Genomic DNA, 72,089 nt, shown 5'->3' with positions numbered 1-72,089 from the left:
CTTAAATGGAGCACGTAAACCACCACTGATCTTTCAAATACTCTCAGTGTCACAGTACAAGACTCAAATCATGTTTATAAGGCCACAACTAAAACCAAACGCATCTACATACCAGTGTTCAACTCTGTCAAAAGCCTTTATTTGATCTAATGAAATCAGATAATTTTCACAGCCCGAAGAAATGGAGAGGTCCAAAATTTCACAAATTAAAATAATGTCAGATATCAACCATTGGGTATACAATAAGGGTGGTCAACATGAATGCTATTCTCCATAACCTTTCTCAGCCTCATGGCCAACACTTTTGACAGAAGTTTGTAGTCAGTGCAGAGCAGAGCATAGTTCTTAATCTCCTGTAAATCTCCATTTTTGGGGAGAAGGATTGCTCTCCTGCAGCTGAATGGTAGGAGTCCTTTACTGAAACGGTCTCTCTGACAACAAACATCAAATCTTTTCCGATCTTAGGAGAGAAAACTTCATAAAAGTCCACAGGAAGACCATCAATGCTTGGAGCCTTGCTGATTTCTAGGCTCTGCAAGGCAGAATGTAATTAGTTAATCTTCTGTACTTCTTTCGCTACCAAAGGTACTTTTCCAGCCACACCAACACCTCCCTGACCCATCTTTTTTCTCTTGTCAGACTATGCTGCCAGTGTCATAAGGCAGCCTGGTCTTTGTAGTCCTTAGCGGGTGGCCAGCTTGCCCCCCAGCTTCCACGCATGGTGACCTGGGATTGGTAGTTCTTGACAGGACGTTATCTTATGATGCCACAACAGGCCATGCTAAATGTCCACATCATGATGAAGCCCCGAACAGCCCTCAAACACAGACTGCATCTAACCGAGGATCCTGACATTATCAAGGCCTTCCTTTGAGCTATCAAAGACTGCAACAATTTGACTTTTTCCTTTAAAGATAGCCTTTTGCCATTTGTATCTGAAGAAGACCTGCACAGTCGCTGTCAATAAAAAATGCTATCATATGATCCCAAACTAGAAGAGTGTGCAATTAAACCCAATTCATCATTGTCCTAACAATATTTCTTATTTTCCCAACAAAACCTTGTTTTACACTTTACAAGTGCTAAATCCTGCCTCACACAAATAAGCAAAAAAAAAGCACTTAATGTCCCTGAACAGTTAAAAAAAAAATTAAACCACAATGTTTAAAATGCATTTAAATGACAAGATCATGACGCGTGCAAAACGATTGACATATTTTATAGCATATTATTTCTCAACCCAAAAGCGAATATACTTGGCCTATAGAGTTTGTTTAAACACAACAAGCAAAATACATCCATCAAGGCAATAATCAAACTAACCTAAAATCTGTGGTGGCGATGACGATGGCTGTTTTTATCTGCTCCATGTGTCGCGGTCTACTTGCTGTTCCACAACTTCCACTCCATCATTAGCTTTAGTAAAATAACCTGATAGCTGGGGATTTTACTGACTATCTCGTGTTTTTCCCTCTTTATGTAATATAAATTCAAACGAGACGTTTCAATCTCTAATGGGAGGCTACTGCATGGAATTTATGTAAAAGCTCCACTAAATAATAACGCTAATAATGGGGGGCGTGGTGGGGCTTTGGCGATCGGCGCTACCAATGACCAGTCAATCTACTACACAGCCAATCACGGGCCCCCTCTTTGCTCAGACCCCGGTGCTTCAGCCCCGCCTAGCCCAATGGTTAATGCGGCCCTGCTCCCATCATGTCTCTGTTTTCATCAGATCCCGGGACTCATGTCTTGTTCAAGCTCAGTTTTGGCTCTGTGTTGGGGTTCGTACACTCATGCTCCATGTTCTGTCTAGTTGTGTGAGCGTGAGGTCTCCAGTTCACTCCGGCCGTGCGCTTCTCTGTCCACGTTAGTTGTGTTGTGTAGCACGCGGTTCATGTTCGGCCACGTGCTTTTCTAATTTTCTTGTGTTGTTGCATGCAGTTTGTGTTTTTATCGGCTGTGTGTTTTCATGTTATGTTTTGTCTTGTGCTGTGTAGCACGCAGCTTGTGTTCTTCATTGGCTGCATGCTTTCATGTTGTCATGTCTTGTGTGAATGCGGCTTATGAGTATTGGATGGTGAATGTGGTATTCGGATTCGAGCACATCCCTGTGCCATACTGAATTGCATAGCATCATTTTTATTTTTTTTCATTGCATAATATCGCATTGTGTTGAATTGAATTGATTTCAGATCGTACTGCATCATAATAGGGGTGAATCGTATCTCATCGCATCTGTAGCTGCTTCATATGTATCTTGAACGTATCGTATCACTGGTTATGCATATATCGCATCGGGCTCAGCTTTGGAAATGCTATCGTCTTGTTTTGCACATGGCCTGTGATTTGTTATGCTGGCCATGTGCTTGTTTTTGTTTTGTGTGAGCACTTTTTTCTTGTTTCCATGTGCTCTCATGTCTATTGTCTTGACCCCACCCATCTTGTTACTCATTATTGGTTCAGTTGCCCCACCTGTTGTCCCTCATTACCCTCCTCATTTGCTCCCTATTTATTCTCCTTGTGTTTGTAGTCCTGTGCCAGTTCATCATCATATGTTTCTCTGGTTGTGTCCTGATCCTGTCCTGCCTTTTCCTGCCCAGCCTGTCAAATTGCCAGCTGAGTTTTTCCCCCACGGGGTAGTTTCCATTGTTTGTTTTGGTTTTGTTTTTATTAATAAAATGGGTAACACTTTAGAATACTGATCCTTTGCTAATGAATAACTACACAGGAACAAGACACTAATGTACTATTAACATTGTAGTAACTACTATCCACAGCCATATCACCCTGCAGCCCAAGACAGGTTGCCCACTGAAGCTAAGCAGGGTTGAGCCTGGTCAGTACCTGGATGGGAGACCTCTTGGGAAAACTAGGTTGCTGTTGGAAGAGGTGTTAGTGAGGCCAGCAGGGGGTGCTCACCCTGTGGTCTGTGTGGGTCCTAACACCCCAGTATAGTGACGGGGACACTATACTGTAAAAAGCACCGTCTTTCGGATGAGACGTTAAACCGAGGTCCTGACTCTCTGTGGTCACTAAAAATCCCATGGCACTTCTCGTAAAGAGTAGGGGTGTAACCCTGGTGTCCTGGCCAAATTCCCTCAACTGGCCCTTATCAATCATGGCCTCCTAGTAATCCCCATCCATTTGATTGGCTCTATCACACTCTCCTCTCCACCTGTAGCTGGTGTGTGGTGAGCGCACTGGCGCCGTTGTAATGTGGCTGCCGTCGCATCATCCAAGTGGATGCTGCACACTGGTGGTGGTTGAGGAGAGACCCCCACATGATTGTAAAGCGCTTTGGGTGTACGGCAATACACAATAAATGCGCTATATAAATGCATCATTCATTCATTCATTCATTCATTCATTCATACTACTACCTAACAAGAAACTATGATTATTGATTTAGTAAATAATAGCGCTCAGTTGAAACTGGTAGTTCACTATTAGCTAAATCAATAACTACTATTTTTTTTATATATGCTGGAGAACTACTAAGAACTACTGTATAGAGGTTCATAATTAATGTGAATTATGCATAATGTATAATTAATTCTAAGATGAAGATCATGGTAACCCACTAGTAATGACTCAAGAATTATCTAATTCTTCTAAAGGAACTACCAACTACTTGGATCAGTATTCTAAAGTGAAAAGCATCATAACTCCCTAATATTGACTGATGTCATTTTAAGCTTTTGAGATATATGTAAGGTTTTGGATAGTAATGACTCAAGTGTTACTACATCCTTCTGGAGAAACTGTTAATTATTTGGATCAGTATTCTAAAGTGAAGATCGCGGTAACCCACTAGTAATGATTTAAGTGTTACCAAATATAGTAAAATGAATTACTTAACAGAATCTTACAAAAATCTTAAAAAGTTTACAATGACTTCAGTAATTAGTAGGGAGTTATCACGAACTTCACATTAGAATACAGATCCAAAAAATTAGTAATTCCTTTAGAAGGATGTAGTAACACCTGAATAATTAATATGCAATGCTTTACAACACTCTCAAAAGCTTACAATGATTTCAGTCGTTACTAGGGAGTTATCATGATCTTCACTTTAAAATACTGATTAGTAATTCCTTCTGAAGAATTTGGTAATAATTGAGTCATTACTAGTGGGTTACCATGACCTTTACTTAGAATTAATTATGCATTATGTATAATTCATATTAATTATGAACCTGTATACAGAATTTCTTAGTAGTTGTTAGGGAGGTATGAAAAAATAATAGTTACTGATTAGCTAATAGTGAACTACCACATTCGACTAAGCACTATTACTTACTAATTCATTAATCAGAGTTTCTTACTAGTAGTTACTAGAGTGCTAATATTGCCTTACTCATGTGTTCTTGTGTAGTTATTCATTAATGATGGAACAGTATTCTAAAGTGTTACCATAAAATACCATCTTCTGCACTACTGAGTCCTTGTCTCATCCCGCACTCCTGATAGTTATGAAAATGTTAGATTGGGATGTTCTTGTAGCATTAACATAACAGAGAAAAAATGTTCCTCAAACATTAAAAAACCTGGACGTTTCGAACGTTTACATAACATTAAAAATTCCGTTGTCATAAGAGGTATAAAAGATCAAAGGTAATGTTTGTCCTACGTTATGTATAACAGTAAAAAAAATTCTCATAACATAAAATATGGGTGTTTCAAACATAGAGAGAACATTTAAATATAAGGTTCTCATAATGTTATGACAATGGTAGATTAGAATGTTCCTCAAACATTAAAAAACTGGATGATTTGAACGTGTACAAACATTCCGTATTAACGTTTTCATAACATTTTCAAAATAGTAGGATGGAATGTTCCTGTAATGTTCGCAGAAACCTCACAAAAAAACTCTTAATGCATAAAAAAACTGGATGTTTTCAACGTGTACAAAACATTCCGAAATGCTTTTGTTCATTGTATAATAAATTTAAAAAGACAACAACAATAAATAGGTAAAGTACAATAAGATTAGAAAAGCTAGTGTTATTTATTTTTTTAAAGAATAGAATTACAAAAGAGAATGCTAGAGTTAGAGGGTCAAATAAAGATGGAAGAGATGTGTTTTTCGCCGATTCTTGAAGATGGCTAACACTTAGAGCACGTGGAAAAACAAAGTCTGGGTCCAAGTGCAGGTAAGACGGCTTTAATAAGAAACAAAAAGGCCAACAAGGCAAAACAAAACAGGTTCCAGAACGGGATACATTAAAAGCAACACAGTGCATGTATCAACCACCTCAAACACATACCATCAAATACAATTAATTGAATAGCGGGAGTGTGGTGCATAAATAGTCCATGCCAATGGGGAACAGCTGGGAGTGTAATATGTTACCAGGTGTGTGTAATGTGACAGGTGTGAGTTAGGGGAATGGAATCCGGGAGATGGTGACCTCTGGTGGAGAAAGGAAGAACTGCAGGGCCCGGACTCATGACATGACCCCTCCTCTAAGGAACGGCTTCCAGACGTTCCCAAGCGCCTATCCAGGGGGACGGCAGAGCGGGGGCGGAAACGGTGGGATGAGGGGGACCTGGGGCCTGAGGCAGCGTCAGTGGGAGGGGGACCTGGGGCCTGAGGCAGCGTCAGTGGGATGGAGACCCAGGGCGGAACCAGCGGCCACCACAGCAGAGTGTGTGGAGCTGCCACCTTGAAGGCCAATGGCAGGCTCCACCGCTTCGGGAGGCACATCAGCCGGACACCTCCGCCTCGAGGGAGCGGCCCAGCCCAGGACGCTCCTGGAACGGGCGCGAGGTACTGGGTGCGGCCGACGAGACTTCTGACGCCCCTTGGATCGCCGCATCGGGAAAACTGTGAACGGGCTCCGCAGCTAACTCCACCCTGAAGGCCGAGCCGCTCAAATGCAGAGCCAGGTTGACGTAGTCCTCCAGCGACTCCTCGGGGGTCCAGTATGGCAACAGGGATTTGAAGGGCTCGGCCAGGCCTCCGTAAAAAAAGACCATGAGGCAGGTCTTCTCAATAGCCGACCGACGAGCCACTCCAACGAAGTCCCTGGCATACTCCTCAATGCTTCGGTCTCCCTGGCAGATGTTGAGCAACCTCCCTGCTGGACCCATGTTTGCTGGTTCAATTCTGGAAGATGAGAGACAGCTGGAATGGGGAACAGCTGGGAGTGTAATATGTTACCAGGTGTGTGTAATGTGACAGGTGTGTGGAGTTAGGGGAATGGAGTCCGGGAGATGGTGACCTCTGGTGGAGAAAGGAAGAACTGCAGGGCCCGGACTCATGACAGCTAAGGACTCAGCTGCTGGGATTGAGTTGGGCAGGTCATTCCACCAGGAGGGAACATTTAATTTAGAAGTCCGTGAAAGTAATTTTGTGCCTCTTTGGGATGAACAATAAAGCAACATTCATTTGCAGAATGCAAACTTCTAGAGGGTACCATTAGACAAAAAAAGTGTAACGGCTAAAGCTAACGTTTCTGGTCTGGCAGGTGTGATGGAAATAAGTTATGTAATGGCCTCAGGAGGAGTCAAAAGGGTTTATTATTATTATTATTTAGTCATTTAGCAGACGCTTTTATCCAAAGTGACTTACAAATGAGGACAACAGAAGCAATCAATTGTAGAATTAAAACAACTAAAAACAGATCCAAAACTAAAAGCTAAAACGTTATAAATACTACCTATACACATTTTAAAAATAAAGAAATTAAAAATGACAAATGCATACAACAAAATTTCAAAACTTAACATTTAAATGAAAAAAAAAAATGAAGCTAAAAACAATTCAAAATATTAAAGAACAAAAGGTATAAGAGTATAATAATGATTCTAATACAACACTAAGCCAAACACACACAAAAAAATATATATTCATATATACAGGTACATCTCAAAAAATTAGAATATCATGAAAAAGGTCAATATTTTTTGTTACTCATTTCAGAAGGTGAAACCCATATATTATATAGATTCATTACACAGAGTGAAATATTTCAAGCTTTTATTTCTTGAAATTTTTATGATTATGGCCTACAGATAATGAAAACCCAAAATTCAGTGTCTCAGAAAATTTTAATATTACATAAGACCAATAAAAAAAGGATATTTTAAACAGAAATGTCAGACTTCTGAAAAGTATGTTCATTTCTATGCACTCAATACTTGGTTGGGCCATAGATTCTCTATGGGGTTCAGGTCAGGCGAGTTTGCTGGCCAATCAAGCACAGTAACACCATGGTCATTGAACCAGCTTTTGGTACCTTTGGCAGTGTTGGCAGGTGCCAAGTCCTGCTGGAAAATGAAATCAGCATCTCCATAAAGCTTGTCAGCAGAAGGAAGCATGAGGTGCTCTCAAATTTCCTGGTAGAGGCTGCGTTGACTGTGGACTTCAGAAAACACGGTGGACCAACACCAGCAGATGACATGGCAGCCCAAATCATCACTGACTGTGGAAACTTCACACTGGACTTCAAGCAACATGGATTCTGTGCCTCTCCACTCTTCCTCCAGACTCTGGGACCTTGATTTCCAAATGAAATGCAAAATTTACTTTCATCTGAAAAGAGGACTTTGGACCACTGAGCATCAGTCCAGTTCTTTCTCTCCACAGCCCAGGTAAGATGCTTCTGACGTTGTCTCTGGTTCAAAAGTGGCTTGGTAGCCCTTTTCCTGAAGACGTCTGAGCGTGGAGACTCTTGATGCACTGACTCCAGTTTCAGTCCACTCCTTGTGAAGCTCTCACAAGTGTTTGAATAAGCTTTGCTTGACAGTATTCTCAAGCTTGCAGTCATCCCTGTTGCTTGTGCACCTTTTCCTACCCAAATTCTTCCTTCCAGTCAACTTTGAATTTAATATGCTTTGATACAGCACTCTGTAAACAGCAGAGGTGGGAGACTCGAGTCAGACTCGGGTCGCAATTTTCTGGACTTGAGACTTACTTGACTAGATCTCTGAAAAGACTCGACTTGACTTTAGACTTGCTCCTTGTGACTTTAGACTTGACTCGGACTTGTGCCTATTTACTTGAAATGACTTGTGGAAAATATTTTTTTTTCAATTATTGTGATTTTTTCATATATTTAAGAATGAACTATATATTTTCTAATAAGTCGGCGAACCCAAGCTACTCTTCTTTATACGCATGCGTAAACCGCTAGACGCTATCCGGAAGCCGCTTGCCGCCTGCCAAAACAGCAGATCCCTCCACGGACAACATGGACACCGCAACAACAACACCAGCCCCAGCCCCGAGGATAATAAAGTTTGGGTTTAGAGATTACGCGTACACGGCCAAGAAAAGAACGGCTGTGTGTAATATCTGCAGTGCCAAGATAAGTGATTCATCGGCCACAACTTCAAATTTCATTCGTCACTTCAAGTTGCACAGCGAGAAGTAAGTGGTTGGTCACTGGGCCAACGCAAAGGTTTTGCTAGTTTTCAAGCACGAGGTTTTCTGTGGTATCGATCTACTTCCAACTTAAATCAGGGATGCAAACAGTGCAGCCTCCCGCTTTTTTCATGTCAATTTGGGTGACAAAGTCATCTGAAGTCATTCCATAGCTTAATGTGAGGGACAGAAGTCTATTTACATCATTAAAGTATACGGAAACTCGTTTTCCCTCCTCTGCGGCTGTCATTCTCCATTCAGTATTCAAACAGCACGCGCGCCTCTTCCGGTTGGATGCACGGTAAAACTCTCTCCAATATGATATATTCACATTATAATGCATGCTCTGTAGATAAAAGGCTGTGGATTTGCATAAAATGACTATTTTGCTGGAGTTTGTTGCTGTTGACTCACTACCGTGTGCTTGTTAGATCACACACATCACAAGGACTATGAATCGGCTTCAAACGCACAATAACTGGAATTTAAAACTGTGAAACAAATGATCAATAAACTGTTGGACATATATACACTAGAATTTGTGCGCTCGGCATTTCTTCGCTTTGTGCCGTGAACTTTTAAATGCGCACTTGTGCAGCGCAGCGCTGCACACTGTGACTCCATGTTGCTTTGAGCACATCATTCTGCACCCGCGATGCGCATACGCGCTTTGTGAGCTCTGTTTTGAAGCGTTTCATATTATTATGGTTTTGCGCACTGAAAGATTATTAAAAGCCTATATTTTTTATACCTAGCCTGCTCAATACATTTAAAATAAGCATAATTTAATTGTATATTATTTCTGTGTAGTGTAGGCTATATAAATATATACACTTCTGAATTCTTGACATTAACATATAAATATACAATTGTGAAATGTATGATTGCCTGATTGAATTTTATAAGAGTACTAATAGTAATTTGTTTTTATTAACATGTTTAGATTTTATAAAATTACTGTGCAGATTTTTTTCAAGAATTACTTTTTGCTGCTGATTTATACACTCATTAAGTTTAATAAAAATACATAATACATTTATGTAATATTTAAAAGGTGTTAACCGTAATCTTACACTGCAAAATAATAACTTAAAAAGGATTAAATTCATCACAATTATGTAAGTATCTGGAAATTTGCCGCGGGGCGAGGGCTTCAATAACCTCTCTCTTTTTTGACCATACATGTGTTTGCATCCCTGTTAAATCAAACAGCTAGCGATATAATGTAAACTTGAGGTCCACATTCACCACGGGTGTGTTTTCCCGTGCCTGTCAAAAACCTACTATGTAATGTCCAAATGTGCACCTCGGTCGATCTCAGCTAATGGCTGCTAAAACAGAGAGCTTTTAGGATGATAGTGGAGGGACAGGGACGTTTTTACTGCTTACCAGGTGAGACCATTTGGGACGGGCGTGTCGAAAATATCTGTACCGGTATTCCTGTTGCTCAAGAACATAAAAGCAAACGCAGTAAATAAATAATACAGCCAATTACCTGTGCTACTTGAAAGCTCAAATGCTGCATTTATGCCGCTAAACTATTGTTTTGTCACTGTAACTATGTATACTATTGTGGCTACAAGGCCAAATGCTTTTACATGTCAGAATCAGAGTTGAAACGAAAATTGCATTACACAAGTTATTTGACAGAAGTCAAAGTACAAAATTTGTTTACGTTTTGGGTCAATTGGTTAAAAAAAAATGAAAGGAAACACGTCGCCATTGCGGAGGGTGCCGATATTGGCATATTGACACACATGATTGATCACGTGTTGATAGGCTAATATCGGCACCCTTCACAATGATCGACTTTGCTTGATTAGATTTGTTTTCTTAAAATTTCCATATAATGTTTTGTGTTATGGGATCAAATCACCTGGATATTTAGAGTAAGAACATACAAACTTTGGCATACAGTACTAATTTAGAATGTTTATAATTACTCTAGCCTAATGTTTAAAATGTGTCTATTACATAAAGTAATAGGTGCTTTTCTTTTCTTTTAGATATGAAGAGTAGCCTACCTCAAGGCCAAAATTGAGATGGACTCAACGCAGCCTCAGATCTTGCAGTTCTTTGACCAGCGCACTGTTCCACTCTACAGCAGTAGTCATCCTCAGCAAAAAGCAAGAGGCTAACGCAGAATAAGACTGCACTGTGGTGTGGTTTGTGATTTCAAAGTTCTATCCATAATCTCTTGCTCCTCTACAGACATATCAGACTATCAAAATAATTGACAATAAAAACTTTCATCACTTTTTGTCGATTGTGGACAGTAAATACACTCCTGTTTGTAGACGCACAATGACCTCAAAACTTGAAGATCTGGTGAGCCAAAGGAAGCTTAAATTAAAAGCGGAACTTGCCAAAATAGACAATGTGTCAGTGACCGTTGACATTTGGTCAGACCGTAAAATGAGGGTCTTTTTAGGGGTCACAGCACACTGGGTCGACATTGAAAACGACAATCTGAAGCTACAGTCAAACTTGTTAGCATATGACCGGTTCAAAGGATCACACACTGGTGAAAACATATGTGAAAAATTTCAACAAATATGTGATGAGTATCACATCAAGAAGAAGATTTCACATGTGATTGGATTGGATTCAATTTATTGTCATTGCACATGTAGGTACAAGGCAACGAAATGCAATAAAGAAGAAGAAATACAGCATAACATGAGGAAAGAGAGGAGAAAAAAATTGTCCTCACACTACGTTCTTGGACGAGAGTGCAGTGTGAGAACAGACAAAAACCTCAGCATAAAGCACAGTCAACACAGGAACATAACTTGCATAGTAATCCTAGTTCAGACGAAACAGCCATCCGGCCAGCAGCCATTACAGCGCCAACACACGGACCCGTTATCACTGACAGGATGAAGCGACGAAGGCGTGGGATGGGGGTAGGGAGGTGTATGAGTGTGTGTATGTGTAAGTTCGTGTGAGTTCGTATGCCTTGAAATCCGTTTCGCCAGCACTCCAAACCAGTCGACTCAGTTCGCAGGTTGTGATGCGACATAGCAATTGCCATGGAAACGTCCTTGGACAGAGCACAAGCGCCCGACAATAACAAGGTGTTTGATGGGGGGAGGGAATGGAAGAAAGAGCGTCTCCCTGCAGTATTCACCGGAGAGTTGATACCAGAGCGGCCTTGCCAAGCCGTTCTGTTGTGGGAAGCCGGAAAGAGATAAGATTGTTTTGTCTTAGGGCGAACAGCTGTCTTCCAGTTTCACAGCTATTCTCATTGTCCATTCTGATCTGCTTGTCCATCAATTTTCCTTTCCAAAGCCGAGAGCTTAGCCGTGATCAAATCCATATTGCGGTTAATCGCCTCTGTCTCCGAGGCGACCGCTCTGCCTACAGCTTCCATCATGACGGGCAGCCGTGAGAGGTTTTGGATAGCCAGTCCCGTCTCCTTAATTTTCGGATAATTTAGGGCAACGCCTAATCCAAATAGCAGAAACCCAGTTATCATTGTTCCGAATAAGAAGATGTCTTCAATGTCCTCCACGGAGAGAACCGCCAGACACACGACCCGCCATCTCTCCCATGCGTCCATCGTGTAGCCAGCAGCAAACGTCCCAGCGGGACATTCCGGTTCTCCAGATCCCGCTTTCCTAGTCGAGAAGATGGTGTCAATTGCGTTAAGAGACCAGTTGATCAGATCCATAATTTCGGTTTTGTAAATAGTGCAGCGAGAGTCTCTTAAGAAGGACAGGACAATACAAGAGAGCAAGCAGGGAAGTTCAGGAGGGAGGGAGGGAAGAAAAATGCGACCGCCTTCGAACAGAGCCAAACGAGAAGCGATAATGCGATAATGCGGCCAACATGAAGAAACATGTTGTCTGCTCATGTTGTCTCAACATGAGTCTGCTTTCCAGGACCAGAGGAGGATAGTCTTGATGATGCAGAGATGTGGAATGATATGTCTGTAGAGGAGCAAGAGATTATGGATAGAACTTTGAAATCACAAACCAGACTCCAGTGTTTTGCTCATACCTTGCAGTTGGTCATAGGGGATGGCCTTAAAGACACAAAAGTTGCAAGTGCCAGTTTGTCAAAGTCCTCAAAATTGAGCTCATTGCTCCACACCAGTTCTTCTTTCAAAGAGAACTTTGAGTCGGAGTTCGATCAACATGGAATCCCAGCTTCAGTGACTACTCGCTGGAATTCCACCCTGAGACAGTTAAAAGCAATCCTTGCATGTGAAAACCAAAGACTGGGCGTAGTTCTTTCAAATGTTAGCCATAAAGAACTGATCTTCACATCACGAGAGTGGAGCCAGTTACAATAACTTGTCCGCATCTTACAGCCCTTTGCAGAGGGCATCGATCTTACCCAGGGAGAAAAAGTAGTGACAATCAGTGCAGTGGCTCCATGTGTTCTCTCATTAAATCACCATTTAGAGAATGAAAAAGACAAAGTGTGCTACTTGGGTGGCTTTATTCATAGCCTACAGGCCTCCCTTAAAAGAAGATTCAAGGGGATCTTTGTCAATGTAAGGATGGAAGATGGTGAGCATGATGCGGCAACCCTTGCCTTCTCAGACCCTCTCTACCTGAAAGCTGCATTACTTGACCCCTCCTTTGGCACCATGTGGTTAATGCATGATGTCTTGGCTCCTGATCAGACCAAGGAGGTAGTGTCTACAATGATTAAAGGTAGGTTTGTAATTAAATATTGTTCAATTTGAAATATAACACGAATTGGTCTATAAATTATTTTAGTGTAGAGGTCATGTCTGTAACTCAGTAACTATCATTTATAATCCATACATATCTTCAACATTTTGCAATGGATGTTCTGTTTTTCAGACATTTTGCAATGGATGTTCTGTGTTTTTCAGACCTGATTATCGAAGAGGCACACAAGACCACGCCATCTCCAGCTTCTACCAGTAACCCTGAAGTCCAAGTTGGAGAGCCAGAGGCAGGGCATCAATCTGGACTTTTCCCAGGTTACCGCAAAAAACAGAAAACCAATTTGTGCTCTAGTTCGCTTATCCAGCTTAACCACTACCTTGACCTTTGTGATGGACAGAATGCTCTTCAGTTTTGGTCTATAAATAGGAATGCATTGCCCTCTTTATTTAAGGTGACTACCAGGCTTATGGCAATTTCAGCATCTAGTGCACCAGTTGAACGTGTATTCAGCCATGGGGGAGTAATAATGCGACCCCATCGCTCACAAATGACCGATAAAGTTTTGTCCAGTTAGATTTTTTGCAAATGCAATTCACTGTAATTTGCCTTCACATTGACATTATTTTAAACTGTCCAAACATCATAGTTTAACATTGAAGTGGTCAAGGGTTAAAGTTGTTATGGCCAAATACATAAATAAGGTTTGATCTGATGTACGGTTAATATCTCCATAAATACTGGGGCATGACCTGATAGTTTTTTTTTTTTTTACACATTATTAAAGATATTAGAAAATGAATGAAAATCCATAGAGTAACATGATCATAATAGTTTGTGGATAACTCTTAACAGAACAAACAATGTTGGGTTCATCACCTTTTAAAAACCACTGCCTCACTTGTAAAGTAAGATTTTTTTTTCCTTCTGATATTGATATTCTACTTTGAGTATGCAACCCATTGTTTGGTGTCTGATGAGATGACAATATACTTTACACTTATAGGTATTATTACTATATGTTGAGATGGGGGCATGTGACAATGTTCACTCCATGTTTACACAGATACATCAGGGTATTCATAGATAGAAATGATCCAGTTTCACAGCTGTAATTCTAACTCCTCCTGAGAAGGGAACAAAAGCACATTCTACTGTCTGAAAAACTTACAATAATATGAAATTCCCAGATATATGTTCTTAGTTCTTTTTAAGCGTGTTCACGTTGGCCTAATTGGATTAAATTGAAATTTTGAATGTTTTTGTTTAGTTTACAATTTCATAGGGGACATCACAGCAAAATAACTATACGTAGGGCTAGCACAAGATGGGAAAAGTTTTATTAACTCTTGTTTACGTCTGTTCATTTAATTTATTTTTATTTTAGAGCATTTAAAGTGCTTCTTAACGATATTTTATTTATTACACACAAGTTTATTTATTTATTTTTGTAACCCATCAGCCCTCTGTGTCTAAATTATTAATAAAAGTCCTAGAGTTAAAAAAATTTGTAAAACGAGCCTGTGTGTGACTTGGTATGACTTGATGACTAAGTTGCAACTTGACTTGACAAAGAGTATGATTTGACTTGACTTGACTTGACTCTTACAACAGAATGACTTGACTTTGACTTGCAATGTTAAGACTTGGACTTGACTTGAGACTTGCATTTAGTGACTTACTCCCACCTCTTTTACTTTACATGCAAAGAATCTAAAATATATGAAAGTTTCACTTTTTGAAATAACTTACAAGAAAAAATGTTCACGACATTCTAATTCATTGAGATGCACCTATATATATATATATATATATATATATATATATATATATATATATATATATATATATATATATATATATATATATAAAAATGCACACTTATAAATTCAATATTTATATATATATTACTTCATTTCCATTTAGTTTGTTGAAGTATTAAAATAAGTCAAATTAAATAAAACAAACTTAATAAAAGACCTACTGTATACAGACATAAATTGACAATTTAAAAAAGATTATCTAAAATAGATAATAAATACAAATCAAACAACAGTTGTTTATCAGTAATCCTTAAAAATAACACTGCCAAACATGCTAAAAAAACAACTTACACATAGTCAGAAATGGTTATAAAAACTGAAACAGAAGTGAAACTAGTAGGAAAGACGAGAAATAAAAAGCGATACTTATATCCTTTGCCGGTGTCCCAGCCTGGTGGAGTCGCACGGTAGAGTCGACATAGAAGGTTCAGAAAAATGCAGACTAAGGATGCTCAGATCAAAGGCCGTGCTTCCATGATTAAATAATCTGTACTTACCCAAAAAAAGTGTTTAAAACAGTAGAACAGTCATATGACAAACCAATGACCAGGGGTGCGTTTCCCAAAAGCATCGTTAGCCAACTATGGTCGCAAGTTCCGTCGTTACCAGCATAGTTCAACGATTCTGTGTTTCCCAAAACCATAGTTCAAACTAACATTCGCAATCAGCGTCACAAACTTATGTGGTTGGAACTACAGCTCTCAACCTGTGGTTAGAAGCATAGTTTCTTGATAAGATATATGGGCTTAAATAAATATTGCTCTTTAAATAAACATGCAGTACTATCTGTATCTTCCATTCTATCTAAATATAAAATGCATTTTAATTATGTATTTTTGTAATCGCCATATTTGAAAAGTGCGCATGTGCATAAATGCCTAAGGGGTCCGTGTACGTTTTGATAGTTTGTTTTCCAATTTGAAACGAAATAAGCAGAAACGAGAAAACGGCACCTTTATTCGTTTTTTCGTTTTTTTGAAAAAAACGAAAAAACGAGATTTCGGCTTGATTTTTCGTTTTTTAGTTCAGAGGCATAAAACGAATAAATGACTTCAAAATTCGTTTTCCACATGTGGGCGGTCCTTAGACGCCCCCTTCCGCCGATTGGTCAAGCAAATCTGAGCATGTGACGTCATCAGTAGTCGCTCAGGTCTGTTCAACAAAATAATAGTCCTCTAACGTTACTATGGCTACCGATTCTTAAACTGTACAGGGCAGGTCCTGTTGGGCTTTCTTCTGTGCAACTTTACGCGTTTCACAGAAATCTTTACATCAGAAATATTAAATATTAGTCTGCCACCAGCCCGTTTTATTTAGCTGTGCAGAGTTAAATCTGTGTGATGAAGCTGCAGAGAGGATCACTGACCAGTGTTCAGTCAGCAGTCAGAACTTGGGTACCTATGATGGTGAAATACATTTGTACTGAAAATGACCCGCGAGTATGATTGACAGGACGATAGCGGAGGCAATTAAAAGCGCAATATGACTTCTGTTAACAAAAACATAATTTTTTTTTTTATATATATATATAAGTGGCTTTGTCTTTGTTTTAATCAAATAATTGTGAACCACAAACCGAGCCTTCGTTTTAAAGGGCGATTTCCAAATATATTTTATTTATTTGTTATAATATGGGTATTTTATGTCACCCGTCTTATTAGTTTGATTATAGTAGGCTATACGCGAGTTTTTTTATTGTACTATTTTACTGTTGTTTTTTAATTAACAATATATCATAATTTATAAAGATCAAAATCTACAGAAGAGAATAACAAATAACATTGGTGTTGTCATAAGTTAACTAATCAATGGGACAATTTCCTCACCGGCACAACCCTATTCTTAATGTTGGCTACATGTTACAGATTTAATGTTGAGCACATAATGTTAAAGGCTTCTTAAATACCATTACACTCGGTTGAAGAGTCAAGAAGGATGTGTTAATTTACTGTAGATTTCAATCTGTCATTAGTTGGTGACCCGGTGTAATTATAATAGCATAAATAAAAACAAATACAAGTAATAGGCTATGTATGCCAATAGGCAAAACACATCTGCTTTTCCTCTAGATCACTTTACTATGGAAGCCCGTTTCCGCCAATGAATAAAAAATAAAACAAGGTAATTGCGACTTTTTATCTCACAATTCTGGCTTTATAACTCGCAATTCTGATTTTATAACTCGCAATTCTGACTTTTTTTCTCAGAATTCTGACTTTTTTTCTCGCAATTCTGACTTTTTTTCTCACAATTGCGAGTTTTTATCTCACAACTCTGACTTTCTTGCACCATAGCAAACCACTCTCCGTGTAAGGCTTTGCAGTACTTCGTTCAGTTTGCTATAGATGAACTATATATTGAACAAGATGAATGTTGCTCCGAATATGATTTTTGAACAAACATAAAAATGACTAATTCTTCTTTATTTCTGTGTTTTGCGCTCGCGGTTGGACACTACCGCCGGGCTTTCAGACACAACATTCTTCATTTCTTTATAGTTCTGAGTTTGAGGCAGCTTCTATCGCGTTATTTTAATAACAGCTGTCAAGTAAAGCGCGTATTATTGTAACACGAGAGTGGATATATATGAATGCACGCAGGTGGATTTCCTTCACTCTCGCATAAAGCGCGCTTTCATCTCTATGCTCTTGCTATAGAATTATCTTATCTCCTGTATTTAATGTTGTAAGATATCAAGCAAGACATCCCCAATGAAAATTATAAATAAATTATAAATAAATGAAAATTATTTAGTCAATTATATATGAAGAGTTCAGATGCAAAAGCCTCTAAGTGCCATCTGAAATTTTATTCTAAAATGAGCATTTTTCTCAGGTACAGGTTCTTTTCATTGTCATTAAAACCCTCTGATTGTTTACAGGGTCTTTTTTTACCCCAAATGACTTTTGCTCAATTTTTAAAAAATGTTCCCTTTGTCCAAATGGTATGAAACCTTCTATGGCTCTCAACACTTTCTAGATCTACAAAAAAAAAAAAATTAATTGGAATGATTTCTGTTTTTATTTTAGCGTGACAAAATTTGTGACACTCGTGGCTTTCGGGGTCTCTGGAGACCCCGCAATCAAAATAGACAAAAATGGCACAAATAAAGTGGCACACTTCCACCAATGCAAAAAACATCCACAATGCTAAATTATATTGCTCACAACACACACACACACACACACACACATAGAGGAACACATTTTTGAGACTATAAAAACTATTCTCTTATCATTTGTAAAATAAAATCATCCAAAATGCAGTACCACCACAAAAATAAATTGGTGACACTGACACATTGAAAATGTGCACACTCACACACACACACACACACACACAAACACACACACACACATTTGTAAGGCTATAATTTGTCAAATAAAATCATCCAAAATGCAGAACCAACACAAATATAAATTGGTGACACTGACACATTGAAAATGTGCACACTCACACACACACACACACACACACACACACACAAACACACACACACATTTGTAAGGCTATAATTTGTCAAATAAAATCATCCAAAATGCAGAACCAACACAAATATAAAGAGGTGACACTGACACCGACAATGTGTACTCACACACTCTCTCTCACACACACACACACACTTATTGTTCCTCGTTGTTTGATTTCTTTTACTAAATTTTATCTTTTTACTGCTTTATTTGCTCACTTGTTATTGCTGTTCAGTTCATGTGTTCATATGTAATATAACTGTACATTTTTGTTCTGTTACAGTTAGTAACTGAAATATTGATTAAAATTTTAGAATTATATTAAAAATAGATAATTGAAATAAATGATAAAATCTTAAGACTCCAACATTTCTCTTTGTAACATTTTGTTCAGGTTTGATTCTAATCATAATGTAACATTATTGAAAAACTGGGGGTTTTTCAGTACAAAAAATACTAAACTTTGACAAAAAATATTTTATTTTTGTTATAATTGTGATTTTATAATATTTAGATATGAATCCAACTGAATCCAACTTGTGAAAAGATATCTTTCAGGTCTCTAAAATAGCATATAGTGGAGCTCTATGGCCATCTAGTGGTTAAAGTGATATTTTTTTATTTTAAAACTGCATTTTCCAAAAAATGGGTATAAATGTTACATTAAATCATTTAAAATGATCCATGTTATCCCCATGAATGAAAGTTAGAAATCTGGGCCTTTTATAAAGTGAATTTTACATCAAATGCTGTTTTTTTGTAAATTTGTAATTTAAATAAATTTATTTATTTATAGAAATTTAAAAGATATCATAAATCCTCCAAAAACTGCACAAATGTTGAGTAAAAACATTAACAAACAGAGTAAAATTACATTTGTAAAAAAAAAACTATTATCTTGTTACAAAATTAAATGTTATTGTCTGGGGTCTCTGGAGACCCCAAAAAAAACTATAGGGTACAGAGATTTAAACCATCAGAGGGTTAAATTAAAATAACTGAATATAAACGAAAAATACAAATTTTAGAAGAGAATTTCAGATGGCATTTAAGCTTTTGCATCTGAACTCTTCATATATAATTGACTAAATAATTTTCATTTATTTATAATTTATTTATAATTTTCATTGGGGATGTCTTGCTTGATATCTTACAACATTAAATACAGGAGATAAGATAATTCTATAGCAAGAACATAGAGATGAAAGCGCGCTTTATGCGAGAGTGAAGGAAATCCACCTGCGTGCATTCATATATATCCACTCTCGTGTTACAATAATACGCGCTTTACTTGACAGCTGTTATTAAAATAACGTGATAGAAGCTGCCTCAAACTCAGAACTATAACGAAATGAAGAATGTTGTGTCTGAAAGCCCGGCGGTAATGGTAGGCTACTGTCCAACCGCGTCCAAAAGCCTTACACGGAGAGTGGTTTGCTATGGTGCGAGAAAGTCAGAGTTGTGAGATATAAACTCGCAATTGTGAGAAAAAAAGTCAGAATTGCGAGAAAAAAAGTCAGAATTCTGAGAAAAAAAGTCAGAATTGCGAGTTATAAAGTCAGAATTGCGAGAAAAAAAGCCAGAATTGTGAGATAAAAAGTCGCAATTACCTTGTTTTATTTTTTTATTCATTGGCGGAAACGGGCTTCCATAGTAAAGTGATCTAGAGGAAAAGCAGATGTGTTTTGCCTATTGGCATACATAGCCTATTACTTGTATTTGTTTTTATTTATGCTATTATAATTACACCGGGTCACCAACTAATGACAGATTGAAATCTACAGTAAATTAACACATCCTTCTTGACTCTTCAACCGAGTGTAATGGTATTTAAGAAGCCTTTAACATTATGTGCTCAACATTAAATCTGTAACATGTAGCCAACATTAAGAATAGGGTTGTGCCGGTGAGGAAATTGTCCCATTGATTAGTTAACTTATGACAACACCAATGTTATTTGTTATTCTCTTCTGTAGATTTTGATCTTTATAAATTATGATATATTGTTAATTAAAAAACAACAGTAAAATAGTACAATAAAAAAACTCGCGTATAGCCTACTATAATCAAACTAATAAGACGGGTGACATAAAATACCCATATTATAACAAATAAATAAAATATATTTGGAAATCGCCCTTTAAAACGAAGGCTCGGTTTGTGGTTCACAATTATTTGATTAAAACAAAGACAAAGCCACTTATATTAAAAAAATATATAAATATGTTTTTGTTAACAGAAGTTATATTGCGCTTTTAATTGCCTCCGCTATCGTCCTGTCAATCATACTCGCGGGTCATTTTCAGTACAAATGTATTTCACCATCATAGGTACCCAAGTTCTGACTGCTGACTGAACACTGGTCAGTGATCCTCTCTGCAGCTTCATCACACAGATTTAACTCTGCACAGCTAAATAAAACGGGCTGGTGGCAGACTAATATTTAATATTTCTGATGTAAAGATTTCTGTGAAACGCGTAAAGTTGCACAGAAGAAAGCCCAACAGGACCTGCCCTGTACAGTTTAAGAATCGGTAGCCATAGTAACGTTAGAGGACTATTATTTTGTTGAACAGACCTGAGCGACTACTGATGACGTCACATGCTCAGATTTGCTTGACCAATCGGCGGAAGGGGGCATCTAAGGACCGCCCACATGTGGAAAACGAATTTTGAAGTCATTTATTCGTTTTATGCCTCTGAACTAAAAAACGAAAAATCAAGCCGAAATCTCGTTTTTTCGTTTTTTTCAAAAAAACGAAAAAACGAATAAAGGTGCCGTTTTCTCGTTTCTGCTTATTTCGTTTCAAATTGGAAAACAAACTATCAAAACGTACACGGACCCTAAGGGAACCCTTAGTACGACGTAAGAGGGAACTCGCGATGAATCAAACATCAAATAAAGCAAAATGACAGGGAACAAAAAATAGTAAATTAGTCAGTAGGTGCCATGTTCAACACAGCAGCATCTTAGAGATCTCTAATCAGTTAAATAGCAGAAGTTATTCCTCCACCACATGCGTGTGACATCATTAACAATGGTCCTATGTTGTTGAACTAATGTGGTTCAAACGACGGAGATGCGACCGTGTTCAGGAAACAGTCGTGACTAGATAGTTCGTTTCCAAAACGATGCATGATTATGGTGGTTAATCAGCGAGTTACGTCGTTGTTCGGGAAACGCACCCCAGATCAGTATAACCAAATACAGTGAAGAAGACTTGAGTGATATTGATTTTTACTCAACTACAAGGTATACATTTACATGCATCTTTCTGTTCAGGGAGTCTCTCTTGGTTGATGTGACCAGTGGGCTCCTGGCCGTGAATAAAACTTTCATTCCTGCAAAGAGAAACTTGGGAGTGGTGTCTGGTATATGCTGCAAAGCTGAGGAATAGAAGTACTAAAGATTCTATGCTCAAAAGACCACCGCAAAGACAGTGATAGTGTTGGAAGACTATAGAGCTGTCCTCGGGCTGAGGTAACAGCGTACAGCTGAGAAGAGTGGTGAGAGTGTAATGCTAAAGACCTGTGTGTTCATGTGTGATTGAGGTAGTGATAGTAGCTTCTTGACGGGACGCCGTCACCTTACTTTGGGAAGGGAATTACCTCGAAGTATTGAAAATATAATAGAAGTATTCGAGAAGAGAATTACCTCGAGATACTGTTGTATTATATTCAGGATGGGAATTACCTCGAAGGTACTGTAGTACTGTATTTTATTATTGACAACTGGAGGTTGTTTCGAATCGTCAGTGGTGAAGTCAGATTAGTATTGGGAATTTCCATGACACAGGGTAAAGGCTAGAAGGGATACATATGGCGCTACTGGGCATACACACATCAATACAGCATACTTTTTGTGTATTGTTGTACACACTGTACAACAATAATTATTATTTTTCATTATTTTAAGGAGTAGGTTTAGGGTTGGGGTAGGTGTAGATGTTAATAAAACAATCTAAGAGGTAGAAAATTTATTTCATTTATCTGAGCTGTATCCCTTCTAGCCACAACCGTCTGGCAGTACGTGGGAAAGGAGACCAGAGGCAGTATTTTTTGAATGGATGTCAATGGAGAAGAGGCTTCACTACGCTGAATAGACAGCTTTTTAGAGGAAACGGCTTATTTAATGAATCGACAGCCTATCTGGATGTGTTAATCTTCAATATGTTTTACACTAAACAATACTTTTGGATTGAACTATTTTTAGAGTTTACCACAAAAAAAAGAAGCAGCTGTTTTACAAGAGAAGTCACTGACTTTTGCGACAGGTGGGATTCAGTTTACTGCACTTCTCATTCATTCCTATGGGATCCGTAAATGGTAATTGAGTGTCGCACAACTCTGACCGAAATTCAAAGATGTCAAGGCTGTAATGTGATTGGTTATTAAGGGATATCCAAGTTAGCTGCGCTTTCTCCAATAGTAAGTAATACAGAGCCTCTCATCAGTAAGATAATCTCTGGTAATACCTCGTCCTAAGGTGCGCCATTAATTAAGACCTCACCTACAACAATCGGTAGGAACTCCCGACTGGAACCATTGAAAATAAATGTAACTGTCGTAGGCCAGTAAGAGCTGTGCGTGTGATTCAAGGGGCCATGGTCTTAGGCTCCTTGTTAGAGCGCCCGCCTCCTTCGATTGCAGTTCGAAGCTCACTCTGAGCGGGGCGAGTAGGACTGATTACATAAATATGAATAAAAATGATCAAAAGTAAACATTAAATACAAGTTTTGATGAAGTAACACTTTCAAAAAACAAACAAACCAAAAACATCCTTTCAACACAAACAGTGTTTGGGGCAGTAGATCATTTGGTGCTTCACATATAATGCTGGAATCTTTAACTCTCCACCCATTTGTATATGTGCAAGCTCAGGTCTTCTGCAGTCAGACTCACTGTTCGGGACGATGTCCTGCATCTTCTTCCAGACTCTGAAGAACATTCAGGATCAGAACTGCAGTGGCTTTGGATCAGAAGCAGAGAGACCAGAGATATCAGCAGATCGCTCACCTTTCCGTTGAGACTGGAAACTCCTGCAGAACAAACACACCATTGATCATCAACAACTCAATTGTTCCCGATCGCCGCTCTTGTCGTGTAGCAATGGTGTGAGAAGAGAGCTGCCTAAGATGATATTTGTTATGAAAATAACTAGCCCGAATTGTTTGTGTTTAACTTTTAATTACCGAATTATACTTTAAAAGTAAGCATTAGGTTTAGACTTGCTTGAATATAGCAATGACATGAAAAAAATACAAAATGTTAAGCGGTTAAATGTTCACTTATAGCTTTCCAAAATTAGATTTTATGTTGATTATTCTATTATTGATTATTATGGACATAAGTGGACCATGTTGAACAGACAGGTTTTCAACCCTGTTCAGTTTTATGCAGTTGAATATAAAAGTCCACTTACAATGTTACTGCCTCTCGTCAACGGCAGCTGTCTCAGTTGCTAGCAACAAGAACAGTCTTCAGTAGGCTAATAGCAGTTACTGAAAGTACTTTACTAAAGTAACTCAATATTTCTTCCACCAATAACTTTGTCATAGCTCTACACAATTAGTCCTTTCCTTCTTTCCGTAAATCAGACCAGACCCTTGTACTGCAGGATAAACCTGAACATCCCAGTGCTGGACAGTGGAAATATGCACTCAAACACTCTGGAGACCATCCCAGATGATGTCCCACGGGCGGAGGCCACACTAGGTTCTATACTGTGGCAGCCCATTCAGGTTCAGGAGCACCACCAGGGTCTCCCTGCTCAGCTGAATGAATGTGTACATATTTTTTGTTTCTTTTTTTCCCAGGTCTGTTTTATGTATTGTTAATTAATGCTGAATGTTGAATTTAAGTTATTTTGTAATTAGTTGTAAAAAGTACTTTTAGTATAGAACAATTTCTTTACATTTTCAAATGTTATTTAGAGGCAAACAAAAGTGTATAGAAGAATTTCTGTCATTTACACATTATAACTTGCTTTGCAAAAATAAACAATTTCCAGAGTATACTTATTGTCTTTTATTTACAAGTTTCAACTTATAATATAAATAATAAAACAATGCACAGAAATTGATTTGCTTCACTTACAAATAACTTAAATAATTACAAAAGATTAATAATTAATAATTAATAATTAATATACAGAACAACTTAATTTCATTTTTAAATTTCCCAGCAGCTCCATATTCTCCAGAACTGTCCTTAATGAAGAGAAAAAGGAAACATTTATGAAAATTATTAAAACAGGGCTGCAATCTTGGTTAGAAACATGACACAGCAGGACTTGCATACTAAATACAACTCGAATTCCGGAAGTGTTGGGACGTTCATTTATTTTTTATTTGAATAAAATGAAAACTGAAAGACTTTAAAATCAAATGAGCTAAATTTTTATTCACGATTGAACAGGGAACATAAATGTTTAAACTGAGAAAATGTACACTTTTATCCACTAAATGAGCTCATTTCAAATTTGATGCCTGCTACAGGTCTAAAAAAAAGTTGGCACAGGGGCAACAAAGGGCTGAAAATTTTGAAAAGATTCAGCTGGGAGAACATCTAGCAACTAATTAAGTTAATTGACATCAGGTCTGTAACATGATTAGCTTCAAAAGGGATGTCTTAGAGAGTCAGAGTCTCTCAGAAGTAAAGATGGGCTGAGGCTATCCAATCTGTGAAAGAGTGTGTAAAAAGATTGTGGAATAAAACAACGTTCCTCAACATCAAATTGCAAAGGCTTTGCAACTCTCATCAGCTACAGTGCATAACATCATCAAAAGATTCAGAGAAACTGGAGAAATCTCTGTGCTAAAGGGACAAGGCCGAAGACCTTTGTTGGATGCCTGTGGTCTTCGGGCCCTCAGACGACACTGCATCACTCATCTGCATGATTCTGTCATTGACATTACTAAATGGGCCCAGGAATACGTCCAGAAACGACTGTCGGTAAACACAATCAGCCGTGCCATCTGCAGATGCCAACTAAAGCTCTATCATGCAAAAAGGAAGCCATATGTGAACATGGTCCAGAAGCACTGTTGTGTCCTGTGGGCCAAGGCTCATTTAAAATGGAATGTTTCAAAGTAGAAAGGAGTTCTATGGTCAGACGAGTCCAAATTTGGCATTCTTGTTTGAAATCACGGACGCCGTGTCTTCCGGACTAAAGAGGGAGACCTTCTAGCGTATCATCAGCGTTCAATTCAAAAGCCAGCATCTCTGATGGTATGGGGGTGCATAAGTGCATACAGTATGGGCAGCTTGCATGTTTTGGAAGGCACTATGAATGCTGGAAGGTATATAAAGATTTTAGAATAACATATGCTCCCCTCCAGATGATGTGTATTTAAGCAGGACAATGCAAAACCACATACTGCAGCCATTACAACAGCATGGCTTCGTAGTAGAAAAGTCTGGGTACTGAATTGGCCTGCAGTCCAGATCTTTCACCTATAGAGAACATTTGGCGCATCATTAAACAAAAAATACGTCAAAGACGACCACAAACTCTTCAGCAGCTCAAAACCTATATCAGGCAAGAATGGGACCAATTTCCAACACCAAAACTTCAGAAACTTATAACCTCGATGCCCAGACATCTTCAAACTGTGTTGAAAAGAAGAGGAGATGCTACACTATGGTAAACATGCCCGTCTCAACTATTTTGAGACCTGTTGCAGGCATCAAATTTTAAATGAGCTCATTTTGTGCATAAGATTGTAATTTTTTTTCAGTTCAAACATGCATGTTATTTATGCTCTATTGTGAATATAATATTGGCTCATGTGATTTGAAAATCTTTTAGTTTTAATTTTTATTCAAATTTAAAAAAAGCATCCCAACATTTCAGGAATTCGGGTTGTACTCAAAAATCATATCCAGATCAAGTTTGCCTAAAACATTTGTGGACACATCTTGCATGACAGCCATACTACTACTACAACAAAAAAATAAATAAGTAAATACAAGTGAAAGACTTATCTACTTAAGTAGCCTTATCTACTTATTGTTGTGGGCTTTCTATAGGGTGAGGGCTAATTGTTTTGTACACAAGAGGCCCTAGTGGAAATATTACAAATGAGTAATGCTTTACCTCCAAGCCACACTGGATTTTTGTCCCCAGTAAAGGAATTATAATATTATCATATTCAGCCCTCAATTTAATAAATACAAGAACTTACGCCTCAAACCAATGAATGAATCTATCAAGTGGTTCACATACAAAAAAAAAAAGAACACACACTTTTAAGATTTGTTTCACTAGTTGTTTGAGTAAATTAAAACACATTACTTACATTAATAAGTGTATTCGTCAGCAGCCATAGAACTGAAACTCTGAAAATGCTATTAAATAGTTTGCCAACTATTTATCAGGGAGAACAGTGTTGCTTTTAAAAGATTGTACAACTTCAATTTTGTCAGTTTCCAAAGGTGTCCCTCAGGGGTCTGTTCTGGGACCTATTTTATTTTCCATGTATGTAAATAATTTATGTGATAACATTCCAAATACTAAGTACTATCTGTATGCAGACGACACTGCTATTTACTGCTGTGCTCCATCAGCCTCACAAGCACTTCACTTCTCACAGTCAGTATTTGATATTGCTCAGTTCCGTTTATGTCAATTTAAGATGGTTTTAAACATCGATAAAACTAGTTTAATGATTTTTTTCTAATTCTAAAGTTGTACCAAGTAATCTCCCTGACATTATATTCTTCCAGGGAACAAACATAGATTATGTTGTAAGTTATAAGTGCCTGGGCATCCTATTTGATGGTCAGTTAACTTTTAAACAACATATTGATAAATTAATCTCAAAACTTAAGCTTAAATTGCAGTTTTACTACTGTAAGACCTGGTCTTAATCAGGATATGCACACACACCTATTTTCAACACATTCCTGAAGCAAGGATCAAAGCTCACATTACAGCGCTCATCTGCTCCGAACCCCTTTTCTCCTGGGACCATAAAACCAGGATATAGCGAAGAAAACTCCCTTTTTGTCATTTTGAAAAAAAAAACAGAACTCATACTCCCGGATTTTATTTTACATGGCGCCACATACACCCCTGAATCTAACTCCGTTGAGCGCCGTAATTCAAGAAAGTAATCGCTGAAGAAGACTTTTACGACCACACGCTCTCCCAAAGGAGGGGGGAAACGCACCTGTTTTTCTCCGGCTATCGAAATGACTGGAGACGCCACACCTTAAGGATATGTTGTGTTTAAAAGGGAACAAAGTTATACTAGTTTCTGCTACTGAAACAAATTATACTCGAAAACAAAAACACTATAGACAATATAGTTATAACCTATATGAAGAATGTTTTTGTTTGTGACATTTATAAGCTTGTGTTATTTTGAACTTATGGTAATCTTTTTCCAGAATGTATAACTGTCTTAATCGATGCATTAACTGCGTAATGGATAGAATCGATATATGTGTTTTAGTTATGCAAAATTATGTGGTGTTTGGTTTCGGATAAAAGCTGATATCACGAGTAATAATATGGTGAATGAGAATGATCTTTTCTCTGCAAGGTATGATCATAATATGAATAGGAATCTGCTGTCGATAAGTTCTTAATGTGATAAAATAAATGAATGGACAATGTATGCATAGAAAAACACGCAGCTGTGCAGGGCGGGGCTCCGCCCCACAGAAACACTTGCGATTGGACCAAACGCCCCACAGGAAGAATCCGATTGGTTCAGGCACCCGTGGGCAGATCCCAAATTGGCCCGTTAAAAAACAGATGCACAACTCTGAAAAAGTCAAAAGTCGTGACGTATTGTCAAGTATGGTGACCCATACTCGAAATTGGTGCTCTGCGTTTAACCCATCCAAGTGCACACACACAGCAGTGAGTAGTGAACACACACACACACACCGTGAACACACACCCGGAGCAGTGGGCAGCCATGCTGCGGCGCCCGGGGAGCAATTGGGGGTTCGGTGCCTTGCTCAAGGGCACCTCAGTCGTGGTATTGAGGGTGGAGAGAGCGCTGGACATTCCCTCCCCCCACCTACAATCCCTGCCGGCCGGGGGCTCGAACTCGCAACCTTTCGATTACGAGTCCGACTCTCTAACCATTAGGCCACGACTTCCCCCGAAAGTTCGGTTGTTGTTGAAACACTGAAAAGAGGAGCCCAAGCTCACCTCGCTCGTCTCTCGTTCTGCTCACGCGCTGCAGAGCGCTTCTGGCCGCTAACATCACGGCTGAGCATTGCAACTGAGACCAAGACTCAGTTAAACTTTGAGAGAAACTAACATCTGAAGCTAAGAACTAGAACGACTTCCTGATAGCATCATCAAGTCAGAACGAAGCCCTCCAACCACCGAAGAGTACCCTTGTGACGACGACCTCCCAAGCCGCCAATCCGCACACGGTCCGTCTCGAACCCGGAAAGAAATGACCTCGACTGAGAGCAAAGTTGAAGCAGAGACTTCTTCAACCGGAAAAAAAAGACTGTGCTCGATCGGAAACAACTGAAAGCAAAAGACAGTAAGATAACATCTCTTCAATTGGCTGAAACTGGTTGTGTTTATCTTTTAAGAGTAACGATAGAGTTCCTGCGTGTTCGATTGCCTCAGGTTGAAACGAGCATTAGAACCTAAGACTCTCTTCAGATCAAAACAACTCATTACCTGTATGTATGTCTGTTTAAATCGTCTGTTTTGTGTTGTCTAGTTAGTATTGTGTTAGAGTAGTAAATAAACTTTGATTCCATTAAGAAATCTCTTGTCTGTTGCTATGTGATTCTTCAAATCTTAATTATTTACCAAAAAGATTGCGTTTTACCTACGCTCATGAGTCTGAGAACTAAGTTAACTATTTGGTTATTTTAATCGTTGGCCACGAATGAAATAAACAAAAGTGTTAAGAGATAACTTGCTGGTATTAATGCTTGCTGGACAAGTCGGTAACAAGGCATAAGTTGGACATTCTGATTAATATCAATTAATCATATGAAGATCGAATCTTAAGAGTGATTCCCTAAAAGCTAAAATAAATATAATATGTGGTTAGAACACTACACTACAGAAATAGAGCTTTATTTTAAAAGAAAGGAAATATTTGATATCTGCTTTCTTACCACTTTTGGATTATGGTGATTTGTTTTATTTGAATGCCCCAGGATGTTATCTAAAAAAACATGATCCTCTTTTTCATTGTGCTTTAAGTTTTATTACTGGTTGTAGTTATCAAACACATCATTGTACTTTATTGCATACCCGAAGGAGTTTCAATTGGTATAGTTTTATTTATAAGGCTATTTGTGGTATACCTCCATCCTATTTGTCTCGGAGTTTTTCTAAATCAAAGGTACGCTATTCATTACGTTCCAATGATCAGTTACATTTTAAAATCCCTCATGTGCGAACAGAGCTAGGAAAAAAGGGCTTTGGATATAATGCTAGTGTGTCTTGGAATAATCTTCAAAGCATTCTAAAGCTAACCGTGCTTCAATCATTACACAAATTTAAGCTACTTTTAACAACTTGTGTGTTTTATCCTTTGATGAATTGTGATCTTTGATTTGTGTTTTGTTGTTATGATGTAAACTTATATATGCTATGTTATTTGTTGCTGCTTTCTTGGCCAGGTCACTCTTGCAAAAGAGATTTTAATCTCAATGAGTTTTTTTTTTGTTTTTTTTTAACCTGGTTCAATAAAGAAAAATTAAAATGAATCACCCGCTATTTTGTTTTAATAAAAGTTCCGTTTAAAAAAAGCAAGCTGAATTTTGTACATGTACATGAAACAGTTTACAAGTCAGTAATAACATTATTATAAAGAGATGTTTTTATAGAGAAAGAACCACCTGCGTGCAGGTGTTCCCAATCCTGCAGCAATCAGCTGGACACCTGCAGAGAACACAGATGCAACACACACACACCCAAACGAGTAGCAACCAAGTGTGTCGTCACAAAGGTAAAGTTTGCTGGGAGACGTCAATCCTATAGTACACGGAGAAAGAATATGCACATTTGTATATATACAGTACATTTAATTGTGTAGAAATGCATTACATGCAAAAAGAAAATTCATATTTGCATATCAATTTTTAAACTTATTTTTTTTTCAAGTAAAGACATATATACAGTGCCCTCCAAAAGTATTGCAACAGTAAGGCCAATTATTTTATTTTTGCTGTAGACTGAAAACATTTGGGTTTGAGATCATAACATGAATATGAGATGAGAGATTAGCATTTCAGATTTTATTTACAGGTATTTTCATCTGGATCTGATACACAACTTAGAAGATGGCACCTTTTGTTTGAACCCACACATTTTTCATGTTACCAAAAGTAGTGGAACAGATAGAATTATCATAGATTAAAGTGAAAAAGACTTAATATTTAGTTGCAAATCCTTTGCTTTCAATAACTGCATCAAGCCTGTGACCCATTGACATCACCAAACTTTTGCATTCTTCTTTTGTGATGCTTATCCAGGCTTTCACCGCAGCCTCTTTCAGTTTTGGGGGGTTACTCCCTTCAGCCTCTTCTTTAGTAGGTAAAAAGCATACTCTACAGGGTTTAAGTGTGGAGATGGACTTGGCCAGTCTAAAACCTTCCACTTCTTGCCCCTGATGAACTCCTTTGTTGTTATGGCACTATGTTTTGGGTCATTATCTTGCTGCATGATGAAGGATCTCCCAATCAATCTGTTTGGTTGCATCTTTCTGTAAATTGTCAGACAAAATATTTCTGTAGACTTCTGAGTTAATTTTGCTGCTGCCATCATGTGTTACATCATTAATGAAGATTAGTGAGCCTGTCCCAGAAGAAGCGATGAAAGCCCAAGCCATTATATTACTTGTGTAATGTGTACTATAATGTACACCTGTGTTCACTGTGTTTCAGATGAGCTTGTATGTTTGGGATCATGAGCAGATCCTTTCTTTCTCCAAACTTTAACCTTTCCATCACTTTGGTTCATAAAATCAGTCCATAAAACCTTGTCCCCAGAATTTTTGAGGCTCGTCTCCTATTCTTCTTGCTAATGAGTGGTTTGCATCTTCTGGTGTAGCCTCTGTGCTTGTGATCATGAAGTCTTCTGCGAACAGTAGATTGTGATACCTTCACTCCTCCTCTGGAGGTTGTTGCTGATGTCACTAACAGTTGTTTTAGGGTCTTTCTTTACAGCTGTCACAATGTTTCTGTCATCAACTGCAGATGTTTTCCTTGATCTACCCGTTTGAGGTGCGTTAGTACACCAGAGGTTTCTTTCTTCCTCAGGAGATGGTTGTACTTGCTGTTGCCAGTGTTTGTGCAATGCTTTGATTGATTTTTCATCTTCTCTCAGCTTCACAATTGCTCGTTTTTCACCCATAGACACCTCTCTGGTTTTCATGTTAGTTACACGTCTAACTAACTATAAATGCAGTCTGCACGGATCTGAAACTGAGCGCAGACATTCAGTGCTATTTATTGTTTGAATAATCAATTAATAGGACACACCAGGGCAACAAAACACACCTGTCAGTCACATGTTCCAATACTTCTGGTAACATGAAAAATGGGTGGGTTCAAACAAAAGGTGGTATCTTCTAAGTTGTGTATCAGATCCAGATGAAAATACCTGTAAATAAATGCTGAAATGTTAATCTCTCATCTCATATTCATCTTTTGATGTCAAACCCAAATGTTTTCAGTCTACAGCAAAAATAAAGGAATAAGCCTTACTGTTCCAATGCTTTTGGAGGGCACTGTATATAGTGATACAGTTTGCTTAAACTAGTAAGAAATTCAAATTTGGTGTGAACAACAAAACTGTTCAGAGCTGAATAATAAAGATTATAATTCTAGAAATGAGCCAAAGTGACTGAGAAAAACAAAGTGAACTGCAAATGAATATCAAAATGCATAAAACATTTTCAGTATTTAATTGAAAATGGTATCATGTAAATACCCCCAAAACAAATTAATGCCTTAAATGGCTAAAAGTGGACAACATCTCATGAAAAACACAATTATGAAAGGAAAAAAAATGGCAAAACTAAATAATAATAATAAGGACAGAAACAGACTTGGTATTTTTCCACTTTCTCCACCTTGCAACTGAGGTCTAAAAATAAGTCAGAATCAGCTTACTGTCTGTTAAAGTCAAGATTCTGAGAGAAAATTCCCTTTTAAATATGGATGTAAATGTTGCTTCACTTTCTTTCTTGTGCCTTTTTAAAGAGTCAACCCTTGGAAATCTCCATCCAGATCGATTCAATTTCCTTGCGGCCGAGTGAGAGCAATGAGGATGAGTTCTGAGTCCAGCTTTCCATTTAAAGCTCTTCTCACACAGATGACTTCGCTTTAGTGTGGATTCTCTTGTGACTATTAAATCATTGCTTAAATGTGAAATACTTTTCACACAGAGCATGTAAAAGGCTTTTTCCCAGTATGAATTAACATGTGACTCTTAAGGCATTCTCTACGTTTGAAAGTGTTTCCACACTGACGGCAACTGAAAGGCTTTTCTGAAGAGTGAGTTATCATATGAACCTTAAGGTGCCCTTTCTGAATAAAACTCTTTCCACACTGAGAGCAGGTAAAAGGCTTTATTCCATTGTGAATCAACATGTGATTCTTAAGGCATCCTTTACGTTTGAAAGTGTTTCCACACTGAGAGCAGCGGAAAGGCTTTTTCCCACTATGAATTATCATGTGATTGTTAAGGCTTGCTTTACGTGTGAAAGTGTTTCCACACTGGGGGCAGGTGAAAGGCTTTTCTGAAGAGTGAATACGCACATGTTCATTAAGTTTTTTTTCCAGTGAGAAACTTCTTCCACACTGAGAGCAGGTGAATAGATTTTTGGAAGAGTGAATAAGCACATGATCATTGAGTTGATTTCTCTGTGTAAAACTCTTTCCACACTGAGAGCAGTTGAAAGGCTTTTCTGAAGAGTGCGTTACCAAATGAATCTTAAGGTGTCCTTTCTGTATAAAACTCTTTCCACACTGAGAGCAGACGAAAGGCTTTATTCCAGCATGAATTAGCATGTGCTTCTTCAGGCTTCCTTTACATGTGAAAGTGTTTCCACACTGAGAGCAGCTGAAAGGCTTTTTCCCACTATGAATTACCATGTGATTTTTAAGGTTTGCTTTACGTGTGAAAGTGTTTCCACACTGAGAGCAGCTGAAAGGCTTTTCTGAAGAGTGAACAAGCACATGATCATTGAGTTGTTTTTTCTGTGTAAAACTCTTTCCACACTGAGAGCAGCTGAAAGGCTTTATTCCAGCATGAAGTAATGTGTGGTACGTAAGGCTTCTTTTATGTTTGAAAGTGTTTCCACATTCAGAGCAAGTGAAAGGCCTTTTGACTTCTGTTATCTGAATGTTGCTTTGTGAGCAACTCTTTTCAGTTTTGGAGCAATTAAATGATTGTTCTTCAGCATCTTTCTGATCCTGATGCTTCTCCTCCACTTCATTCAGATCTTGTCTTTCCTCTTTCACTTTCATCAGGCCTGAAATGAAAACATTAAAATGATGAGAATCAATTTGGGACAATTGAGAAATATGAAATTAGGATGCGTTTACAAGTCAATAATAACATTATTTTATCGTTCTGTTAAATATTTTAATTTGGCAGTTAACCAGTAATGAAATTGAAATTGTATAGCCTATGCAAATGTGACGTTGATGCATCCAACATGAAATAAATGCCCGCGCTCACTTGCCAAGTCATCATAAGCAAGTCGTAATGGCAATGCGCTGCCATTAGAGGTTTTCTGAGAATGTCACCAAATGGTAAAGCATTACATTTAAGTGAAAATCAATAGCAGGTAATAGTGTGTGGTGCGTGTTTTGAAACCAGCAAAAAATGGTAGTATAGTGAAGGGAGGGATGTTCACTTATTTTTTTTACTTTTTTATTTTTCCCTGGAAAATAATTCATGCCATTTAACAGATTATTAATTTAACCTGCAAGATTATGTTAAATTACAATTAAATCAGAATGGACAATTGCCATTACAAAATATAAAAATGTGTTTTCCAGGGATTTAGTTTTACATTTAATTGCATGTAGTTACACTTTGCAAATAGCAGCATAAACAACAGAAAATCAGGATTCACACATCTTCACATCACGCATCTGCAGCACTTCTGAAAACTGAATAAATTCATATACAAATATATATACAAAAGTTAAATAGATAAACAGATAGAATAGAAAATGAATATAGCAAGCTCGTGTTAGAGGCCTTTTTTGCTTTTGCTAATTGTATAATAAATGAAAACAGATAGAATACAAAAAGATTAGAAAAGCTAGTGTTTTTGTGTTTGTTTGTTTTTAAGAGAATTAGAATAGGGAGTGCTAGAGTTAGAGGGTCAAATAAAGATGGAAGAGATGTGTTTTTAGCTGATCCTTGAAAATGGCTAAGGACTCAGACAGAGTTGGGCAGTTCATTCCACCAGGAGGGAGCATTCAATTTGGAAGTCAGTGAAAGTGATTTTGTGCCTCTTTGGGATGGCACAATAAAGCATGTTCACTGTGCCTAATTGGATGTAGAAATTGTGATGAAATGATGGCTTTGATGGAACCACGAGAAGTTCTGTCTTGACCAGGTTGAGTTGAAGGTGGTGGGCCATATGGCAAAAATATATCACAATATTTTTTAGAAACATCACGGTTCACGATTTATCACAATTCTTTGTGTTTTTGGTTTTACTATTTTGCAAGTTGTCTGAGCAGTACAGCCAAACTAATTTCCCTATTATAAAGACAAAGCCTTTCAAGGTAACAAAAATATTAAAAAAAGAATGGCTGATATTTAGGCCAAAGTGGGTGAAGATAAAAATCTTTGTCATTATTTTATCTGTGTTATTAAAAAATGAGAACAAAGATACACATTACAAATACACATAATATACAAATAAAACGGTGTTTTATTTTCAGGTACAATAGGTGTATTTAGCAGAGCATTCAATGAAATTGAATCAACAAATATAAAAATAAAACACTATAGATTGATTCCTATTAAAGCAGTTGTATTAACGTTTTTCAGTCAAGAGTAGTGAGTGATTTTTCTCTGTGTTTTGGTGTTTTATTATCATTAAACGAATAATTAACCACAAAATAAAAAGTGTTTTATTTTATGCCATCATTTACTCACACAACAGTTGCTTTAAACCTAAATAAACAAATAGTATTTTGAGGAATGTAGAAAACCAAACAGTTGCTGGTCCCCAGTTGACTTAGTATTTTTTTTGGTTTGGTTACCCACATTCTTCAAAATATCTTCTTTTGTGTTCAGCACAAGAAAGAAATTAATACAGGTTTGGGACAACATGCGAGTTAATAAATAATGACAGAAATTACATTTTAGGGTGAACTATCCCTTTAATGACAAGCGGCAGTATGTTCAGTACTGCCCCTTTAAGACCTGAACGCATCTAATATACAGGCACGCATCCGTTTTCTCTCAGCTGTTTACTTTCATTTTATACATAACCAACTGAGTCTATACATAAACCTTGTGTGTTCTGACAGTATTAGTACAAGAGATAACTTAGTTCAGTAATCAGGCGCTGTTTGACAGGCTTTAGCGTGTGCTCTTCGGGTGTAAGTTAGGCTCAGAGAAGGCACATGTCAGACCCGCACGAGAATAAAACATTTAACCGGCAAGGCTTTAAAGCAGATGTGAATAATGTACTTTTGTGGCTGCGAATAAGTGCAGTGTCTCTGCACAGCTGAGTCAACACTGATGTGAACGCATGTAGCGTTGTACAGTATATTGATACGGAGGAACAAGAGCTGCAACTGATAGAATGTGTGCTGTACCACGATACTATGATATTTCTTCAAAAGCAGATCGTGGAGACATTTTTATCGTCCATGATCAAAAATCGTCATATCGCACATCCCTAGTTGAAGGTGATGGTCCTTCAAGCTGAGATGCGAGCAGCTATCGTCGGATCATCAGGATGCAATGAGAGGTAGAGTTGAGTGTCATCAGCATAGCAGTGATATGAAAAGCCATGTTTCTGAATGACAGAACCTAGTGATGCCATGTAGACAGAGAAGAGAAGTGGTCCAAGAACCACTATGTTTCTGCAGAAAACTCCTTATTTGTAAATACCTGAAAGAGTTATTTTTTTTATTTAGCTCTCAACTGTTCAAATGATAACCTCTTTTTCAAATAGATCTTTTATAGTGGTTATACCAACGTCTTTCCAGAATGTGAAACCATTGTCCATTATTCCAGACTGAAAATCTAAATTTCCTTGAATTGGAGTAATAGGTGACAAAGTTTTGGCTTTCCCCTCCCAATTCCTGATTAATTTCCACACTTGTAATGTGTTAATTGTTACGTCCTGTGGAGGTATTTGTAAATTGTGTGCTCTTGGGAGAGTGGTGTCACCTGTTGGGCATGTTATGCATTGCATGTTTTCTTCTTTTGCTCTCGCTCTGTCTGTCTCTCTCCATTGCAGATCGCTAATTTCAGCTGCAGCTTTCTTGTAGCTCAAATAGTAGAGCATGGCGCTAGCAACGCCAAGGTCATGGGTTCGATTCCCAGGGAAAGCAAGAGCTGATAAAATGTAAAAAAAAAAAAAAAAAAAAAAAAAACTGTAACTTGCATGCAATGTAAGTCGCTTTGGATAAAAGCGTCTGCTAAATGCATAAATGTAAATGTAATTGGATACCAGCTGATGCTCATTATTCATCAGTACTGAGTGAACGCTACAGGAATCCAAGATGTATAAGACCGCAAAGAAACAATGCTGGATTGCTGACGGCTACGCACTCACTCTTTGTCCTGATCCAGACCGGTTCTCTTTTGTGTGTTTTAGTGTGACCGAGTGCGGTCTTTATTATCTCTTAACTTTGTAAATGAAACTTTCAGTCGCAAACTATGAGAGAGCACGTGAACGCTATGGCGGGTGTGTTTATGATTCTTTTGTGTTACTTTTAGTTTTTGTGTAAATACTTTTGTTTGCCTTTGTTTCCTCTTTGGAAGCGCTAGGGAGAGGGTGCCCTTTTCTTTGAACTTGAGATTTTGTTTATGTTTATGGTAGACAGGGAGTAAGGTAAGACTCTGTCATTTATTTATTTTTCTTTTAGTTAAGGTTATTTAGAGCTTTCGTTGATAGTTAGAGAATTGTTGTTTGTTATGTTGGCCTGGCCCTCTCCTGAAGATTTGCTTCCTTTTGTTATCAATAAAATAAGTTATTTGTTTAATTTTGTGTTTTGTGATTTTCTGGATCAGGGGATTGATGTCACCGTCAGACCTTTTTATTTATTTATTTTTTTACATTTTGTTACGACCTCATTTACCCCTAGACCAACAGGGAGGTTCGTAATAATACTATTATGCCCTAGATCAGCAATCTTTTTAACATCCAACAAGAATGGGAGGTTAAATTATTCTATGCCTAACCAAGCTGAATCTGGATCATTTTTCACCCATTCAAAAATATACCAAAACTGGGAATCCTAACATCCGGAACTGCAAGATCTCCTTTATTTCTAGGAAGTTGCATCTTAGTAAATTTCAGTCTTGGTTTCCTCTGGTTCCAGATAAAAGAGCTGAACCAGCCATTAACAGGTTTAATTATAGTGCAACTTAGGAGAATTGGGGTCATCTGAAATAAGTACAAAAATCGAAAATCCTCAAAAATCCTCATGTATCCGTCGCAAAAGAGGGTCAGAATTAGACCTATACATTTGCTGTAACAGTTAATTTTATATCCTGAAATCTTGCTAAACTGTTCAATAATTTCCATAATCACAGGAATAGACTCCTCTGGTTGAATAACAAACAAAAGGATGTCATCCGCGTACAGACCCTGCCTAGTGCAGGGTTGCCATGTGTAATAACTGCTGCAACTGGACTATCAGACATTATCTTAATCCATTGTATTAAAAACAAGGTCTTTATATACGGTCTATAAACTGTCTTTTCCAGAAGGCCGATGATCCTTTCCTGATCATCCAGTCGCTCAGCTAGAGAAGCGATCGTCTTTTCAATCTGCACAACTCGACTCCCCAGTAGCCGCATTCTCGAGAACTAAGATTCTTTGCTCTGCTTCTTCCACTCGGTTATTAGTACACTGCACTTCTTTTGAAACATCCTGAATTTTCTTGAGAATCAGCTCTATTTTAGAGTCAATCATCCTTGCAATGTTAGCCGTCAGAGATTCCACAACTTTACTGGTTTCAGGACTTAAATCAGTTCTAACTTGCAACGCTAATCCAGCTTCATCGCTCTTTTCAGCCTCCTGGAGAGCCGCACATTTTGTGGACGTGGTCTTAGTGTCCATAGGAGAGCTGTTGTTCTCTGATAATCGGCCAGATTGCGCCGTTTGTTCTGATCGCGCGTGCTCAAAGGGCCGCAGGCAGACAAAGTACAGCAGTCAGTGTGGGGTAGATCTGTGCGCTGTGCCATGCATTGAGAGGTACCATACTCTCAAGAACTATAAACAGTGTCACCTAGATACCTGATTGGACAGATAGCTGGTCAACTGATCAAAAAATAGGCACATGCATTTTACTACGGCACAGTAATATAGTAATAATTTACTATTTTCTCCTGCTTTACTGTTGATTTCCTATTTTCCTGGTCATTTGGAATGAGGATAGAGACAAAAAAAAAAAACTTGGAAATAAGTTCAAACATCCATTCAATATCTATTATTTCCTGAATATTACTGATGAACTGATCAAAAAGTAGGTTACTGTTCGCATGCGTTTTACTACTATATAGTATAGTAATAATTTAGTACTTTCAGCTGTTTTATTGTTTGTTTCCTCTTTTCTGATCATTTGGAATGAGGATAAAAAAAAAGTAAAAAAAAAAGTAAAAAAAAAGTAAAAAAAAAAAAAAAAAGTCAAACATCAATTCAATATCTACTATTTCGTGAATATTATGAAATTCAAGAGGGCGTCATAATATGCAAATTAGAGGAGTATATTTACACCCCACATAAACCTTCGGTCATGCCCAACATTTTTCTAATTTACAGTAGATCTCTATCTTTAAGCCCTTTCAAGCCACAAGCTTTTGAAATCTTGATGTCAAAATCCAGCATTTTTTCCAAAACAAAACCTGGCGCCTAAAGGGTTAAACATTAGCATGTATCTTTCAAGTATTTTCCATTAATTGTTGCTTTAAAAGGGTCAAGTGAAAAATTAGTGGATTCTTTTGACTAACTTTAACACCTCTGATTGGCCATTGCTATTCACTGTAGATAGAAAGTGATATAAATATTCACGAAAGCGTTTGAAAGCAGCCACTTATCAGCGAGTATCGAACTGAGTCTGTACTCGGTACTACCAGTAGGCTACTGCAGAAAGGCCGGTATTGATACATTTTTTAAATTTCAGTATCAGTGTGGTAGAGAAGTACTAATAGCCTACTTTTGACCATTTTCAAAATCATAGTTAACATGTTACTGAATTACTGAAATATTCTCTTAAAGTTGAACATTGGATAGAAGGTTTGGAAACACAATGTTCAAACTGTAAAAAGTCAGTAGTGATGCACCAATCTTGATTTTTCATTGCCGATTCCAGTTTTTTACAAGCAAAGTCCAATTTGATGTTTTTTTTTTTTTTTTTAAAGCAAGAGATAAGATAGATTGAAAATATGACTACATGAACAAGATGTTTTTGCTCCATTACAGGGCAAACTTTCTGTAGCCATTTAAAATTAGAGGTAACCACTGCATTTTAATCACGATCCAACAGGGCTGGAAAATAATTCAATATCAATATATTTTGCGATATTATTTTTTTTCAATAACAGTGATATGATTTCTGAAATTTCAATATACATTACCAGTGTTTCCTACACATTGATTAATTTGTAGCTTTGAATAAACATGAGCACTGCACGGTTCAAAATCAAAACATGGCGCGGGTGTTTTAAAATGATTTTTTATTTGAAGGGAACCGACTGTCTTCAGAAAAGTTTTGATGGCATTTTCATCTTATCTGATAAAGTAGCATGTAGGAGCGGAGCTGCTTTGTGTACAGCTGTTACTGGGAAAACAGATGTTTCTGCAGCTCCAAAAGCACCTCCTGCTGGCAGATAATGAATTTGATATTTTCAATAACCCCATGTCCAGCAGCATGTTTTTGTTGTTGCCCACTCTTTTTTATTATAAAATATCAAAAATGTACTATAAAATATTATATAGTTTTATAGAAGGAGGTTTCATAGACTTGGCATATTATTTTTTCAGAAATTTGCATAGACATCTCGTATGGGCATTCTTGGCAGTAATTCTGAGTTATCGGAATTAAATTGTATCGACCGAAATTAAGAATTATATCGTGATATAAATTTTGGCCATTTCGTCCAGGCCTACGAGCCAAAGAAGGATTCTACATGAGCAGTTTCTGATCTAATTTCAAAATCTGAAGCAAAAACAGAATGGTCTAACTTTATTTTATGTGAAATTATGCTACATAAAAAATATCTGCAAGAAAAAAAAAAAAACGAAAGCATACTGGTTGATTGAGAAAGCAAATTTGTTCTCTGACAGCAGGTGGTGCTTATGGAACAGCAGCGATACAGTGTTTCCGTAGTTACCGCGGTGAACAAAGCAGCACTGCGCCTAGAAATACTACTTTAGTATGGATAATACAGTGGCAAGATGAAATTAAAATACTATCTAAGCTTTTCTGAGTTCCCCTCAGAGATTCATTCATATAAACATCCCAATTCAATTTTTCACGCTTCGTTAACAGTGAGCTAGCTCTGCCAGTATTTTCTCCTCTTTGCGTTCGTCTTCAGCATCTCTGGCCTTTATTAATGTCCCGTTTACAGACTTCGTAATGTTTCCACATAAATTACATTTTGGAAAATGCTTGTTATAGAGATTGTGTGCAAGTCCGGAACAGAGATCGGCTGAAATAAAACAAAAGAGCTGATTGCTAATCGCGTGTTTGGAGCAGTTTTACGATTTATGCAGTTCGAACAGTTTCTACTACTAGCATCAGGCTATTTGTTTGGGGCTTGGCTAAAGGAAAACAATACCTTTTTTTAATAATAATTTTTACGGAAAAACTTACGTAAAAAAAAAAATAATACGTTAAAAAAGATTTTCTGTGACATTTTTAATTTTCTCTCATTTTCCATGTGTTTTCCAACAATTCTGACACTTATTGCGAAACCTCAGAAATATTGCTGAGTAATGGTTCATCTTTTGTAAATTGACACAAAGTGCACCCAACTGGGAGGGGGGTCGAGTCTGGCCAACTTGCTTTCTCTCTCACTTGGAGGGTTGTTCTTAACCCGCACCTAATTTTTAGGTATAAAACATGGGGTTTCTTTCAGTTTCAGTGGAAGCTCAGCCGTGGGATAAGCGTGCATCGCCCGGCATTTCTCGGACAGGTGTTGGTCTTCTACTGTGACTGAAACGGGCTCCCCAGTCTTTTGAAGAGTGAAGATGATGGCACAGTTCTGAGGTTGTATATTGGTTGTAATACTTTGCTTGGGGTTTTAGGTTTAGTGTATGCTCAAGTTAGTGTATTATTCATTCACGAATATTATCTTTTATCCATTTACTCATGATCATTCATATATTATGCACTGGTTTTATGATTATCTTTCTTGAATGTGTTATGATTTGATTATTATTTTATGGATTTTCTTATAATCAGTATCAGTATTATTGATATCAGCTGTGTGTACCAACAATAAACAGTTGTAATTGCTTGATTAGTATGGTGTACGGACCTTTTATTGGCACCTTCTCTCGCCGAATTAGCGCCTCACTGGTCTCACATCAGATTTGATTATCAAAACAGAAACCATACTAAAACAATTGGCATCGGCCTGATATGAAAAATGATATGACCCTGATATAAGTTATTTTCAAAGCTTCAATGTACTGTAAAAAAAAAAAAACTTTTTATTTAATTCTAATAAATAAGTTATTGTTAAATACTAACCAAAATTAAAAATATTTCTTATTTCTGCACAGAAGAGACTTGGTTTTGTTTCCAAACAAAAGGAAATCTCTCGGCATTGGCCAAAATGAGTTGAAAAATATCGGCATATCGGCAAAAATCTAATATCGTGCATCCCTAATTATAAGTGTACTATAGTGATTCAGGATAAGCCAAAAACACGGTTTGGAAAATGTACTCATGATGTAGCACTCGCTTATTATATTAATTATGAACACAAAAAAAGTTAAGGACTGCACCTTTAATATTTGCTTAAAAACCAAAGAGTGACTTTATTTTTGGCCAGGATGTGTAGGCGTATGTGTGGGTTTATATGTTTATTTGGAGGTACAAACAGTAATATAACCATATATTAATAACAACAATATATAAGCGGAATTATAATGCATTATAATTGCAGAGGTGTAAAGTATTGGAGTAAATATAACTAATTACTGTACTTGAGTATCTTTTCAGATACTTTGTAGTTTTACTGAGTATCAAAGATATTAGCAACTTTTACTCTCTACTTCACAACATTTTTGAATGACTATCTGTACTCTTTACTCCTCTACATTTGAAATGAGTGTTGCAGTTACACATTACATTTTGCATGGCACCTAGCTTTTCTGCAGCAGTTTACTTCTGCTACAAAAGATGTGATATCGCCAATTACAGAGCACTATATTTATAGTACTTTATACTACGGGGCAGTTGAATGTTTGAATCTGATTGGCTGACGAATGTTCTGAGGTGTGAAATTATTTTCAGGGAAACGCACGGTGAACGTAGTTCCAGGCACCACATTACATGTCCATATCACTTCGCCAAATGATTTGCGTTTCAAAGGTCCTTACAACCTAAAACAGCAAAAGAACCAAAACTGTGACACTGACCAAACAATGTTGTGCAGTTTTGCACACGTTAACAGACGTGCTAATGTTGTTAGCACTACTCTGACGATTTTATTAGTAATGTAGTTTAACAACTTAAAAAGTACATGACTTCTCACAAGCGAGGGAACAACAACGGCGCTGTTTGTGAAGAAAGTTAACTTTAAGTTTCACTATAACGTTAGAGACATTGCTGCCGAACACTTTTGAGAGACGCACAGACTCACAGAGGTAATCTCTCTCTCTCTCTCTCTCTCTCATAACTTAGTAGACTAATGCAGTTAATGCAGTTAATAACTATCAATGGCTCAAGCCTCCGTTACGGTTTAAAATTACATTTTGGAATTAGCAAGGGAGGCGTTGGATGAGATACGGAAGCAATAATCCTACTCACTATAGAGATTTAAGTAGACAAACCGGATGAACGCCTTGAAATATCTCATCTGATCGATGTCTTGAGGTGTGGCAACCATAGTATAAGCGGAATAATTGACTGCGGTCCGTTGAATTATTAGAAAAATACCGCACACCCGAGGTGTAACGGATACGACGTGAACCTCGGGTGTGCATTATTTTTCTAATAATTCAACAGCCCGTCGTCAATTATTCCTTACATGTTGTTACGAATCTGGTTCGTGGTCTTTTGTCCAACTGCCACAAGAGGTCGCCTCTCCATCACATTGGCTCTCACACCACAGACTGTCATATATTACCCGGGACAGCATTTCCCAGCATTCATTGCACAAGTACACACAGCTGTCTCAAATCACACACTCACACCTGAGAACCATCTCACAAGTGCAAGAAGACTTTAATTTTTAATTATTTTATTGCAATTCTCTCTTTTTATGTTTGTCTATGTTTATGTACTTGTTCATAAACGTTCTAAAAACGTTAGCATAAAAACATTATTCTTGCATTGTTAGTGGAACGTTTTAAAAACGTTATTAAAAATCTGTCTTGACAAAATGAGTCATATTTTGCATAGCAATATAATTTGTGTTACACAAAGAATGACACATTCCAATGCCCCCCCCACAGAGAATAAAACTTTGTTTAAAATCTTACAATGTGTAGGGCTGTGCAAATAATCGAATGCGATGATCATGCGCATCTAGTCAGTAAAGCTGGTTCTGTGATTAGTACTTAATCTCCTTCACATGCTTGCAGATGAAGCGGCATTTACTACACAGAGCCATAGTTCTCTGATGAGCTACGCAGTATCGTGTTGATAATCGAATGTGATTCATCTGCGATTATGAACACGATATTGCACTGGCTACTCGCATTCAATTCAAGGCATTAACGTTTGACTACAAAACCACCACTGGCTCTGTACCCCTTTACCTAAATGCATTACTTCAGACTTATGTCCCCTCTAGAAGCTTGCATTCTGCAAGTGAACGTCGCTTTATTGTGCATCCCAAAAGAGGCACAAAATCACTTTCACAGACTTTTATTTAATGTTAATTAAATTAATTAAATTAAATGTTCCCTCAATCCGAGCAGATTAATTTCTTCAAGAATCGGCTAAAAACACATCTCTTCCATCTTTGACCCTCTAACTCTAGCACTCTCTCGTCTTTAAAAAAAAGAAAAGAAAAAAAAAAGTATCTTTTAGACTTGCACTCTGTTCATTTACTGCATTCTTTTAATGAATTTTGAAGTACGTTTTGAGCTATTGTTGTTCATTTCGGTGTTTCTGTCTAGACTCAATTTAAAAAATATCTCATTTAAAAGAACTGGAAAAGTAATATCTTCATAATAAGACTTTACTTTACTAACAGTATAATGTCCCCTTACTTCCATGTACTTTATTGACCACTTTTATTTCATTGTTATTAGCTTTTCATTTGACTATTTCTAGATTGTATTTTGTAAATCTTGAAAGTTTGATAACACTGTTATTGAACACTTAGCAAACATCTGTAAATAAATGTTACACAATCTAACATAACGTGTCATAATCTTAAAAAAAACATTAAGAATGCAACATTCTAATAATGTTTTGCAAAACATAACCTAGAACGTAATGTGAGTGACTGGAACTGGTTCTTAGAACCTTATTATAATGAGAATTTGGAACGTTTTATATAACGTTCTTATAACCAAATAAGAACGTTAATACAACGTCTAAAAAACGACGTTTTGAACGTGCCATTAACTTTCAGAAATAACGTTTTTATAACTTAAGGGGAACGATCTTATAACATAAAATTGTTATCTGTAATGATGAGCGCTGTTCTCTCTGCATCTGGTTTAAATATCAAGAATAAACGCCAACCTCCTTGTTCCTCGTGTTTTATTCTCCAGGGTTCTGGTTCCTCGTGTTTTGTTCTCCAGGGTTCTGGTTCCTCGTGTTTTGTTCTCCAGGGTTCTGGTTCACTCGTGTTCTCCTCACTCTCTTCTTTAACAAACACCATCTTCACAGCAGCAGATCTCAGTTCAGATGATATCCTCCAGATATTCCTGCTTGCTTGAAATCTTAGTCACGACTGTGAGGATGAGAATATTACCGGTATTTACTGACCTGATTCAAAAACTGTATTTTTCTATTTACAGAAACAACATTTCTAACAGTTTGTGTTAAAACGGTATCAATACAAAACAACAGATCACGGTGAAACCATAGACTGTAAAAAAAAAAAAACTAATCTTCTTCCTCGGTTTTACTGGCGGATCGCAATCACAAATTGAGCATTACCGCCATCTACTGAGGGATTGGATCAGAGACTTAAATCCAGACTCGAGCTTTCGATGTGGTTGCGTGTTCAGCTCCTCCATCTACAGCCCAGAGCAATAATAATAATAATAATAATAATATATATTCTATGAATTAACTTAGTTATTTTAAGAAATTGTATTAACAGACAGGTCTGACCTCCGGATTGAAAATGTCATTTAATGCTAATTGCTGCTCACAGTCTTCTGAAGTTCATTGATTAGTTTACTTCTTTCCTCCGTTTCTATTGCTGAATAAGTATACATGTTCTACTGTTTCTCTAGAAAGGACTTTGCACTAATCACACAGTCCTGTTGGACGTTTTCCTATTATATGCGATGTTGAATTAAGTCCTATATGTCTCAACCTTAGTCTTGAATACAATCTTCCTTTCTTCTCCCTCTTGTGTTCCTTCCTCTGCCTACCATTGATTGTATTGAATGTAGATGCCTCAAATTGTGTTCATTATCCCAATAAATTTGCAAATTTTTATTTATCCGCTTTTTAATTATTGACTCAATTTCAGCTTTACTTTACAGAATTTGCATATCTATATTTTCCTTCACTGTAAAAAGATGCCTACCCTCAGCAAATATGGCTCATTAAAATAAACAGATTTTACTTTAAAAAATCAGTTTTGCACGTTACTTAATTTAAAGCTACAACTGTCACATAACATATTGAGTTTATGGTTTAGTTTATTTAACCCTTTGATGCACACACTATGAAAACCCCTTCTAATGCACAACATGGGTCTAAAATGACCCGTATTCATTTCCTATGTTATTTCATGCTTCGCTGTGCATTTCTTTTTTTCTTCTGTCTTATTTCCCTTTTGAAATCAGTTTATTTCAGCATTTAATATTCCCTGATCTATAAATTCCATGATCCATGAATATTCAAAATATCTTTTTACAATGACCACAAAATAATATTTAGTTAATTTAGTTAATTTGACCCATCTATGCAAGCATGAAAAAAAGAAAAAAAAAGAATAAAAGACATAGTTAAAATAATTATTTTAGCAGTTATTTAGACCAACACTTTAAATGTTTATTTGCCATTTTGTCACACATAACTTATGCATAGCACTGATAACTGATAACACTGAAACTGAACTGTCTGTAGTGCAACTGTAGTGAATGTGACCGAATAGATGAAAATAAAACTTACAAAATAAAATCACACAGGTACAGCGCTATCTCAAACTGCCATCTCAGTGCTTACATGCCTCACAAATGACAACTGCAGGTTTGTGCTCCTTGCACACCAGCTTATGACTTGTCTGTCTTTGGCAGCTGGGCAGATCCTGGACCGCTTCCTCTTCGATTGACCCTTCTGTCTGATGTATACCTGTGGCCGGGTGGTGGCTGTGTTTTGTTTTTTATCCCACGTCTTTCCATTGCCTCTGTAATATGGTTTTGAAGGTGGGGCCTGCCCTCCAAGCACCTCTTCATATGTGGCACGACAAGCTCTTTGACCAGCTCCTTGATGAATAGCCATCATGTTGGCCAGGGGTGGTCAGCTCTTCAGAGGACTCATCAGACAAGTCTTCAAAGTCATCACAGAGTCTTCTTTATCTAGGAGAGCTTGATTTACACCCACAACTCCATATTGAACCTGTGGCACATAGTCAAGGTCGGGGTAGGCAACGTAGAGTTTAGCTCCAATCTTAATCAAACACACCTGAACAAGCTAATGAAGGTCTTCAGAATTACTAGGGCTACAGGCATGTGAGGTTTTTTCAGGGTTGGAGCTAAACTCTGCAGGTCATCGGCACTCCAGGACCGACGTTGCCTACCCCTGGTCTAGGTCATCAGTATAGGATATTTCAGACTCTGAATCAGGACTAAGAATTGCCTGATCTTCCTCATCACACAGCATCTCTACAAACATTTCAGCCGTTAATCTGAAATGTCTGGGATCAGCCATACTAACACTCTGGATAAAGAGTGTACAACAAGCAGTTGATCCATGTATACACTGGATATATATATCCATGTATATATATTGTCGCTGACCGACAGAAAACTTGTATGTCCAAAACCATTTCTTTTTCAGAAACACTGACAGACATAAAGGGTGACCAATAGCACTGATTTATGACAAATAACAAAAATGATCAAATATGGAATCAAATATGGAGATACAAGGTTTCTGCCTGACAGAGTGTTTCTGCCTGGTCACTCTGGACCCCTCACATCCAGCACACTCCCTCTTTGAACTGTTACCGTCTGGTCGACGCTACAGAGCTCTGAGCACCAGAACGACCAGAGTTTCTTCCATCTGGCAATCCATCTCATGAACACTCAATAAATAAACGTAGAACACACAACTAATTCATTATCCATTCACCACACTCACTTATTTTATTTTTATTTTCTCATTTCTAATTTGCACATACTTGACCTGTACATACATAGTCGCCTATATTATATATTGTGTATTTTTTTATTTTTTATTTTTTTGCTGCTTTGTACATTGGTTATTGGCTATTTCTTGTTATTTTGTTTCATTACCTGTGTCCTGTCCTGTTGCTGTCTCTCTGTTGCACTGTGGAGCTTCTGTCACTACAACAAATTCCTCGTATGTGTAAACATACTTGGCCAATAAAGCTCATTCTGATTCTGATTCTGATATATAATTGTATATAATATATTATTATGACTATTATTTTGTTGACCTAGCTCACATTAGTTAGCTAATATATAATGTCAACAACAAGCTAGTTAATAGTATTGGACATTTCAAGGTCAAGGTAACCTTAGCCTAACATTAAAATATCATGTCCAGTTATCTTCCACAGTATATCAAATATTTTCTGTGGTAATAAATTATAAAATAAGACTAAATGCATCAATTATACAAAAGCAGCCATGTTGAGTTGTGAAATGTGGGGCAGGTGAATAGTTTTCTGCAGTAAATGTTCCTACTTGCAAAAAAATAGCAAATAATCAAAAGGTTTCTATATGTGTCACAGTAAGCTGTCGGAAAGGACCTTGGAGCCGTGGAAAATAGAAATTGTCTATAATTCGATCCAACACAGAGGGTACTTCCAACACAGGGAACAGGAGGAAGACACATGTAAATAACTGGTAGACCCGACAGAGGAAAAATGAACAGACAGGAACTAATATACACAGGTTAATAAGGAACTCAGGTGCAGGGAATAATCAAACCAAACGAGGAAAGGAACTAGACCAAATAAGGGAAAACAGAAACGAGCAAAACAGGTCCATAATCCTGACATATTACTCCCTCCCAGAAGATGCGTCCTCGCACCGTAGAACGGAGGGAGGGGCGGGTGGGAACTTGGGAGGAGGCTAAGGAGGAGGACAGACACCCAGGAGGGGGCCGGCAGACAGAGACCAGGGAGGTGACGAAGGAGGGAGGAGACAGGAGGGACCTGGAACAGGAGGAGCCAAGCGGAACCCAGGCCACAGCCATAATTTCGACCCACGGTGGAGCCGACGGAGGAGGAATGGCCGCTGACTCCAGGGGGCCTACCAACGGTGGCGGAGCAAGTGGAGGAGGAGCCCGAGGTGGAGACAGAGAGCCAACGAGCCAGGGTGATGCAGAGGATCCGGGGGGGCAGGGTGGAGCCAAGGGCTCTGGCGACGGAGGCGGAGAAATGGTGGGCAGGGCTCTGGGTCTGGAGTGGATCTGGTGAGATCATCCTCCGGGAGAGACGGTGAAAGACGATCTGTTTCTCACCAGAATCCACTCAAAAAAGGCGGCAAAATCCGCTCGAGGACCATCTTCGGACGACAGCGCTCTGAACGCAATGTTCAAGCTTGCGTCATAGAAAGAGCTGAACGCGTCGTCCGGGTAGCTGGTGATGTTTGCTAAGAGGAGGAACAGTCTCGTATGGTCCTCGAGCGATCTCTCCCCCTGCTCCAGCAGGAGGAGGACATATTCCAGGCGAAGGAGGGCATCCATGAGGGTACACATCAGGAAAAATAAAAGACACTGGGTGAAAACGGGAAACAAAACGAAGGGTAGACACACAGAGGTTACTGTTCTTCTGTCAGGTCAGGTCTTCTGTCACAGTACGTTGCCGGAAGGAACGCAGAACACGGAGCCGTGGATAATCGAAATCGTCTTTAATTTGATCCAACACAAAGGGTAAATCCAACACAGGGAACAGGAGGAAGACACAAGTACATAACCGGCAGACCCGACAGAGGATGAACAGACAGGAACTAATATACACAGGATAATTAGGAATAATCAATAAAACCAAACGAGGAAAGCAACAAGACCAAATAAAGGAAAACAGGAACAGAAACGGACAAAACAGGGCTGCGTTCAGCCCAGAAAAAACGGTGCAAAACGTTTATTAAGCGGAAACGGTGATGTGTTGAACACTCTGTTCTGATGACACAAGTGTTGCAACTATGGCAGCTGAGAAGATGCTGAGAACATTCTTTGTGTTCTTTTTGAAGAATTTTCTGAGCCTGATAAAATCGGTATAAATACATTTTTAATGCTGCAAAATACGCTCGATGTTACAGTCACTGCCCTTGCCGTCCAGAATAAAAGAGAACATCCCAGTCGAGTGAAGGGATTTGTGGAAACTGTGGTTCCTAATTATTGTGATCCAACATTTCCCTCGCATTTCAGGATGAAAATAAATTTAAGGTGAAGGATAATCCACTTCTTACCTCCGAGACTGTGTTATGATCTATATGACCTTATTATTTTTATTGTGAGTATTAGGCTTATCATTATTGCTGATCACTGTTGTTGTGCAATCATATTGTAATATTTACCATTATATAATCAGAGGAGCATGGAACAGTTTATGAACGTGTCACTCCACAATACAATAGCAAAATATAAATATGTATAGTATTTTTATGTGACATTAATCAGTGTCTAGCACACCTTCCTGAGGAAAGGATATTGACCAGAAGACATTGCAATTACTACATATTTAGACAGACTTAAAGAAGTTCCAGATCTATACTTGTGCTCTTATTATTTCAGTTATTTTGCCTTTAAATGTAAATAAACGTGCAAACAATATTCTTGCTCTTGTGAATTTATTTAGATGTTAATTACATTTACTTACAAATTCATCATCATCATCTTGATATGCTATGTTAATATAAAACTCTTATGATAAACTTGTCTTCTAATATCTTCAATATTTGCGCATACCGAGCTGCAGTGGACACATATTAAATAACTTCACTTGGACCTATAGTGTGATCTGTCTCTTTAATACCGTGTGGTTTATATACACGTTGCTGCTGACATTTTTGACACACCACCAAACAAGAGAAAACATATCTCAAACCCCGTTGCACACTGTTTCCAGGAAACATGTCGTTCAACCCGGAAACCGGAGCAAAACGTTGGGCACCGGTGTGAGCCTGAACGTGCCCCACGTCCATAATCCTGACAGTATAGGTAATTTTTTACCCATGTGTGTAAAATTGATGTAGAAATATAAAACGGTGTTTTTATAAAGTGAAGAAAGGAAAAATAAACATAATGATTTGTGGAAATCAAAAACAAGATATTTAATGAATACCTAGAATAATAAATTATAAAATGCATTTATTTTAAAGATTCAGCAAAGAAACACTCCACCATGACTGAAATAGCGTAGAAAATGAAGAAGGGTAGTGACTGGGGTGGCACGGTATACAGATGTCATGGTTCGGTACGTACCTCGGTTCGGGGGTCGCGGTTCGAAAAAAACAGAAAAAAATAAATAAATAAATCTACTATGATCAGTTTATTTTCATTTAATTTGAAATGACAGTAATGCAAATTACAATTTTCTTCCACCTAGATGTGAAAATACTAAATATTATTACATGTTATATATATAAAATCTGTTTTGTTTTCATTGTGAGTGTACACAATAATAATCACTGTATAAAGGTCTGCTTTTATTTAAGACAATAAGTGTTTAAAGTTGATTCTGTTGGTATAAGGAAACAGTTGAAGTGATCGTACCGGAGCGCGCGCGCACACACACATACACACAGCATTGCTAACTTGACAGCGCAGTTGGTAATTTATCAAAATAAAATACAGTGACCCAAACATCAGTGCACCAGCCTCTGTGTCAGCGTTGGAACGTGACTGAAGTACAAAGCCTATAATTTACATAATAAATAATAGTTTAGCATTTAGATACGTTACATCGCAAATATGGAAATATTATGGAATATTTGGATTTGTGACAAATGAGAGAGGTAGGATACACGAGCACAAAGCCCCATTTCGCAAACAGTTGAGTGCGCAAGCCTTTAAGATACTCCTTTGTAGTCTATGTGAGAGACGCGTTCAGAATCAGCACATGGTCATTGTCTAGTGGGCTTTGTTTTCAAGTGCGCAACTCGAAGGCTAGAAGGGATACAGATGGAGCTACATGGCATTCGCTGTTCTTCTGATGGCGGTTATCGAATGGCGTTGCATTACTGCGGGTGCCCCTTCTGGATTTGGGGTGAATTGCCTGTATTCGTCGTAAGGCCTCATGCACCGAACCGAGATGTCCGTACTGTGACGGTTCGGTACAAATACATGTACCGTGCCACCCCTAGTAGTTTTATTATTATTATTTTTATTACATTATTGACACACTGTTTTCCTTTATTGATATTGTGCAGTTGCTTTGACACAATTTACATTGTAAAAAGCGCTATATAAATAAAGGTGACTTGACAAACAAGGTTGCTATAGTTTTTAATTTTTAAATTCATTTTATTTCAACAGCCTATCGTTTTCAAATTTGCTACAAAATTCAGTTTAGTTTTTATTAGTTTCATTAATATTTTTGTTAGTTTTAGTTTAGTCTTTATTTTGTGAACACTTTTTATTTAGTTTTTATGTTAATTTCCGTTTTAAAGTTTAGCAACAGCTCACTTCCAGATCGAAGGCCAAAACACCTTTTTAGAGAAGACTTTTTAACCATAGTGAGGCAAACGTTTAGAGAAACAAAATTAACACATGCTGAGATTGGTGTATATTTGTATAATTTTACCATTTAATCAAAGGAAGCAGTCAAGCCTTTTTACTAAATAAATCTACATTAAGTTGCGCTTAATGTCATATCTAATGGTGTGTTGAGATAATTTGGTTATATATCTTTTACTCTTATTTAATCATAATCATGATATTGTAACTGTCGTGTCTTGCTCACTTTACCGTGACCAGCCGGGCATAAATCATAACTGGGACTAATGGAATTCATACGGCAATCTAATAACAATAAAGGCTCATATTTGAATATGTTCTTTTCTTTATTTATGAAGCATGTGTATGATGTGATTTAGCCTATGCATATTTGTTAGAAAGTTTGGCAGAGTGATCACAAGATGCTAGGCCAAGTTTTGCATTGTTTACAGAAGGCGCGTTCTCATCTTTTTTTCTGTTAATTATCATGTTGCTCTGCGTGTCTGTTTTCCTTCAAAGCACCAATTTAGAATGCCTAATGTTGGTTTAATTGTTTGTTTTACATGAGAAAATAAATAATTTTGCCTATCTGATGTTGTAGATTAATGCGGGTGCGGTTCGGGTCATGACTCAAGGTCTTTGGCGGCACAAAAAAATCAGATTTTTTTGCTCACATCTGACACAGATCAGAATATATAAACACATGTAAACAAACACCCGCGCGAGATCCGATTTTTTCGCATCCGATCTGAGCCACTTCCAAATAAGGATAAGGAACTTCCAAATAAGGAATAATCAGATAAACATCCAATATCTGTACATCCGACCTACGTTTAAACACACATATCCGATTCTCCACAGAACTCCCAATGCGAGAGCTGTCAGGATTATGGACCTGTCTGTGTGTGTTTTGCTCCCTGTGACCCAGTTTCTCCCTCATGTTGATTGCGTTTAATTTGATTCCAGGTGTGTCTTGTTCTTCCCTGATTGTCCTGTGTTTAAAAGCCCTAGTCCTTTCAGTTAGTGTTGTAGGTTCTTGAATGTCTTCCCTGCCTGTGCTCCTTGTAACCCGGTTGGATATTAAAGACTCTAGATTTGTGAATTCTCCGTGTTTCCTTGTTGTTCATAAAGCTTTGTAATGGCGTTTTAATGCTGGTGTTGTGCCCATTTTCGACCCCTGCCAAATTATTACCCCTCTCGCTATCTGATTCCCTAATCCTAACCCCTCCCCCACACCTAACCCTAAACCTACCAATTCTAGGGGGGTAATAATCAAAACATCCATGACAGCTGTTGTCCATGCTGGCAAATAATAATGGCCATTCAACATGAATTATATCAATAATTTTAATAGCAAGGTAATTTAAAACCCGAGGGTCTACCATGTGCATAGTAAAGCAATCACTGCAGACAATTCTTTTGGGCGGGAATTAATGTAAACACATATGAGAATGAGAGAATGAGAATAAGCTTTATTGCCAGGTATGTTTACACGTACAAGGATTTTTTTTTTGTGACAGAAGCTTCACAGTGCGACAGAATGACAGCGACAGGACAGGACACGGATAATAAAAAGAATAATATACATATACAAAATAGCAAAAACACAATATATAATATAGACAATTATGTATGTACAGGTATGATGTGTACAAATTTGAAATGTAAATAATGTCTAATAGTGTTGTGTGTGCCACGTTTATTGTCAAATGTTCATGAGATCGCACGGGTGCTGGATGAGAATTTTCCAAGCTTTACTAGCTGCTACCTGTCTGTCAGGAAGCTGTTGAGCCACTGACAGACAGAGGTGGGGGTGGATAGCGGAGTTAATTTGGGCTGGAGGAGTGATGGGATGATGGTGTTAAAAGCAGAGCTGAAGTCTACAAACAGGATCCTCACATAAGTCCCTGGTCTGTCTAGATGTTGCAGGATGTAGTGCAGTCCCATGTTGACTGCATCATCCACAGACCTGTTTGCTCTGTAGGCAAACTGCAGGGGGTCCAGAGATGTCCTTCAGATAAGCCAAAACCAGTCTTTCAAATGATTTCATGGCCACAGATGTTAGAGTTATATATCGGATACCAGTCGTGTCTAAAATGAATGTAAACAGACGGGCCAAAAAATATTGGATATGGTCAAAAGATCAGATTTGTGCATTAAGACTTGCAGTGTAAATGCAGCCTTTATGTCAAACAGTTCTGGGCTGCATTTCCCAAAAGGAAAATTTCTGTTCACGTTCAAGTTCAAGTTTATTTGTATAGAGCTTTTTAACAAATACAAATCGTTGCAAAAAGCAGCTCTACAGGAAATTAAGCTTCCACAATATATTTATATATTGCAGAACCTTAATATATTTAACTTATGGCAAAATTTGGTAATTCTGTATGTTGTCTGAGCTTTGGCATCCTCTGAGGTCCTCTGAGGGGTTGGCATTATCTTTTCTCAGGTGTTCGGCCATCTCAGATCATTTAAGGGTTGGATCCAGACTGAAGTTTCTGTAATTCCTAGTTGCCACGGGATGTTAATCCCGTGACAGAAACAGAGAAAAAAATAGAGACATAATTAGCATAGCTGCTGTTCCATCTAAGCAGTGTTAATTTCGTTGACGAAGACGACGACGAAAAATATTTGTCAACGAACCTTTTTTCTGTGACTTAAGCCCGGCTCACACTGTGCGATTTTGGCCACGATTTGGTCGTCTGAGACAAATTTTGAAAATCCTAAAATCCTAAAAGATTTCTATAATCCTAGGCTAAAATCGGTTGTCTAGATCGCTGGTTTGACATGTTCACCGACAGCCGATTAATGGCCGTTGCGATAATTTTTTTCCTCCGATTAAATTCTGGCAGTGTCAGAAGATTTCAGACACTTTCCTGCAGTGTGACATCTCCTACGACGACCGTCAAACCAAGAACCAATAGGAGCACTGAACATGATGACGCAATTAGCGAGACAACTTCAAACCATTCATTATTTGTAAAAACAATATATGTACAAAGTAAAGTTTACTTACAGGTTATTTATTAAGGGGCAGGATGTTTAAACTCGAATAACAAAATTACCTCAAGTTCGCTCTGTAGAATTGGAAGTCCATAAAGTCCTCTTTTGCCCAGCCATGACTTGCTCCACACACGTCGGTGAAAACTGAATGTATGTCAGTAGGCTATTACATACATACCTTCCGTCTTAAATGGACAGCATTCCTAATTATCTGTCATAAATGTTAACCAACAAAAGATGTTAAATAAATGTATACTTGTTAAGTAAACCTACTGTATCTGAAAAATGAATTTAATCTATATCTCTACCAAAAAATTTAAATTTATTCCAGTTCCCTATCGATACTCCACTCGTACTGCGTCTTGCTAAAGACGCTATGGGAAAAAGCCTTTTTTCTCCTTTACTGAAGCCTTATTCGATCACGCAGTGAAACTGCACGATCATTGGTTCGTGCAGTGTGTTAAAAACGAACCAATGTGTCGGCAGCGGAGCTGCACGAGCCTATGGCGACGGAGCCCGCCAGATCCCGCCAGAATGGGCAGGGTTATCTGGCTATATAATCGGCCATCTCGCCATAGGATCCTCAGATTTCTTCTCCTTCAGCGACGACATCTCGCCTTCGCTGATCCCAAGAAGCCGCCTCGCCGTTGACACGCCTCGCAGCTGAGCCAGAGACCTCCTGCCAGCTGAGACGCCGCTTTCACCGCGCTCCAGCCCCGCAGAAGCCCCGGTCTGTTCGCTGCCGCAATCCGGTGAGTGCTATAAAAATGCATATTTCTCGGCGTTGTCGCAAATGCCGCAACAGCGAGTATGGCTCGTGCAGGGAATCCAGCACGATGCAGAAGAGCAATGAGCACGCGCCGCCTGTCTGGGTCTCGCCCACGCACTGACTGCACGCTTACCGAGACGGAATGCTCGTTCGAGTATGAGTCTCGCTCTCCCGCTCGCTGTCCGCCTCTGTGGAGGCAGCTCCACTCTCCCGTTTCTCCTCTTTCAGCAAAGCTCGGAGAATGAAACATAAGAGCCACGGAGCTTCCTGCAGCGCTCTGATCCGCCGGTGTTCACACGTGAGAATCAGAGCTCCTCCTTCATTGAGCGGCTCTATTCTCTTTGGCGGACCGAAGTGGAAAGCTATGTGTGTGCGTCACTGAGACGGTGCTCACACAGGCAGCCTGCTTTCACCGAAAGCCGGGCTTTGCCCTGATTGCTCGCGGTCCTCTATGTAGCAGGCCCAGCCTCCCCCGCTTCTCTTCTCCCAGTCACCTCGGAGACAGGAACAGCAGCTCGCGAGGCTGAGCAATCAGGTTTGAGTGATTTTTCGCGCCGGCATAGCCCCGTGTGTTTCACTCTGCATACACCGCTTGATCTGCCAGCGCATGTGGATTAGCGCCTCTCATTACATTGAGTGGCTCAATCCTTCTGCACGCATTGTAAAATGCTGCGCTGGGCGCCCCCCCCACCCACGTTTATTTTCTCCCAGTCACCTCGGAGAAAAAGACGGTAAAATCGCGGGGCTGGGCGTTCAGGCTTGACTGATTTTTCCTCGGAGAAGGAGACGGATATAAAAAAAAAAAAAAAAAAAGGCTTGAGTGATTTTTCGCGCCGGCATAGCCCTGCGTTTTTCACTCTGCATACAGTCTTTGATCTGCCAGTGTGCTTACACTAAGGATTAGCGCCTCTTGCAGCTCTTTGATCTGCCAGCGCTACTTCCATTATGAAAGCGTCAGTCTGTCCCTGCCGCCTCACGGTCCCTTTCTTCAATGAAGGTGGCCACGCCTCCCCTGCTCTAGTGTTTCTACTCTCCCAGTTATCTCGGGGGAAGAAACTGCAAGCTCCAGGGTTCGAGCGATCAAGCTTGAGTGAATTTATATAATAGAACGAGGCTATGGGTTTTCTCTTCCTCCTCTCACGAGCGCCCTGCCTCTGTGCAGTCGATCGCTCGAGTTTATCCAGCCCCTTGCCACGCGGGCCAAGGCCTGGAGGGCCATCCCCGGAGTGTCAGAATGGGCTATACGGATAATAGAACGAGCTTACTCACTCCAATTCGCTCGCAGACCCCCGCGCTTCAGCGGCGTGGTCTCCACTTCTGTAGACGGCGAGAACGCTCACGTTCTACGTTCAGAAGTGATGACGCTGCTGGAAAAAGGAGCCATAGAAATGGTTCCTCCAGCTCAGAGCGAATCAGGCTTTTACAGCCGTTACTTCCTCGTTCCCAAGAAGGATGGCGGCCTCCGGCCCATCCTCGATCTCAGACGCCTGAATCGCGCCCTCATGAGGAGGTCGTTCAGGATGATCACACTGAAGCAGATCCTCGCGCAAATTCGCTCAGAGGACTGGTTCTGTTCCCTGGACCTGAAAGACACATACTTTCACGTCCAGAAAGCCCCCCATCACAGACGATTCTTGAGATTCGCCTTTGAGGGAGTGGCTTATCAGTACACGGCTTTCACGAAGTGCATGGACGCGGCTCTTTCCCCTCTCAGGCAGATGGGAATCCGCATTCTCAATTACCTCAACGACTGGCTCATTCTGGCCCAGTCAGAGGTACAACTACTCTCACACAGAGCCCTCCTCCTCAGCCACCTAGAATGCCTGGGGCTCAGGGTCAATTTTGCCAAGAGCGCGCTGTTTCCCAGCCGACGGGTGTCATTTCTGGGAACAGTTTTGGACTCAGCTCAGATGAGAGCTGTGCTAGCGCCGGAACGCGCTCTGGCCATTCAAAAGCTCGCAGCCTCCTTCCATTGCGGCACCGCTCGCCCCGTCAAAGCGTTTCAGAGGATGCTGGGCCTCATGGCAGCAGCATCGCCGGTGCTACAGTTGGGCATGCTTCACATGCGGCCCCTTCAGCGCTGGTTGAAACCACGGGTTCCGCCCCACGCATGGCGACACGGTCGCCTACACATCAGGGTGAGCCAGGCCTGTGTAACGGCCCTGGCCCCCTGGAAGAACCCACGATGGTTCAGAAAGGGTGTGACCATAGGGATGGTCTGCAGCAGGAAAGTTGTCACGACAGACGCCTCCAACATGGGTTGGGGGGCACTGTGCGAAGGCAAACCGACCTTTGGCCTTTGGTCGAAGGCGGAGCGGAACCTCCACATCAACTGCTTAGAAATGCTAGCAGTGTGTCGAGCCTGCCAGTTTTTCCTGCCAGAGCTAAAGGAACAACGTGCTGATCCGCTCAGACAACATGTCAGTGGTGTCCTACGTAAATCACCAGGGAGGTCTCTCCTCGAAGCGCCTCTTCCTTATGGTAGAGCGACTTCTGGAGTGGGCTCAGCTCAACTTGCGCTCGCTGAGAGCAGAACATTTGCCGGGCAGATTGAACCAAGGAGCGGATATGTTATCACGGAGCAACGTCCCCTCAGAAGAGTGGATGCTCCATCCGCAGACGGTTCGAATTATCTGGAGAATCTTTGGCAAGGCCGAAGTAGACCTTTTCGCCTCCAAAGACAACTCTCACTGCCCAGCCTATTAGTCGAAGGTCAAGGACGCGTTGGCCCACGACTGGCCCAAGCTCCTCCTTTATGCATTCCCTCCGATCGCTCTGATTCCTCAGGTCATCAGGCGAATCAGGGATCAACGACACAAGGTCTTGTTGGTTGCCCCCCTGTGGGAGAACCAGCCTTGGATGTCAGAGCTGACCCAGCTGCTAACCGCAGCCCCTTGGCCCGTGCCCCTGAGACGAGACCTCCTCTCTCAGGCGAACGGTTTATTGTGGCACCCTCGTCCCGAACTGTGGGCGCTTCACCTCTGGCCGCTCAACGGGAACCTACCAGCCTCCCAGAGCGAGTGCTAAAAACCATTTCTGAGGCTAGAGCGCCGTCTACGAGACGCCTCTATGCCCTTAAATGGGTGGTTTTCTCCGAATGGTGTCTAAACCGCGGTGAGGCCCCCCTGCTTCTGAGTTGGCGGTGATTCTGTCCTTCCTGCAGGAACTGCTGGATAAAGGACGCTCTCCCTCCACACTCAGGGTGTTCGTATCCCTATAGCGGCCTTTCACGCTCCTATTGCGGGCCAATCAGCGGGCAGGGACGATGCTGTCGTCTGCTTTCTGAGGGGTGCCAAGAGGCTGAATCCGCCTCGGCCCCTTACTGTCCCTACGTGGGACTTACCCACTGTGCTTACCTCCTTTTGAGCCTCTCCAGTCCACGAACCTTCGGTCACTGTCGCTGAAGACTGCTCTGCTACTAGCACTAGCGTCAGTCAAGCTATTAGGAGACCTGCAGGCGCTCTCTGTGAGCGCTGCCTGCCTGGAATTTGGGCCAAATGACTCCAAGGTCGTCCTAAAACCAAGGCATGGATACGTACCTAAGGTACTTTCCACTCCGTTCAGAGCTCAGGTCATCACACTCTCCGCGCTTCCTCTCTCCGAGGTGGACCGGGAGTTAATTTTGTTATGCCCTGTTAGAGCCCTACGGATCTACTTTGAGCGTTCCGCCTCCTTCAGGTGCACGGAACAGCTCTTTGTTAGCTTCGGTAACCGCGCCAAAGGGCTTCCGGTCCCGAAGCAGAGACTCTCTAAGTGGATAGTGGATGTCGTTACGCTGGCTTACTCTTCCTTGGGCCTTCAATGCCCCATTGGAGTACGAGCCCATTCGACTAGAGGCATTGCCTCGTCATGGGCCTGGTCTAGCGGTGTGTCCATTACAGACATTTGTGCGGCGGCCGGCTGGGCCTCGCCGTCCACATTTGCAAAGTTTTATATGCTGGATGTACCGGCCTTGCAGGCCAGGGTCCTATCTGCTTAGATGAGTATGACTTATGTTGTGGGAACAACCCTAACGGAGATCTCTTGACTGCACGGGCACTCAAGCTCTCTGATGGGTTCCTTACATATCTCAGCCCTGAAAGTGCTGAGTATGCGAGGAATACATGGAATGACCCGGGCCGAGCGTGACCTCTATGAAATCAGCTCGCTTTAGCCCGAGTATACTTTTATACTTCCCTCTGAGCATGGAATGCTTATGGAGGTATTTTACATAGTCGTTCCTCTACCATAGCACGGCGTGATTGAATTGTGTTCCCATAGCGTCTTTAGCAAGACGCAGTACGAGTGGAGTATCGATAGGGAACGTACTCGGTTACTATCGTAACCTCGGTTCCCTGAGATACGGAACGAGTACTGCGTACTTTGCCGTGCCAGGTAGCTGCACGACTCAGTCGTCGCTTCAGTCGAAGTAAACCTGAGGATCCTATGGCGAGATGGCCGATTATATAGCCAGATAACCCCGCCCATTCTGGCGGGATCTGGCGGGCTCCGTCGCCATAGGCTCGTGCAGCTCCGCTGCCGACACATTGGTTCGTTTTTATAACTGCACGAACCAATGATCGTGCAGTTTCACTGCGTAATTGAATAAGTCTTCAGTAAAGGAGAAAAAAGGCTTTTTCCCATAGCGTCTTTAGCTAGACGCGGTACTCGTTCCGTATCTCAGGGAACCGAGGTTACGATAGTAACCGAGTACGTTTTTCCAAATTCAGTCAAATTTCTCATAACTAAGCTTAATTGTTTTGGTCTAAAGAGAGAAGAATTGATGACTGTTTTTGTTTGAATACTACATATAAAATAGCTACCAAAATAAATGTTGGTAACTGCAGTTTGACTAAAAGTAATGACTAAAAGTTGACAAAAATGCAATGACTTTTCGTCGACTAAAACTAGACTAAAACTATGAAAGACTCAAATGACTAAAATGACTAAAATGTGACTACGGCTATTAAGCTTTTTCGTCTCAAGATAAAGACTGACTAAATCAAAAATGCCTGCCAAAATTAACACTGCATCTAGCAAAAATTATTTGTTCAACCAAAGCTAAAGAATAATAATAATAATGTACATTTGATCAGATATAACTGTAGTACAAGATTATAAGATGCATTTATTATGTGCAATGCTTGGCTAAAGAGATGTGCCTTTAATCTAGATTTAAACAGAGAGAGTGTGTCTGAACCCCGAAAGTTTTCAGGAAGGCTATTCCAGAGTTTGGGAGCCAAATGTGAAAAAGCTCTACCTCCTTTAGTGGACTTTGCTATCCTAGGTACTACCAAAAGTCCAGAGTTTTACGACCGTAATGAGCGGGTTGGATTGTAGCGTGGTAGAAGACGAGTTAGGTACGTAGGAGCTAAACCATTTAGGGCCTTATAGGCAAGTAATAATATTTTGTAAATGATACGGAACTTAATAGGTAGCCAGTGCAGAGACTGTAAAATTGGGGTAATATGATCATATTTTCTTGACCTGGTAAGAACTCTAGCCACTGCATTTTGGATTATCTGTAGCTTGTTTATTGAAGATGCAGGACAACCGCCTAGCAGTGCATTACAATAGTCCAGTCTAGAGGTCATGAATGCATGAACTAGCTTTTCTGTATCAGAAACAGGTAGCATGTTTCGAAGCTTGGCAATGTTTCTAAGATGGAAGAATGCTGTTTTTGTAACATGGGAAATATGATTTTCAAAGGACAAGTTGCTGTCTAATATAACACCCAGATTTTTTACTTTAGAGGGCGTAACAGTACATCCGTCTAGTTCTAAGATGGAAGAATGCTGTTTTTGTAACATGGGAAATATGATTTTCAAAGGACAAGTTGCTGTCTAATATAACACCCAGATTTTTTACTTTAGAGGACGTAACAGTACATCCGTCTAGTTCTAAGATGGAAGAATGCTGTTTTTGTAACATGGGAAATATGATTTTCAAAGGACAAGTTGCTGTCTAATATAACACCCAGATTTTTTACTTTAGAGGACGTAACAGTATATCCGTCTAGTTCTAAGATGGAAGAATGCTGTTTTTGTAACATGGGAAATATGATTTTCAAAGGACAAGTTGCTGTCTAATATAACACCTGAATTTTACCTGAATTTAATAGGAGGAAATTATTGGTCATCCAATCTTTTACATTTTTTACACAATCTATTAGTTTAGATAGTTGAGAAGTTTCATCTGGTCTTGTTGAGATATATAGTTGAATATCATCAGCATAACAATGAAAACTAATCCCGTATTTTCTAATAATATTACCAAGGGGCAACATGTATATTGAAAATAGCAGAGGACCTAGGACAGATCCTTGTGGTAGTCCATACTTTACTGGTGATAATTGAGATGACTCCCCATTTAAATGAACAAAGTGGTAGCGATCGGACAGGTAGGATCTAAACCATCTTAATGCCTGCCCTTGAATATCAGTATAGTTTTGTAATCGATCTGTGTCATGTCTATAGTGTTGAATGCAGCACTAAGATCAAGTAATACTAGCAATGAGATGCAGCCTTGGGATGAAGAAAGAAGCAAGTCATTTGTAATTTTAACAAGTGCAGTTTCTATGCTATGGTGAGACCTGAAACCTGACTGAAATTCTTCATAGAGATATTTTTTTTGCAAGTAGGAACAACTCAATTGAGCAGAAAACTTTTTCTAAAATTTTAGACATAAACGGAAGATTTTAAATGGGTCTGTAATTTGCCAGTTCATTAGAATCTAGTTGTGGTTTCTTAAGAGGCTTAATAACCGCCAGCTTGAATGATTTTGGGACGTGACCTAAAGATAACGATGAGTTAAAAATATTGAGAAGCGTTTCTTCTGCTACAGGTAACAACTCTTTCAGTAGTTTAGTGGGTACAGGATCTAATAAACACGTTGGTTTAGATGCACTGATAAGTTTATTTAGCGCTTACTGTCCTATAGTAATAAAGCACTGCAGTTTTTCTTTGGGTGCAATGAATGAAGCTGAAATACTAGACGCAGTAGAATTTACATTTGATATTGTATTTCTGATGTTATCTATTTTATCAGTAAAGATATTCATAAAGTCATTACTATTAAACTGTGAGGGAATATTTAGATTGGGTGGTGTCTGTTTATTTGTTAATCTAGCCACTGTGCTAAATAAGAACCTTGGATTGTTTTGGTTATTATCTATGAGTTTGCGGATATGCTCTGCCCTGGCAGCTTTTAGAGCCTGTCTATAGCTGGACATACTGTTATTCCACGCAATTCTAAAAACTTCCAAGTTAGTTTTTCTCCATTTGCGCTCAAGATTACGAGTTTCTTTCTTGAGAGAATGGGTATAACTATTGTACCATGGCGCAGTACGTTTTTCTCTAACCTTTTTCAATTTGAGGGGGGCAACAGCTTCTAATGTATTAGAGAAGATAGTGCCCATGTTGCTAGTCATTTCGTCTAGTTCATGTGTATTTATGGGTACACAGAGCAGTTGAGATAAATCAGGCAGGTTATTTGTGAATCTGTCTTTGGTGGCTGGAACAATAGTTCTGCCCGGACGATAACGCGGAGCCATATAATTAATATCAGTAATACACAGCATGCACGATACAAGGAAATGATCAGTAACATCATCACTTTGAGGTACGATATCTACCTGTATATCGGTAAGATCAATTCCATGCGATATAATTAAATCTAGCGTATGATTATAGCGATGAGTGGGCCCGGTGACGTTTTGCTTGACTCCAATAGAGTTTATTAGGTCAGTAAACGCAAGTCCTAACGCATCATTTGTATTATCAACGTGAATGTTAAAATCTCCAACAATTAGCACTTTATCAACATTGACCAAAGAACTGAGAGGAAATCTGCAAATTCTTTTAGGAAATCTGTATATGGCCCTGGCGGTCTATACACAGTAGCCAGAGAAAGAGACAGGAGAGGTTTATTTTGCATATCTAACAGTGTAACATTAAGCAGAAGTATTTCGAATGAGTTAAACCTCCTGTATCCTGTTTTCTGAGTAACATTGAGAATATCAATATATATTGTTGCAACACCACCACCACGACCAGTCTGACGGGGCTCATGTTTATAACAGTAGCTTGGTGGAGTAGACTCATTTAGACCAAAATATTAATTTGGATTAAGCCAGGTTTCAGTCATGCAGAGTACATCATATTTATTATCTGTGATCATTTCATTTACAATAACTGCTTTGGGTGCGAGTGATCTAATGTTTAGGAGCCCAAGCTTTAAAAATATTTTTTGTTCATTTATTTAGCATTTTTCTGGTTTAATCACAATCAGATTTTTTCTAGATCCTGCATTAAATTTATATTTTGACCTCGCTATTCGGGGAACAGACACAGTCTGTATAGATTGGACAACGCAAGTACTTCTATCTTTTAAGTGGGTAGAACAAAAGTCATCATAGTAGTTATTTGAGAATTGGCTTACTAGTCAGATGGAGCGTAGCGTCCTGGAGATGTTGTCCGACAGGAGTTCCGGTCCGACTCTGCTGGGGTGCAGGCCATCAGCACGGAAAAGCCTAGGACGCTCCCAGAAAAGATTCCAATTATTAACAAAGAGCAGTTTCTGTTCTTTACACCATGACAATAACCATTCGTTTAAAGCAAAAAGTCTACTGAACCTTTCGTGTCCTCGTCGATACGTGGGAAGCGGTCCTGACAAGAGGATCGTCGCCGTTGGCGATGTGCTGCGTACCGTCTCGATCAGGCTCCTGAAGTCCCTCTTCAGTGTCTCCGTCTGCTGCAGCTTGGTGTTGTTAACCCCCGCGTGCAGCACGACAGCACCGATGCTCTTGTCGCCCTTCTGGATCGCGGGTATCTGCGTAGAAACATCGAGAACATGAGCACCGGGGAAACAGTGAGTGTGAACTTTATCTTCAGCTAACGTAGCACGGACATGCCGGACGATGGAGTCTCCGACGATCACAGCGTCGCGTTCCGTCTCGCGGAGGGGAGCGAAGCGGTTCTGGGAGGAGATCTCGAAGACTGGAGGTGGAGAGATCGTCGCCCGGGGCCTGGCTCGCGTCTTCCGCTGCTGGTGCACCCAGGGTCCGTGGCATTTGGGAAGATCGCGTCCTGGGTGCACAGGGCCTCTGCAGAGAAACACACGGAGTAGAGGTGGTGGGAGTGTTAGCAGCATGCTATATACTTACCCCGGACTTGTGAGCGTCAGCCCGGGATGTTTCCAGCGCGGCTCTCCGCTCTCTCAGCTGGGCCTGCTTCTCCACCAGGTCGTGGATCAGCTTCTCCACGGCCTCCAGCTCCAGCTGCACCGAATGCAGCTCGAATGTGTCCTCGCCTACACTCAAAGGTAAACACAAATCCGCCATTTAAGCAAGTAACAGTGAAACAATGGTAATGTGTGTGAATAGAGTATTAGCAATCTAAGCGAGATTAGCCACGCTGCCGATGCTAACGGGCTATAAGCTAATAGCAGACTCGAGAAATCAAAATAAAACTAGTGATAACAAGGCACTCTGATTGGTTTTGTTTTAGAATGCTATAGGGGATATATTCACACGTTATAGAAACGAGAATGATAGTGTATAAAATTTTTTTAAGATAGAAAATAGACGATAAAGAATCAACTTGATGGAGCTCAAACTCAAAACACAAATCAGCACAGTCACAAATCAGCACAGATCATTGCCACCAATAGATCTGCGATCAACTTAGGCTTATGATGCTCTTTGGGAAACGCAGCCCTGGTCTGGTACAGAAATAAATTAGTGCTGCTGTCGGATAAAGGGTCAGGTGTTCTTTTAAGTACGGCTGGTGCACGTTTACCAAACAGGACCCGTGCAGGACTCTGCTTTAAACTGCTTTGCGTCTCTCCGTCAGATCATGTGTGTGATGTGCCATTTACAGCTAGTTCCCTAAACTGTCACACAGCTCATATATTTTTCCACCAAGGGGTGAGAACGTAATGATTATTTATTTTTGTTAATTATTATTTTATTTCAGTAAGTTTTTCAATAACTTCTTAGTTTCGGTTTAGTTTTTCAAATTTTTGACATTTTTATTTTATTTCAGTTTACAAAATAGTTTTTTCATCAATCGTTTTCATCTTAATAACCTTGGACACTAAAACGATTTTTATTCAAAAAATAAGAAATAAAAAATAAGAATATGTGATGATCAAAAACAAGTTAATTGAGGAATTCCTGGAATTCTGAATGATAAAATGAATTTCTTGCAAAGATATAGAAAAAATAAACTCAGTCGGGTCACTTAAGACACATGTAGTGCATAAAGAAACACAACAAGTCATTTTAAGTAAAATCAACAATACTCAAAAATTAACACAATTTTGCAGATAACACGTGACAAATTGGATTAACTATGAAAAGTGCAATTGGAGTTGGCCACTTTAGAAAAACAGATCTCAGAAGAGGACTGCTCATCCACGGTGAAGGTAAATAACTGTTATGTGTGTAGTGCTTGGGTCCTAACCGACACACACACCTAACTCCCAGACAGCCTGGCGTCGTCTGGAATGAACATCTTTATCTCCTGGGACCATAAAACCCCGGGATATATATGAAGGAGTAACAGCTGGAGGTCTCTCGAGAATAGACTGGTTGGTTTTATCATAAACCAAGTTGGACGGAGAAAACTCCCTTGGTTGACTTTGAAAAAACCCAGAAAAACTCCCTAGTCTCTTCCCGTTAAAGCTTGCAATCACTTAGGAAAAGTAATCGCTGAAGAAGACTTTTACGACCTCGCGTTTCGCCCAAGAAAGGAATGCGCCCTTTTCTGTGGCGTTCTCTAAAACAGACAAAGAGAGAGCCACAGCTTTGAATTAGAAATGAGTTTAAAAGGGAACAAAGGGAACATTATACTCAAAAACAAAAACACTATATACCATATATTTACAACATATATATTAAAGGATGTTTTTGTTTGTGACATTTATAAGCTTGTTGTGTTATTTTGAACTTATGGTTATCTTTTTCCAAGTCTTGTATAACTTTACCTGATGACGAGATGTCAGTTCACATGCTCGATGTGATTATTTAGAACTCAGGATCGTTTAATCAATGCATTTAACCGAGTAATATCATTTGTATTCATATGTATTTTTGGCTATGCAAAGTTACATGGTGTTTGGTTTCGTCAGAAAGCTAATCTCATGAAAAATATTATGGTGAATGAAAATGATCGGTTTTCATCAATGCATGATTACAATAACGGATAGAAATTTGCTTTCAATAATTTCTTCATGTGATGAATGACTGAACAAGATAATGTATGCACCACACGCAGCTGTGCAGGGCGGAGCTCCGCCCTACAGAAACACTTGCGATTGGATCAAATGCCCCACAGGAAGAATCCGATTGGATCAGGTGCCCGTGGGCGGATCCCAAATCGGCCCGTTAAAACCAGATGCATAACCGTGAAAGGTGCTGGAGTTGAAAACTGAAAAGGAAGGGCTCACGCTCGCCTCGCTCGTCTCTCGTTCTGCTCACGTGCTGCAGAGCGCTTCTGGCCACTAACATCACGACGGAGCATTGCAACTGAGACCAAGACTCAGTTAAACTTTGAGAGAAACTAACATCTGAAGCTAAGAACTAGAAAGACTTCCTGAGAGCGTCATCAGCCAGCACGAAGCCAACCAACCACTGAAGAGTACCCCCGTGACGACGACCTACGAGCTGCCAATCCGCACACAGTCCGTCGCGAACCCGGAAAGGACCGATCTCGACTGAGAGCAAGGTTTTCAGCAGAGACGTCTTCAACCGAGAAAGGGACTGAACTCGATTGAAACTAGGGTGACCACCCGTCCCGCGTAGCGCGTGCGCGCACAGCGTTTGAAGCCCAATTCATGCGTCCCGCAAATTGAGACCGTGTCACGCATAATCAATGCTTGCTCAAAAAAAAGTTGATCGCTCTATATCCTCGAGCCCCAGGCAGCCAAACGAACATTACTTGACAGTTCAGCACGCTACTGTTGCCACACCCACCCCTCAGTTGAACTGCTGACTAGGTTGTTGTCATGACAGCGCACACACGTGCATACCAGACACGCTAGGAAGGAACTTTTAGATGCGCGCTTTCCAATTCGAAAAATGGAGAAAGAGACTGAGTCTGAGGCATCGCCATCATCAATTAATAAGAGAAGGTGTGGGTACAAGAAAGACTGGGAAAATGAATATTTGTGGCTGAAAGGTGTTGAGGGGGATACCCTCCTTTTTGTGACCTTTGCAAAACGAACAGATGTTCGGTAAACCTCATCAAGTCAGAAATCCAGGTGAAGAGCAACTTCACATTCAGTTGCAAGGACTTCTACACTTATGTAGTGAAAGAGAAGGTTCTCCTCAATGCTGTACGATCCAACAAGAAATACAAGTTCAAGAAGAAACCTGAAGGTAAGAAACATAGGGTTAGGGTAAGTGGGTAAGGGTAATTGTCCCAATAAGGTGGGATCCATTTAATAGCCTAGTTTGAATTAAAACTGTAATGTTTTACATTTACGTTACGCTATTATTGCGTACTGTTTTATAATGTACTACAATACTGAGGTGCAGATGATTGCCATCTATCCAGGGGCGTAGCCATCATTTCAAAAGTGTGTGTGTGTGGGGGTGGGGGGGGGGGGGGTGGAATGTCTAGTGTTATACCTGTTTTTTTATTTTTTCAGTTAACCCTTGTCTAATTGACAGGTTTTATTTTTAATCATACCTTTTTGCTTAATATGCTTTATGATTATATTATTATATATGATTATAAAACAGAAGGAATGAAAGAGAGAAAAAAGAAAAAGAAAGAAAGAAATGCATCAGCTTGTCACTGGGACAGTACCCTTAAAAGGACATCTTTGTACCTTATTTACCCCAAAAAGTTTCATAGTTGTACATTACGGTGCATATTGTGCACTGTTATACTCTATATGTGCACCTTTTTGAGTATAAGTTACAAAGATGTCCTTATAAGGGTTCTATTGTTTACATATTTCAGATTGTATTTTGTGAGTGTTGTATGTAGAGTACATGGCACACAGTAATGGATACTTGCACATTCACATACTTCTTTATTCTGTTCTATTATACATTAGTCTGATTAGTCTATGTTAAAAGGTATAAGACATATAGCATAGACAATGCTGTAAATAATCTTTACCTCTGAAGCCTCACTGAAACTCTCTGCCTCTTTCATGCTCAACTCTGAATTCACTTCTGCCTCTGTCTATAGCAAATAAAGTAGTGTTTGAAACATGTACATACAGGGAATAGTGACATACAGAAGAAAATAACACATTATACACTGCTGGACAATAACCAATCATTTGTATCCTAAATTATTTTTTAACACTTTAGAATGATAAACACATATTCACTATTAACTATGACTTTTGCCTCAATAAATTCTTCATTTACTGGTTATTAACAGCTTGTAAGGTAGTCGTTGTAGTTGTTAAGTTTAGGATTATGGGATGCAGAATATAGTCATGAAGAATACAGAATTAATATGTGCTTAAGTACTAATAAACAACCAATATGCAAGCTAATAATGACCTACTGTAGTTAAAAATGATAGCTGAGAAGTTGTTCATCATACTAATGTTATTTTAAATTTTTCTATATTTGACTAATTATGTGTTTTCTATGATTGGTCCAAACGCTTGTGTATTAATAGATTTTATACAAAAGGGGTGATCACGTGACCTTTCGACGGCGATGCAGGCTTGAATCTTTCACTCTGCTCACTTTGCCATATTTTGTATGATCCTGTCAGTAAAATTTTAACCACTCTGCATTGGACCTGTCATGAGTGCTAAGGCAGACAAAGGGGATCGGAAAAGAGAGATTGAGCAATCGCCAATGAAGAAAAAATTCAGAGATTCCGCCATCTCCAGAGAAGACCTCGACGATGCTATTGCTAGCCGCATCGAACTTGCATTTAAAGAGCAGCAAAACACGTTGAATTCGGTTGTGAATTTGGCAGTAAGAGAGGCGATGGACTCTGTGCTGATTCCAGCATTACGTGAACTGCGTGAAGATATACAAGCGACCAACAAGTCTGTTAAAGAGCTAAGAGAGGAGTTTGAGACCATAGCTACCGCGGCGAAGCAGACACGTGACCGCGTAGATTCTGTTCAAGCAGCTGCACGTGAGGATAGGAGGACAGTCACGGACTTAAGAAATCAGCTGGAGCGACTCACCGAGAAGGTGACGGATATGGAGGACAGGTGCAGGAGGAACAACGTACGACTGGTGGGGCTGCCAGAGGGGGCTGAGGGATCCGACGCGGCTGGTTTCCTCAGAGTTAATATTTCTAAGTGGATTCCTTCCTTGAAGGGCCGTGACATTGAGATCGACCGGGCACATAGCGTGTATGAAGGAGGGAGGGGCTCCGATCGGCCGCACACTCTCATCTTCCGTGTGCTGAGATGGCATGACAGATCAGATGTCCTGAAGGGTGCTCGAAAGGCTTATCCGGTGAAATGCGCACAGAACAATGTCACACTGCTATTTTTTCCCGACTTTAGTCCAGCTACAGTGATCAGGAGAAAGGCATTTGGTCCGGTTTTGAAGAAGGTTGTTCGTGTTTTTATGTGGTTTTTACTTTTTACAACAGACATTTATACTTTAATTTATTTTACCTTATTTCTAAAGGGATTTTTCATCTAGGAGGTTTGGTATCTAAAATACATATCAACGTTTACACGCTATATATTCAATGCATACTCTAAATATTTTATCACTAAATGTGAATGGGTTAAATTCTGCTGTTAAACGAACTCGTGTGTTAGAATATTTACATCGTAAATCTATTTCCTGTGCCCTAATTCAAGAGACACATTTAAAGCAATCCGACGTGGCACGTTTCCAGAATAAGTATTACAAATTAGCAGCTTTTTTCCTGCTCTCAAAATAAAACTAAGGGGGTGCTTATTCTTGTTAACCGGAAGCTAAATTTAACAATTGAACACCTTGGTAGTGATGAGAAGGGTAGATTTGTTTTTATCCGATGCAAAATATATAATAATAGGTTAGCCTTGGTCTCTATTTATGGTCCGAATGAGACAGACAGTGCATTCCTTTCACAGATCTCCAAAACTCTGCTTGAGCAGATTGATTGCCCTCTAGTGGTGGGTGGGGATTTTAATGCTGTCATAAATCCCGTTTTATCTGATACAACAGCCAATTTTATTATCTGATCATTCTGCTGTGCTGTGCAGTGTTCCTCTTTCCGATGTTAAAGCCAAGTCCCCTAGATGGCGCTTTAACATATCATTATTAAGTAATCAGACTTTCATTACTTCTTTAAAAGAATATATTAAGGAGTTTCTTGAAATTAATATGCCCTCTGGTGTGGATCCTCAAAAACTGTGGGAGACGACTAAGTGTGCTATACGAGGTTTCTGTATATCTTTCTCTTCTACTCTTGCCAAAGCGAAAACCCGCCAGTTTACACAATTAGAAAATAAAATCCAATCATTACAAAACCTACAAAAACAACATTTTACGGAGCAGCAGGCTACACAGTTGTCCTCTTTAAAAGAAGAATATGATTTGCTTTCACAATCAAAGGCGGAATTTATTTTACATAGGACTAGGCAAAAATATTATTTTGAATCGGAGAG

At 39.2% G+C, this 72,089-nt stretch overlaps 2 protein-coding genes across 7 annotated transcripts; both read right to left on the bottom strand.

Moving 5' to 3' along the window:
• Positions 1 to 30,316: 30,316 nt before the first annotated feature.
• Positions 30,317 to 45,787, bottom strand: LOC306860739 (uncharacterized protein). Its single transcript, XM_079402604.1, has 2 exons — positions 45,395 to 45,787; positions 30,317 to 33,786 (listed from the first exon to the last, which is right to left on the bottom strand). Exons 1-2 carry the CDS (start codon positions 45,531 to 45,533, stop codon positions 32,690 to 32,692), a joined length of 1,236 nt encoding a protein of 411 aa, XP_079258730.1. The 5' UTR covers positions 45,534 to 45,787; the 3' UTR covers positions 30,317 to 32,689.
• Positions 45,788 to 54,197: 8,410 nt separating this feature from the next.
• Positions 54,198 to 70,943, bottom strand: LOC306860454 (uncharacterized protein). 6 transcript variants are annotated; one of them, XR_013783386.1, is made up of 6 exons: positions 70,665 to 70,812; positions 69,623 to 69,688; positions 65,400 to 65,801; positions 64,932 to 65,321; positions 55,807 to 55,888; positions 54,198 to 55,248 (listed from the first exon to the last, which is right to left on the bottom strand). XR_013783386.1 is itself a non-coding variant. In XM_079402182.1 (4 exons), exons 2-3 carry the CDS (start codon positions 65,640 to 65,642, stop codon positions 64,935 to 64,937), a joined length of 630 nt encoding a protein of 209 aa, XP_079258308.1. In that variant the 5' UTR covers positions 65,643 to 65,801; positions 70,665 to 70,889; the 3' UTR covers positions 54,198 to 55,888; positions 64,932 to 64,934. The 6 variants fall into 6 exon arrangements, 4 of the variants coding, with proteins under 4 accessions (XP_079258308.1, XP_079258309.1, XP_079258310.1 ...); XR_013783385.1 differs by lacking the exon at positions 69,623 to 69,688 and having other exon boundaries at positions 70,665 to 70,943; XM_079402182.1 differs by lacking the exon at positions 69,623 to 69,688 and having other exon boundaries at positions 54,198 to 55,888; positions 70,665 to 70,889.
• Positions 70,944 to 72,089: the final 1,146 nt, after the last annotated feature.

This window comes from Barbus barbus (genome assembly GCF_936440315.1).
Source record: "Barbus barbus genome assembly, chromosome: 41".
NCBI lineage: Eukaryota > Metazoa > Chordata > Actinopteri > Cypriniformes > Cyprinidae > Barbus > Barbus barbus.
This window is presented reverse-complemented; position numbering and strand designations above follow the sequence as displayed.

Coding starts and splice junctions, on each gene's coding strand:
- LOC306860739 (XM_079402604.1), bottom strand. CDS start 45,533: ATGGTGTTTGTTAAAGAAGAGAGTGAGGAGAACACGAGTGAACCAGAA. Junction 33,787..45,394: donor AAAACACGAGGAACAAGGAG/GTTGGCGTTTAT, acceptor TTTTCATTTCAG/GCCTGATGAAAGTGAAAGAG.
- LOC306860454 (XM_079402184.1), bottom strand. CDS start 65,642: ATGCTGCTAACACTCCCACCACCTCTACTCCGTGTGTTTCTCTGCAGA. Junction 65,322..65,399: donor GAGACTCCATCGTCCGGCAT/GTCCGTGCTACG, acceptor GTTTCTACGCAG/ATACCCGCGATCCAGAAGGG.